General features: G+C 37.6%; 5 protein-coding genes and 2 non-coding genes across 7 annotated transcripts; 4 read left to right on the top strand and 3 right to left on the bottom strand.

Moving 5' to 3' along the window:
- Positions 1-7,930: 7,930 nt before the first annotated feature.
- LOC130966939 (uncharacterized) lies at positions 7,931-10,193 on the top strand. Its single transcript, XM_057891759.1, has 3 exons — positions 7,931-7,955; positions 8,144-8,712; positions 9,590-10,193. Exons 1-3 carry the CDS (start codon positions 7,931-7,933, stop codon positions 9,617-9,619), a joined length of 624 nt encoding a protein of 207 aa, XP_057747742.1. The 3' UTR covers positions 9,620-10,193.
- A 2,296-nt stretch (positions 10,194-12,489) lies between these two features.
- LOC130969542 (soluble inorganic pyrophosphatase 6, chloroplastic-like) lies at positions 12,490-15,823 on the top strand. The gene is made up of 6 exons (XM_057895307.1): positions 12,490-12,779; positions 13,827-13,987; positions 14,444-14,544; positions 14,628-14,809; positions 14,942-15,040; positions 15,396-15,823. The coding sequence occupies exons 1-6, from the start codon at positions 12,531-12,533 to the stop codon at positions 15,486-15,488; spliced, it is 885 nt and encodes a 294-aa protein (XP_057751290.1). The 5' UTR covers positions 12,490-12,530; the 3' UTR covers positions 15,489-15,823.
- A 1,072-nt stretch (positions 15,824-16,895) lies between these two features.
- LOC130972216 (U5 spliceosomal RNA) lies at positions 16,896-17,008 on the top strand. The gene has a single exon (XR_009083409.1). It is a non-coding gene; the product is annotated as a U5 spliceosomal RNA (small nuclear RNA).
- Positions 17,009-41,175: 24,167 nt separating this feature from the next.
- LOC130972099 (U5 spliceosomal RNA) lies at positions 41,176-41,288 on the top strand. The gene has a single exon (XR_009083297.1). It is a non-coding gene; the product is annotated as a U5 spliceosomal RNA (small nuclear RNA).
- A 1,160-nt stretch (positions 41,289-42,448) lies between these two features.
- On the bottom strand, positions 42,449-48,003 carry LOC130969730 (probable sphingolipid transporter spinster homolog 2). The gene is made up of 16 exons (XM_057895593.1): positions 47,617-48,003; positions 47,140-47,268; positions 46,632-46,733; positions 46,097-46,201; positions 45,929-46,004; positions 45,449-45,523; positions 45,088-45,190; positions 44,940-45,002; positions 44,623-44,704; positions 44,391-44,491; positions 44,095-44,171; positions 43,785-43,898; positions 43,589-43,708; positions 43,342-43,470; positions 43,159-43,237; positions 42,449-42,938 (listed from the first exon to the last, which is right to left on the bottom strand). Exons 1-16 carry the CDS (start codon positions 47,775-47,777, stop codon positions 42,619-42,621), a joined length of 1,836 nt encoding a protein of 611 aa, XP_057751576.1. The 5' UTR covers positions 47,778-48,003; the 3' UTR covers positions 42,449-42,618.
- Positions 48,004-49,447: 1,444 nt separating this feature from the next.
- On the bottom strand, positions 49,448-56,971 carry LOC130965859 (K(+) efflux antiporter 3, chloroplastic-like). Its single transcript, XM_057890621.1, has 20 exons — positions 56,905-56,971; positions 56,703-56,810; positions 56,099-56,482; positions 55,533-55,634; positions 55,306-55,386; positions 54,980-55,081; positions 54,564-54,641; positions 54,384-54,452; positions 54,116-54,166; positions 53,912-54,025; positions 53,710-53,811; positions 53,455-53,589; positions 52,669-52,850; positions 52,441-52,576; positions 51,940-52,011; positions 51,751-51,852; positions 51,119-51,280; positions 50,673-50,762; positions 50,412-50,570; positions 49,448-50,020 (listed from the first exon to the last, which is right to left on the bottom strand). The coding sequence occupies exons 2-20, from the start codon at positions 56,736-56,738 to the stop codon at positions 49,739-49,741; spliced, it is 2,439 nt and encodes an 812-aa protein (XP_057746604.1). The 5' UTR covers positions 56,739-56,810; positions 56,905-56,971; the 3' UTR covers positions 49,448-49,738.
- Positions 56,972-57,243: 272 nt separating this feature from the next.
- LOC130967494 (peptide methionine sulfoxide reductase B5-like) lies at positions 57,244-59,464 on the bottom strand. Its single transcript, XM_057892374.1, has 3 exons — positions 59,094-59,464; positions 57,864-58,020; positions 57,244-57,741 (listed from the first exon to the last, which is right to left on the bottom strand). Exons 1-3 carry the CDS (start codon positions 59,393-59,395, stop codon positions 57,589-57,591), a joined length of 612 nt encoding a protein of 203 aa, XP_057748357.1. The 5' UTR covers positions 59,396-59,464; the 3' UTR covers positions 57,244-57,588.
- Positions 59,465-71,193: the final 11,729 nt, after the last annotated feature.

The following is a 71,193-nucleotide window of genomic DNA, read 5'->3' as shown; positions in this document are numbered from 1 at the left end:
GGAAGCACAGTTCTGGCGTTCAGACGCCAGTAACAGATTAGGAGTTGGCGTCTAACGCCACTCCAGCTTCCACCCCTGGCATTCAAATGCCAGTGAGGGATCAGTCACATACAAGTGCTGATAACAACCCTTCTAAAAAGGCTTCCCAACCCACTTCTGTAGGTAATAAACCTGCAGCAACTAAGGTTGAGGAATACAAAGCCAAAATGCCTTATCCTCAAAAACTCCGCCAAGCGGAACAGGATAAGCAATTTGCCCGCTTTGTAGACTATCTCAGGACTCTTGAAATAAAGATTCCGTTTGCAGAAGCACTTGAGAAAATACCCTCCTATGCTAAGTTCATGAAAGAGATCTTAAGTCATAAGAAGGATTGGAGGGAGACTGAAAAAGTTTACCTCACTGAAGAATGCAGTGCAGTCATTCTGAAAAGCTTACCTGAGAAGCTTAAAGATCCTGGGAGCTTTATGATACAATGCACATTAGAGGGTACTTGTACCAAGCAAGCTTTATGTGATCTTGGTGCAAGTATCAACCTAATACCTGCATCTACTATCAGAAAGCTTGGTTTAACTGAAGAGATCAAACCAACCAGGATATGTCTTCAACTTGCTGATGGCTCCATTAAATACCCATCAGGCGTGATTGAGGACATGATTGTAAAGGTTGGACCATTTGCCTTTCCTACTGACTTTGTGGTGCTAGAAATGGAGGAGCACAAGAGTGCAACTCTCATTCTAGGAAGACCTTTCCTAGCAACTGGCCGAACCCTCATTGATGTCCAAAAAGGGGAAGTAACCCTGAGAGTCAATGAGGAGGAGTTCAAGTTGAATGTTGCCAAAGCCATGCAATATCCAGACACCCCAGATGACTGCATGAGTATTGATATCATTGACTCTCTGGTAAGAGAGGTCAATATGGCTGAGAATCTCGAATCAGAGCTAGAAGACATCTTTAAAGATGTTCAGCCTGATTTGGAGGAATCAGAGAGAATAATAGAACCTCTGAAAATCCTTCAGGAAGAGGAGAAACCTCCCAAACCTGAGCTCAAACCATTACCACCATCCCTGAAATATGCATTTCTAGGAGAAGGTGATACCTTTCCTGTAATCATAAGCTCTACCTTAGAGCCACAGGAAGAAGAAGCACTAATTCAAGTGCTAAGGACACACAAGACAGCTCTTGGGTGGTCCATCCGTGATCTTAAGGGCATTAGCCCAGCCAGATGCATGCACAAGATCCTATTGGAGGGTGACGCCAAGCCAGTGGTCCAACTACAAAGGCGGCTGAATCCAGCCATGAAGGAAGTTGTGCAGAAGGAGGTCACTAAATTACTAGAGGCTGGGATTATTTATCCTATTTTTGACAGCCCCTGGGTAAGCCCTGTCCAAGTCGTCCCTAAGAAGGGAGGCATGACAGTGGTTCATAATGAAAAAAATGAACTGGTTCCTACAAGAACAGTTACAGGGTGGCGTATGTGTATTGATTATAGAAGGCTCAATACAGCCACCAGAAAGGATCATTTTCCTTTACCATTCATAGACCAGATGCTAGAAAGACTAGCAGGTCATGAATACTACTGCTTCCTGGATGGATATTCAGGTTATAATCAAATTGCAGTAGATCCCCAGGATCAAGAGAAAACGGCATTCACATGCCCATCTAGAGTATTTGCATACAGAAGGATGCCATTTGGCTTGTGCAATGCACCTGCAACCTTTCAAAGGTGCATGCTCTCTATCTTCTCTGATATGGTAGAGAAGTTTCTGGAAGTCTTCATGGATGACTTTTCAGTATTTGGAGACTCATTCAGCTCCTGCCTTAACCATTTAGCACTTGTTCTGAAAAGATGCCAAGAGACCAACCTAGTTTTAAACTGGGAAAAATGTCACTTTATGGTGACTGAAGGGATTGTCCTTGGGCATAAAATTTCAAACAAGGGAATAGAGGTGGATCAAGCTAAAGTTGAAGTAATTGAAAAATTACCACCACCTGCCAATGTTAAGGCAATCAGAAGCTTTCTGGGGCATGCAGGATTCTATAGGAGGTTTATAAAGGATTTTTCAAAAATTGCAAAACCTCTGAGCAATCTGCTAGCTGCTAACACGCCATTTGTGTTTGACACAAAGTGTCTGCAAGCGTTTGAGACCCTGAAAGCTAAGCTGGTCACAGCACCAGTTATTTCTGCACCAGACTGGACATTACCCTTTGAACTAATGTGTGATGCCAGTGACCATACCATTGGTGCAGTATTAGGACAGAGGCATAACAAGCTTCTGCATGTCATTTATTATGCTAGCAGTGTTTTAAATGATGCCCAGAAAAATTACACAAACACAGAAAAAGAATTACTTGCAGTGGTTTATGCCATTGACAAGTTTAGATCCTACTTAGTAGGATCAAAAGTGATTGTGTACACTGACCATGCTGCTCTTAAATATCTACTCACAAAGCAGGATTCAAAGGCCAGGCTCATAAGATGGGTGTTGCTTCTGCAAGAGTTTGATATAGAAATAAGAGACAGAAAAGGAACAGAGAATCAAGTAGCTGATCACCTGTCCCGGATAGAACCAGTAGCAGGAGCATCCCTCCCTCCTACTGAGATCTCTGAAACCTTTTCGGATGAGCAATTGTTTGCTGTTCAGGAAGCTCTGTGGTTTGCAGACATTGCAAACTATAAGACACAAGGTTCTCCTTTTGTAACAATGGAGAGGAAGCATGAAAAGCTTCTCTCACTGCAGAGTCAACCAAAGCCCCCACAGTCCAACTCTAAGTTTGGTGTTGGGAGGCCACAACCAAACTCTAAGTTTGGCGTTGAACCCCCACATTCAAACTCTAAATTTGATGTTGGGAGGTCCCTACCTTGCTCTGATTATCTGTGAGACTCCATGAGAGCTCACTGTCCAGCTAAGGACAATAAAGAAGCGCTTGCTGGGAGGCAACCCAGCCAATCACAAAATTTAATTTTATTTCTTTTTGTTGATTTTTACAGGTATATGTCAAAGTATCTTCAAGGTAAAAAAGCAATTGATTGAATTCACAGAGTTACAGGGGAATTTGGAAGCTCACTGGCGTGAAAAAGCCAGTAAGAAATGTTTTGGGCGTTGAACGCCCAAAAGAAGCACCCACTGGGCGTTCAACGCCAGTAAGGGTAGCCATCTGGGTGTTAAACGCCAGAAAGGAGCATCTTCTGGGCGTTGAACGCCAGAAGGAAGCACCTTCTGGGCGTTTAACGCCAGATTGACAACATCCTGGGCGTTTAGAAAAACGCCCAGTGACAAAGGACTTCCTGGCGTTCAACGCCAGAAAGAAGTAATAGCTGGGCGTTGAACGCCCAGGAGAAGCATCAACTGGGCGTTAAACGCCCAAAACATGCAGCAGTTGGGCGTTTAACTCCAGGATGGTGGAGAGGAGGTAAAATTCGTTTTTCTTTACAATTTTTCTAATTTTTTTATGTTTCAATTCATGATTTCTTGCATAAACATGTTTCAAAATATCATCCTTCAATTCCAAAAATTTTAATCCTAATTTCTAAAAACCCTAATTTCTAAAATCCCTTTCTCAAAAATATCAAATGTATCTTAATTCATAAACACAAATCTTTTTCCAATCCAAATCTTTTTCAAATCTTTTTCAACTCATCATATCTTTTGGATTTCGAAATTGCCTCTCCCTCTATTCCTCTTCTATCCTTTATTTTGCTTGAGGACAAGCAAACCTCTAAGTTTGGTGTGATTTGCCATGATCACTGAGCTAAAACTCATCAAGATCATGGCACCTAAGGGAACAGGAAGAGCAAGGATGTGAACTTAAGGGAGCTGAAGCGTCAGAAATTAATTCTTGAAGGCACCCCACAGACTAGAGGAACATCCACTTCCCAAAATACAGGTTGTTAAGTTCTAATTCTAGCTTTAACTCTTTGATAGTATTATTATAGGATTCTACCTTAGAAGTTATATAGGAGTAATAGTAATTAGCATATCTATTTTGATTTTATTTTCAATTAAGTTATAATTTATTTTTCTCATCATCATCAAACATGAATAAAATAGTAGATTTTTTAATAAAGAGGCAATTTAATCTTTTCGAGTTCTTAATAAGAAAAATTCTAATTATTTATATGTGGTGGCAATACTTTTTGTCTTCTGAATGAATGCTTGAACAGTGCATATTTTTTATATTGAATTTTATGAATGTTAAAATTGTTGGCTCCTGAAAGAATGATGAACAAGAGAAATGTTATTGATGATCTGAAAAATCATGAAATTGATTCTTGAAGCAAGAAAAAGCATTGAAAAAAAATTTCTTGCGAAAAAAAAAAGAGAGAAAGAAAAAGCAAGAAGAAAAAGCCAATAGCCCTTAAAACCAAAAGGCAAGGGTAAAAAGGATCCAAGGCTTTGAGCATCAATGGATAGGAGGGCCCAAGGAAATAAATCCAGGCCTAAGTGGCTAAATCAAGCTGTCCCTAACCATGTGCTTGTGGCATGCAGGTCCAAGTGAAAAGCTTGAGACTGAGTGGTTAAAGTCGTGATCTAAAGCAAAAGAGTGTGCTTAAGAACTCTGGACACCTCTAACTGGGGACTCTAGCAAAGCTGAGTCACAATCTGAAAAGGTTCACCCAATTATGTGTCTGTGGCATTTATGTATCCGGTGGTAATACTGGAAAACAAAGTGCTTAGGGCCATGGCCAAGACTCATAAAGTAGCTGTGTTCAAGAATCAACATACTAAACTAGGAGAATCAATAATACTATCTGAATTCTGAGTTCCTATGGATGCCAACCATTCTGAATTTCAAAGGATAAAGTGAGATGCCAAAACTGTTCAGAAGCAAAAAGCTACTAGTCCCGCTCATCTAATTAGAATCTGAGCTTCACTTGAAACTCTGAGATATTATTGTTTCTTAATTTCTTTTCATCCTATTTTATTTATCTAGTTGCTTGAGGACAAGCAACAGTTTAAGTTTGGTGTTGTGATGAGCGGATATTTTATACGCTTTTTGGGGGTAATTTCATGTAGATTTTAGCATGTTTTAATTGGTTTTAGTAGAATAATATTAGTTTTTAGGCAAAAATCATATTTCTGGACTTTACTATGAGTGTGTGTGTTTTTCTGTGATTTCAGATATTTTCTGGCTGAAATTGAGGGAGCTGAGCAAAAATCTGAGTTAGGCTGAAAAAGGACTGCTGATGCTGTTGGATCCTGACCTCCCTGCACTCGAAATGGATTTTCTGCAGTTACAGGAGTTTAATTGGCGCGCTCTCAATGGCGTTGGAAAGTAGACATCCAGGGCTTTCCAGCAATATATAATAGTCCATACTTTGCGCGAAGAAAGACGACGTAACATGGCGTTGAACGCCAAGTACATGCTGCTGTCTGGAGTTAAACGCCAGAAACACGTCATAACTTGGAGTTCAACTCCAAGAAAGGCCTCTACTCGTGGATAGCTCTAGTTCCAGCCCCAGCACATACCAAGTGGGCCCCAGAAGTGGATTTCTGCACCAATTATCTTAGTTTACTCATATTCTGTAAACCTAGGTTACTAGTTTACTATTTAAACAACTTTTAGAGAATTATTTTGTACCTCATGACATTTTTCAGATCTGAATTACATACCTTTTGACGGCATGAGTCTCTAAACTCCATTGTTGGGGGTGAGGAGCTCTGCAGCGTCTCGATGAATTAATGCAATTACTTTTGTTTTCCATTCAAACACGCTTGTTCTTATCTAAGATGTTCATTCGCACTTAATTATGGAGAAGGTGGTGATCCGTGACACTCATCACCTTCCTCAATCCATGAACGTGTGCCTGACAACCACCTCCGTTCTATATCAGATTGAATGAGTATCTCTTAGATTCCTTAATCAGAATCTTCGTGGTATAAGCCGGATTGATGGCGGCATTCATGAGAATCCAGAAAGTCTAAACCTTGTCTGTGGTATTCCGAGTAGGATTCTGGGATTGAATGACTGTGACGAGCTTCAAACTCCTGAAGGCTGGGCGTTAGTGACAGACGCAAAAGAATCAATGGATTCTATTCCAACCTGATTGAGAACTGACAGATGATTAGCCGTGCTGTGACAGAGCATTTGGACCATTTTCACTGAGAGGATGGGAAGTAGCCATTGACAACGGTGACACCCTACATAGAGCTTGCCATGGAAGGAACCTTGCGTGTGGGAAAAGGATTTCAAGGAAGAGTTGAAGTTCAGAGGACAAGGCATCTCCAAAACCCCAACATATTCTCCATTAATAAAGTAACAATTCCTTATTCCAAATACTTTGACTTCTTACAATTAAAACCAAATAACCTTATTGGTATCCTGACTAAGATTAATAAAATAAACATAGCTTGCTTCAAACCAATAATCTCCGTGGGATCGACCCTTACTCACGTAAGGTATTACTTGGACGACCCAGTGCACTTGCTGGTTAGTTGTACGGATTGCAAATTCGTGCACCAAAGAGGTAGAACAAAATCAGTAAGTGAAAGTGGATCAAGGGCTGCAACTCAAAAATAGTTGCTTTGGTATTACTGTTTAAGTTGAAAAATGAGTTTTTTTTGCTTTGGTGTTATGATTTGGACCTGTAGCTTTGTGATTTCAATTTAGGAATGTTTTCATTTAGGTCTATAAATTTGGTATTATAATTTAGACGTGCACTTTTGTTGTTTGGATTTAGGCAAGTATTGTTTTTTCGCGGTTTACATTCTAGGAGAAATAAGCATAATCCGCGACAGGGGTATCGCGGTTTATGTGTGAATGACGAGTGTGCATAAACCGCGACAGGGGTTTAGCGGTTTATGTGTTAGTGAGCCGTTTGCATAAACATAAAATAAAGTAAGTCTACGGTAAACAAAAACATACATAACACAGACATAAGTCCATGGAAATAAGTTAAGTACAAACATATAATACAAAAGTACACGACAAATCTGACATACATAGGTATCATCAATGAAAACATAAAATAAACAGCTACGGCTCCTGCCTGTCCTCATCCTCCTCGTGAGAGTCATGTCCAAAAGCACCCAGGAGATGTGACCCTGTAACACATCGAGCGGCCCGTCTCACTCTGGCTGGCCTCTGGCGCTGCAGTGCTGGAGGATCGACGGGCATGCCCATGCCATATGCAGATGGAGGCATTCCTCCCATGCCCAACCAACTGTCATACGGGCTACTAGCAGGCTCATTCAGGTCTACATGAAACTGGGACTGGAACCCCTGAGGGTCAGACATCTGCGGCTGGTACCACTGCATATCCTCCATATATGGGCGGTACCCTTGCGCAACGTCCATCTGGGGCTGCGTCTCCAGCACCTAATCCTGTGGGGTCTGCTGCTAAAAATGCGGAGGGTCATCATCCTGGTTGAGATCTGCAAAGTCGGAATAGAATTGTGAACTGCTGACCTCGTGGTCCATATCTATCGTGAATGTCGGACCCGCTAGGACATTATACATCTATCCATGAATCTCATGGTATATCTGGGAGCTCGAAACATGTGTAAGAGGAACCTCCTGGGACCCCACCCCTGCCTGCTTAGTGGGTCTATCACCAGGACCATCAGATGTGACCCCTGATGTACCACCCCGACGCTGAGGACGGCCACGCCGGACACGGTGATTGGCATGTCCGACTTCGTCGCCACCATATCTATCATCTTGAATCATGTCATCCAGCCATCGCCACTCCCGGTCTTAGCCCAGGTACCAACGCGTCGTCGCCGCTCGACGCTTCTTATCAGGCACATCCGGCATCGGAACCCTAGAAGACACATATGACGACCCTCTCTGAACAACATCCTGACTGATCTCCTCGGCCCTATGATCAGCAATCAAGGAATCCGGCGACAGAAACCTATGGGCCACTCTGTACCACCATCGTAGAAAGTCTGCGGACGGCCCAGGATCGGGCACCTGGGGAATACTAGGGATGGCAGTAGTACCCGTACCCGCGGGTACCCGCCCCGCCCCTACCCGGTCGGGACGGGTTTAAACCCGACCCGGTGCGGGGCGGGTCTGAACCGTGGCGGATTTGATGAGCGGGCCGGGCCGGGGCGGGGTCGGGTTCAGGATAAACCCTCCCCTACCCGCCCCGGAGTACATCTATATATATATATATATATATATATATATAACTTTTTAGCAATTAGGGTTAGTAGGTTGAGGTTCTCACCCACCGTCACTGAACTCCCACTCTCCCACTCTCCCAGTCCCAACCCTCGTTATCTCTTCCACGTATCCTTCAAGGTTCAAGCTGCCTGTCGTTCCTCCTCCGCGCCGCCTCTCAGTCCCACATCCTCTGCGCTCCCTCCGTCCTCCAAGTCGCGCACTAGACAAGCCACCCCCGTGCCTCCTCTGCATCGTAATCGAGCCTCGTCTGGCTCCTCCTCGGCGCCGCCTCTCAGTCCCACATGTTTCTGTATGGAGTTCATGGCACTGTGCAACTCACGCAAGGCGAGGGAATCAAACCCTGCGTGCCAGGTGGAGGTGAAGCGCCGAACCGACGAACACCCGTCGCAGATCACGGTGACCTTCGTGAACGGCGTCGAGCAAGCCTTCGATGCGACCTCAACCCCTGCACAGAGCATAAGGACCATGATTCTTGAAAAAGGCCAAACTCTAGAGACCGAGCAGATGTTTCGAGAAGCTGGTGTGTCGTGGCCCGTCATCATTCCCAAAGAAGAGCTATCTCAGCCCGCACCTGGCGTCAAGGTTTGTTTTTTCTCCCTTTATCGATTTTGTTTACTTGCGATTATGTTTGGTGCGGATCCTTTCAATATTAATTCTCTGCTTATTATTTCATTGCGGATCTTTTTCTATTACTTTCTGGATGGTAATTGGTGCTGCATTATCGTCTTTACTTTTGGAATTTAGAATTGTATGGAAACGGAAAACTGCTCTTACATTTATCTGGGACAGTAATTTTGATTTTCAAACTTAAACATCCCTGGATTGCATTTTTCAATCTCAAATATGAGTAGTAGATGTCGCATTTAATCTCTTTGTCGCATGATGAGTATAGCTTTTCTCACAGGAGCAATGATGAGTTTGGTGGTTTTCCTGTTCTTCATGCCTGATATCCTACTTTAATTTGATCTTGCCTGTAATAAATTTTAATACAAAATTGCACATTTTTATTAGGGTGTTTGAAAGGTATTTTTTGCTTGTATTGTTATATAGAATAAGGAAGATACATTACAATTCTGAGATAAATTGAAGTTCCTAAGTATGCACTATGGATTCATTGATTTTACTACCAAGGTACATGTCATATGTTGCTAGAAACAGCAAAGAAGAAACCATCCGTATTGATTAACTGTATGTTCCAGAATTTTGCTATAAGATGGACATAATTTCTTCCCCGGATATATAAATAATGCTATATAATAATCCATATTAGTTGTCTGTATGCTATCTTTATGTGGTTACTCATTGATGCACTAGTAATACATATGCTTTTGCAAAATGCAACTAATTTCTCTGCATGGTCTTACAATTTATGTTTCTCAATATCATTCCGTCCATTTAAGTATATGATCTATACCTATTCTATTAATTTTCTTTTTCTTTCATGTGCCCTTCTTTTCAGCCCAGGAAAGCAGAGGAGAAGAAGCAATAGTCATGTATTGTTGAACCTACCAACAGCCAGAAAATGTTCCAATTTTCTCACACATTCTCTCATTTTTTTTGGCGGGGAGAGTACAACTGCAGTAATTTCATCCTAGAATTTGTTAAGAAAATATGCTCATGGTGTTCTGTTTTAATTAAGGAAATATGCTATTATATGCAGAAGTTGTTTTGGCTCATGGTGTTCTATTTTAATTTTGATTTTATTCTGACTTTGTAATTGTGTATTCTGATTTTTATGTATTTATGATATGATTTATGTTAATTTTAGACCCTCATTAATTTTAATTTTATTGATATAGGCGTTTTCGAATTACTTCATGGCTAGTAATGCTAGAGAAGACACACAAAGCAACAGTGTTGCAAACTTTTAATGATGATGAAGATGTTGAAAGTGATCAAGATTAAGGGTTGAAGCTCCTTTTATATTTAATATTGTAATTTCTTTATTATGGTGTTAAATTTTTAGTTATCTAACAATTTTTTTTTAAATTTCAAGTTATTTTAGCTAATGACATTGTATGAATTTTATGTTTGTATTTTAATTTGTCTATGAATTTTAAATTTGTCTTAATTTATATATGAATAGGTAAAAATTAAAATATTTAATTTTTATAGGGGCGGGTTGGGGTGGGGCGGGTTCGGGTTCTGTAATTTACTACCCGCGGGTACTGATGGGGCGGGTAGTATATGCATAATAGGACGGTGGGGCGGGGTCGGGTAGGGCAAAAATCCGCCCCTACCCGCCCCACTGCCACCCCTAGGGAATACTCAAGACAACATCAACCCTGTTCTGCCAACTAAGGTGCCATACCTGATAGTAGCTCGGGAACCATCTGTCCCCACCCCTCCCATCCTTGGCATGGAGCCAGTCTATATTCGAGGCCGGCTCAGACTCGTGCTGAACGCCACCCAGCTGTGGCAGTACCCTATCCACCTGGTGCCACTCAATGACGGCGAAGTATATCAAGCAAGTACATGCACGCCATAACTGACTGTGCTCCTCTGTGAGAATCTCTGGATGAACAACAGCTATCACGTCGAGTGAAGCATAAGGCTCCCAAACAATCTACAGACGTTGACAGAATACATTTATTAATCCATTAACTAACAAATATATAGTTAATTACTAGATAAAAATTGAAACAAAATGAATAAACTTACATCTCGATCACCTAAGCGGTCCAACGCTAGGCGACACTGGACCACTCTCTCCTCCTTGCGGTCGGATGTCGATAAGTAGGTGGCCCACTTGAACGAATACAATGTTATACAATGTTAACAGGTAGAACCATAATAAAAAAAAAGTTACAATTCAAGTCTAATGGTACAGATATGTATACCTGGAAGCCAATGGGAAGGAATATGTGTCGAATTCCCGTGGCCTGAGGCTAGGAAACCGCCAGAAAATTCATGACTGTAGTAGCTGCAGGGGGACTGCCAAGTTTGTCACGTTTCTGTTGGCCACCCGACACATGCAACGATATAGCCAAGCCAACGCTGCTGACCCCCAGTTATAACTCCCCATATCATCAAGCCTCGCCACAAAGGGCAACTACCGTATATGAAGCCGATTTCCACTCTTGTCACCGAACAACTGAGTGGAAAGCAGCATCATAATATAAGCCCGTGCATATATGCGTACGGTTTCCTCCGTAGCATCATCTGGCAGCACCCTGAACCTCTCATGAAACCAGGTGAAGTGGACTGTATATTGCTTTATCTTATTCTGTGGTGGAAGCTCGCCAAACAGTTTTTGAAACCACTCCCACGCCGGTTTGCCTTCTTCCATAAGCTTCTCAAAATTTGTAAGGTACCCGGATACAGGTAAATCATCCACGGACAACCCCAACTGATATGCTGCATCCTACAGCGTGATAGTGCATTCTTCAAAGGGCATATGAAAGGTATGCGTCTCAGGATACCACCTCTCAATGAAAGCGCTGACTAAGGGCTCGTCCAATCAGAACTACCTGGCGTTGAGTCTCGCCAGGTGGTACAAACGAGCCCTCTCCAGATATGGTACGATCCTGTCATGCAGAGGCATATTCTGTTGCCTCCGAAGACTATAAATACACCTAGTCGGCTGGAGCATATGACAGAAGAAACCAAACATATAAAAAATACAACACTAATTTAAAGTAATCTAACACAAAAAATACAATATTAAAGTTTACAGATAGCATACAGTTCCTATTTTCTAATCACAAAATTTAATGAAAGGCATAAACGATTCAAGATCTTAATCTAAATTAATTAAATACTAAATTTTATGATTTAAAATAATAATTTAAATCTAAATTTAAATACGTAAATCACAATCATAGGAAAAATATTATACGAAATACATTAACTAAAAATAACCAAACTAACCTCTTCGTTTATACTGCCAGTAACGTGCGCAACGCCGTTGAGCCTGTAAAGATTGCGTGCCTCCGCCATAGTCCCGGCTCCGATCTCAACTCAACCAACCCACACTTTTCTCTCTTTTCCTCTATCTAGAAAACCTCTCCTTCTCTCTCTCTCAAAACTTTACAACCACCACAAATGCAATCCGCGAGACCCCTAAAGCGTATTTATACTAACGTATAAACCGCTAGACCCCTATCACGGTTTATGCACACTCGTCATTCACACATAAACCGCGACACCGCTGTCGCGGATTATGCTTATTTCCCCTAAAACGTAATCCGCGACACTCCTTAGCGGTTTACGTGTATTCGTAAACTGAGGATCGCGGTTTATATAGATTATGAAAAAAATGCATTTTAATATCTGTTTTCCATTTTTTGTAATTTGATAATATTGGATCCCAAATTATTTATTATATTAAATTGTCCTAAAATTAACATCACACTGGGTTTATTTTATTTTATTCACACTGATCGGAACTGAGTTTATCTATGGCAGCCGTCACTACCAGAGCTATAGCCATGGCTGCCACCAGCTGCAGCTCCAGTTTGATAACCAAAAGCCCATTACTGGTGAGGCACAAGCTTCTTGCTCAGAATGCCCTCAACCTTCGTCGTTCCACTTCTAAGAAATCTTACACCTGCAGCGCCATCTACAACCCCGACGTTCTCGTCAAGGAGGAAGGCCAACCTCAGACCCTCGATTATAGGGTTTTCTTCCTTAACAAATCTGGCAAGAAGGTTCTTTTCCCATTCCTTTTTAACGTTGTTCCACAATTCGATTATTTTGTTCTATATCTGTTGTTTTGCAGTATTGTAATTTTCGGGTATGGTTGAAACTAGAGAAATGTGATCCTGTGCCTTAACATCTTACTTTCATCCGTGACTCATTTTTGCATTTCATCGAACATTCTTTGATCAGTTGAAACCGTAGGAGAAAAGCAGTGGAAACCCTTTTTCCTTTATGAGAATTTTGTTGGAATGTTGGCATGTGGATCTAGCTTCTGTGTTTTGACTTTTGACTGATCAAAGTTAAGATGAGCATAGAGTTGAAGTGTAATGGTTTTTCATTTAGTGATTAGTCCATTATTGTAATCAACCGAATGACAGTAAGTAAAGGAACAGAGTATACTAACATAATTTCATAGCTATTGAATGCCGGAAATGCCGGAGATGATAAAGCTCGCCTGTGATATGGTCATGGAGTTGCATGAACTATCCTATTGACTTTCTTCCAAATTCTGAGTTCCTACTTTTCTTTTGCTTTAGATTTTGCTGTCTAGTATGTTACAAGCTCCAATTGATTACTTATTCGGTTTTGTATACACATTGTGTGGGAGTACATGTACTATAAGAGTGTGTTGGTGAGTTTCATTTTGGAGGAAAAGAGAGAGAAGGGAAAAGGTTTTGTAAAGTAAATTAGACTACTATTTTTGAACCCCCCGTGCCGCTTCCCCTCCCTCTCTTTCCCTTCTAAAATGAGAACTGTAATCTCGCCCTAAGTGTTTGCTTTATTAAGGAGCTTGTTGTGGGATAGTGACAACCGATTTTGATGAACTTCAGATTTCAGAAGCTAGTTGAGATTAATGCCATTCATATATGCTTCTTCTTGGCATTTTCCTTTCCAACTTTTCTCTGTGTAATAAAGAAATCAAGGGCACATGACATTGAGCTGATAGGAATTAGGAAATGTGAAACATCTTGTATGACTAGATATGGAAAGAAGAATGTTGTAAGAATGAGTTGTATCCTTGTACCCACTGAAATGATTTAGTGAAATATATGCAGGTTTCTCCTTGGCATGATATTCCATTGCGATTAGGTGATGGTGTCTTCAATTATATTGTTGAAATACCAAAAGAATCTAATGCAAAGATGGAGGTCGCAACTGATGAGCTATATACTCCCATAAAGCAGGATACCAAAAAGGGAAAGCTTCGATATTACCCGTAAGATTCAAATTTGGAGTGGTCTTTCTGTTTCAGTTACTGCACAATTTGGTGCTGGTATCCTAGACCTAAATAATCAAAATTCTGTTGTTTAAAATTGGTCCAATCAGCTGGCACAGACCATGGAAATACCTATCAATATTTAGCAATTATAGCTCCTTCTCAACACCCCCCCCTTCTTTCTTTCTTTCTTTTTTTTTTTTATTTTCCTCATAAATTTAAGAGCTTAGCTTAATTCTAATATAAACCTCTTGTCCTCATCCCACTAAGACCTTTTGTAGTACTTTTACCTTTATTAATGGATCATTCGCATTCAAATGTCCTATGGTCTGTCTTCTTCACCAGTTGCTATTTATATATTTCCGTAAATCTATATAGGAGCTTCAACACCCATTCCCCACCTTTTATAATTAGCCCTACTCCCAAGATGAAGCATCTGTTTTGCATACTCTGCAGCTATAATATACATTGGAACTATGGCTTACTTCCTCAAACCTGGGAAGACCCATCTTTTTCCAACTCCGATGTTGAAGGAGCATTTGGAGATAATGATCCAGGTAGTACATTACTTGCTATCATAAATTGGAGATTTTAACAAATATTTTTCTTAGTCCAAAAATGTAAAATTGTTTATCTGCAGTTGATGTAGTTGAGATTGGTGAACAACGGAGACAGATAGGTGAGGTTCTGAAGGTCAAACCCTTGGCTGCATTAGCCATGATTGACGAGGGAGAACTTGATTGGAAAATAGTTGCAATCTCATTAGATGATCCAAAAGCTTCTCTTGTGAATGATGTTGATGATGTTGAGAAGCATTTTCCTGTGAGCTCTGCTACTAAACTATGTCATGATTTATTTCTTAAGTTTCTTCTCTGTCATTTAGTTGTGTGCAACTGTAACGCAAAATTCCAAAATGTAGTTTTTGTCAGGATCTAACACAATGATTGTCTTCAGGGCACACTCACTGCTATTAGGGACTGGTTCAGGGACTACAAGATACCCGATGGAAAGCCTGCTAATAAATTTGGTCTTGGCAACAAGGCAGCGAATAAGGTATTCCATTACTTGAATCACTTGGTGGTGCAAATAACCCTTAAAAATTCTGTATGCTTTCTTTGAGCTTCAAGTAATCAGCATTATAATATTCTCCAAAGTGAGCCAGTGGTAGTTGTTTGGATACTCCATTTAGAAAATTATCTTCTCAGCTGTTTTTTTTCAAAAATAATGTTTGCATCAAGGACTACTATGTGCAGATTCTAAGATTAGTATATGGGTCTGGCAAAATAAATCAGTAACATGAAAGATAAAAGTGCGACGTGGAGTAACTGCAGCGTTGTCATAATCGATATATCATGGTAAATGCCCTGTTTTGGTCTAATTCTGTTATAAACTTAAATTTGGCAAACAGGATTATGCGCTTAAGGTAATCGAAGAGACTAATGAGTCATGGACTAAACTTATCAAGAGATCAATTCCTGCAGGAGAGCTGTCATTGGTGTAAATGCATCAGGGGATAGCAGTTATTCAGTTACATTCTATACAGTTCGATGTATGAGTTTGCAATGCAAGCACTTATAGCAAATGCCGTTTTCACCAGGCGTTTGTTCAATATCAACCATCTAATGTATTCTACATTTTTCTTTTTGCCATACTGTATTTAATTTTTTGAATTATAGTATGGCCGATTGTGAATGATGAAACAATTTTCTGATAATAAACCATTGAATTGAATTAGGCTTGGAAGAAATGTATGACAAGATGATTATGTAGCAAGAATAAACATGACCACTCGACGCAAACTTTGCTGTCTAAGGCAAGAATATGATACCCCTTTTCTTATTTTATTTTTTGGACATAAGAATATGATACCGTTTATTGCATTGTATGGATAGCCACCGATCCGTGAATACAAAATTAGGTTATCCAAGTTCTTATGGTTTAACCACTGCAATTTTTTTCTTAACCCAGAATAGTGTCTAAGTTCTGTGCAACCATCGATTTCATAATGAAGGATTGATAAACTAGATGTTACAACCTCCCTGAGTAATTTCCAAAAATTAATTACATACAGGTTACTACTCCAACAAAGATGGACTACATTAAATCATTTGATGCTAAAACTATGGTAAAAAACATGTACGTAAGCTAATGTTCCAGTCTTGTCTGAGATGAACAAGTTTGTAGCCATACAAATTGACAGCATTTTCTATCTGATGAACAAGTTGCGAGTCCAAGTGTCCAACAAAGCGTTTTATAATTAAATCCGGGAACTACTGTGATAGGTAAAGACCAGAAATATATTATGAAACCATAATATTAATAAATATATCAAGACACATAGTATCAATGTCTCAATCCTGTAAAAAGGAGAGGGAAAACAGGTCTCACTAAGACCATATTTGTAGCCTATCAAATAAGCGGACACTTTTTTAAATTATCGTATTCTCATATCGAATATATTTTGGATATCATACTCATTCAATACTTAGTTGATACACGCATCTTAATAGCATAGTTTAGTTTTGATGCATGACAATATAGAGAATTTAGAGTTATCTAATTAAATTCAATCTAATTCATGCATTTAGGTAATTTCTTAAGTAATAATTTTTTGTATTGATGTAATATTGTCTATATAAAATACTTTAACACAAAAAATTAAATTCATGCTTTAATATCAATATATTATAATTTGTCTAAAATATTATTTATATTTCATTTTATGTGGTGTCATGTTTCCAACAAAAACTGGCAACCGTGCAGCTGCCGTGCTTCACTCATCACTTGTAAGTTGTAACTTGTAACACGCAAAGGACCAACAAGTTAAGTCCCGCATCGCCCAACACCAGCAAATTTCTAGTCATCAAGATATATATAAGGCAACCCTTGTCAGCGTGTTACATCACGGAGCTGCGCAGTGAGCACAGAGCGAACTATTCTTTCGCCTTTTACTAAAGAATACCGTGTGCCTGCTGCAATTAGCAGCATACGCTAATTTTTTGAGAGGAACCCTCGTTTCGAAGGTTCCTACCTAAGTGTAGTGTAAACTCTTAAATTTAATTATAATGGTGGTATAAAGGCATTAGCATGCGAAGCAGATAATCATTAGTAACAACCTGATGGTATTTACATTTGCAACATGACAACCCTTTTTGGACATTATTATACCTACGATGTAAATTGTGCTTCTATCGTATGATAACTGGAAAATAAATGAAGACATTAGCTGGGGCTGTTTTTTTGTGTTTATTCATTTTTTTTATTTTACTTACGTTTTGTGTTTGTTCATTTTTTTATTTTTTTGAAATAATTCATTTTTTTTTATTTTACTTACGTTTTGTGTTTGTTCATTTTTTTATTTTTTTGAAATACACCAAACGTAACTTACGTTTTGGGTTTTTTATTATTTTTTTAATTTTAGTTTAAATCTAAACGCAAGTTGCGTTTTAACAAGTCAGAAAAAGAAAATTTTTTGAAATCCACAAAATGTAACTTACGTTTTGTTAATGTCAGAAAATTTTTTTCGGAAGTCTCAAAACGCAAGTTGCGTTTTGTATACAAAATAATATTTAAATCCACAAATTTGCCTATAAAAACGAAGTCCGATTTTATTCATGTTCATCTTCACTTCTCCTCTTGCTCTTTCTTGTATAAAGTCCTTAGTGGGGTGTTTTTTTGACAGATAACTGTGTCAAAAAACTAGAGTTAGTTAAGGCTGAAGTTATGGAAGGTGTTGCAAACTTGCAAGTATATTATAACGGTGAGGTTATAAGAAACACACATGAAGGAGTGACTTTTGTTTGTGAATATCCGTTGTCATTTGCCATTTCATGTACCATGAGTTTTGTTGAGTTGCAAAATGGTCTTTGTAATAACATTCAAAGCCACATTTTGAAAAGGGTGAGCAATCTTTTATACAGAAATCCTGTGCAAGTATTTGGTGGGTTAATACAGTTTCAAATAATGCCCATCACTGACGATGTCAGTATGCAGCAGATGTTGTATATTTATCAACAAACCCGGTCTCACGTGCCGATGATAGAGCTGTACGTTGAGTTTGAACAGCAGTCCGGGATGAGTATGATCAGCGACGAGATCAATGTTGATGAGCTCGGGGATATAGATTGGGAAGAAGATAATAATGACAGTGAAGATGAATTTGAAGCTAACTATGAAGTCGATGACGAAAACGATTACGGAGACTTGGCAGGTAATCCGGCGGTGCAAGATGAAGCGAATGCGATTGTAAGTCAGCACCCATTTGGTGTTCCGTCTTTTATGCGGACTCTAGATCTCGAAGTCATGCATGCTTCGGAATTTCATGAGTATGCGAATACAGGTATGTCATAATTATTAATTGAAGTTTTCTATAGTGCTTATTTTATTTGCCTTGTCTGACTGATGGTGGTGCGCATGTTGTAGGTGAAGGCAACGTTGCGGCGGAAGATGGCGAGTTTAATGTCGGAATGGAATTTGGTTCGAGAGAGTCGGTGATATATGCAATCAAAAGCTACACCATATCTAGAGGAGTTGATTACACTGTGTATGAGTCTGAGCCGCAAACATTCTATGCGAAATACAAGGGGTATGGTGCAGAGTGCGACTGGCTTATCCGAGCTAGCTTGATTCGAAAAAAAGCTTGTTGGGAGATCAGGAGATACAATGGCAAGCACACGTGCACCATGGGCACGATTTCACAAGATCATGCCAAGTTGGACTCAGACACAATTGCAGATGCCATTAGGCCGTTGGTCGAAGCAAATCCCTCAATAAAGGTGAAGTCTGTTATTGCAGAAGTTCAAGGCAGGTTCAACTATACTGTGAGTTACTGCAAGGCTTGGTTGGCAAAGCAGAAAGCTGTCGCAAAATTTTTCGGTGATTGGAAAGTTTCTTATCAGACTCTGCCAGTATGGTTGAAAGCAATGACAGTGAAGATGCCAAGGTCTCGTGTTCAAATTAAAACGCTCCCCGTTTACCGTGAGAGTGAGGAGGTTCAAGGTGTAAGAGTTCTGCACCGCATTTTTTGGAGCTTCTATTCGTGTATTGTAGCATTCAGACACTGCAAGCCACTGATGTAGGTTGATGGCACGCACCTGTACGGAAAATATAAAGGAGCACTTCTGGTAGCGGTTGCACAAGATGGGAATTAAAACATTGTGCATATTGCATTTGCGATTGTCGAGGGCGAGACAGCAGACGCGTGGGAGTTTTTCCTAACCAATTTGCGGAGATATGTTGTTACCATTGATGGTGTGGGTATTATTTCTTACCGACATACCTCGATCGACGCTGCAATAGCTCGCAGTAACGGTGCATGGCCACCACCAAAGGCGTGGCACATGTATTGCATCAGGCACATCGGGTCTAACTTCTTAAGGAGGTTCAAGGCTCCATATTTGCATAAACTCGTGGTGAATATAGATATTTCAAATTGCTGTTATGGTTCTATTCATAGTAAATTTGTGGCATCTGCTTATGATTAAATGGTTTGTTCAACAGGCTATTCTAGGACGGAGCAGGAGTATAACAAAAACTACCAAAGGCTTAAAGAGCGGGGTGAGACATATACTCAATGGTGCGATGAGATTGGTGTTGAGAGATGGGTGTTGGCATTTGATGGTGGTCATTGTTGGGGACATTTGACGACAAACTTGGTAGAGTGCATAAATTCTGTCTTGAAGGGTGCACGCAACCTTCCTGTAACTGTCCTTGTCCGGTCAACTTTTTATCGGCTGAATGAGTTGTTCACTCGGAAGAGTATCGAGGCTCATGAGCGTCGCCGCAATGGATTCACGTTTTCAGAATTGGTAACGAAGAGAGTTGAGGAAAGCTTCCGATGTGCAGGAAACAATGTGGTTAACCGGTTCGATAGGCGCAACGAGATGTTTGAGGTTCGCGAAATGTAAGATGGTACCATTTACACTGTTAACCTTGCGCAACCACACTGCGACTGTGGCCATTTCCAGGTCGAGCGACTTTCATGTCGCCACGTGCTTGCATGTTGCGCCAACCAACGTCTTGATTGGCAAGTGTACGTGCACGATGTGCACAAGATGTCTGAAATTTGCAAGGTGTATAGAGGTGAGTTCGTTCCGATGGGTGACCCCTCCACGTGGGATAGATACGAAGGAGCGAAGGTGATCGCCAACCGGACATTGAAGCGCGCGACGAAAGGAAGAACGAAGTCAACCCACTACTTGAATGAGATGGATTCGCGTGATATGCGTGGTCCTCGTCGGTGCACTACATGTGGACGCGAGGGACATAGCCGCAGCCGATGTCCTCAGCGCGCAGGTCCAAGCTCCGCTGGAGGTCATTAGTGGTTAAGCTTTTCAATGTAACTTTGTTATGACCTACTTTACAATTATATGTTACTTTTTTTGTAAGCTCGTCATGTACTTTAACCTAGTTAACAATTTATAATAAATAAAGTTTTTAACCTCGGTGTTTAATTTTTTAGAGAACAAACATTTTCGATCCAAACAGAGTTACACGGGAACAAAGCTAAATATGTCATAATAATAAAACTGAACACAATCATCTAAATATAAGATACGACACTGAATACAAATCTGAATACAACGCTGCATACAATATCAACTAGAACAGACTACTTCCTCGGTGCCTTCTTCGCATACAAGGATGGGGTGTATTTGTCCGGAGGCGCAGTCTGTGTCCGTAAGTTATACGGATGACTTTGCGACACACCGGCGTCAACCCCACTGCCAACGTCAGGACCACCGAAATCTGTCATGTTCGCACCACCTGTGTCATACAAACCGGAGCCACTCATCCCCGGAGCACTCGCTCCACCAAGATCATACCAGTGCTACAAGTCGTATCCCAAGTCTCCCTCTTCCCGCTCCGGGTACTCATTCAAATCAAACAACTGGCCGCATGGTGGTGCAGAAGGACCGGGCGGATCTACATCACCGGTCAGATCATCAAAGTTGAAGTCACTGACATGACCTGAAGTGGCGCGGCGACCACCAGAATGCTGAGATGTAGCAGACCCTTCCTGCGGTGGCGGCGGGATAGAAAATCTGTATCTCTCAGGACCTGAGAGAAGCTGATGGTGTCAGATCCACCCAACGGACTAAAGAGACCCTCGGCTGGAATCACCAGCTGTGGTATGTAGGGCTCAGGTGCCTGAGGCGACTGTGGTTCCGGTATATATGCTGCCTGCTGCTGATATGCCAGCCACTGTTGGGCATATGCCGGATCCTGAAACTGCTGGGCATATGCCGGATGCTGAAATTGTTGGGCATACGCTGGATCCTGAAATTGCTGCGCATATGCTGGATCCTGAAACTGCTGGGCATATGCTGGCATCTGAACCTGGTGCTCATATGATGGGACCTGATAGTGGTGCTCATATGCTGGCACCTAATTATTAATTAAATACAATTAATAGTAATTACTGATAACAATTTATAACCCTAAACATTGATAATAATCATCATAATACTAGTAATTAATAATAATACCTGTTCCTACTGCTCATGAGGCGGGACTGGCTGCTGAGGGCCAGCTGGTTCTTCCTGTTGCTGTTGTGGTTCATCAGCGCCGACCTCTTCACCTGCAACTCTATCTGATAGACGCAGGTGAATCCCATATTGCTGTGTGTACCACTCATAGTACACTGGGAGAGGATGAAAGTCAATAATCTCCTTGCCTAACTGCAATGTGTTATAGCGGTCAAATCTCCATTTATTAACCCATTCACTGTAAATCTCTCTCCAGTCATGGCTCTGTGCCCCTGTCAAACGCTTGCAGTGATTACGACCAAGGTCGAACATCGGGCCTGGTGGAAGCTGTTGCATCCCGAACTGTCGTCTAACTCGGTCTGTCGGGTGCCATTCTATGCATTCGAATGACACTAAAGGCGACTGGGTGGAGCACATAACCATCTGAGCAGCGAGGAAATCCGGAACCCTAACTCCCATATATGGCCGCCATATAAACTGCACATTAGTTACCAAGAGGCCGATTAGAAAAACTATTCTTTTGAATAAAAACATTGAACATTAATGGTTACAACTTACACCGTCAACTCCCATGTCGTCCAGTCCTCGCCTGAAATGCGTAGTAGGCCGCCGTGTATATCTAGTATGTCGGCGCCAATGACTCCACCTAACAAAAAACAGAATAACAATATTAATAGGAGTAACAAATTAATAATAATAATAATGACAATAACGATAACGATAAAAGCCAATACCGTCGTGCAAGTGGAATACCATCATCGCCGAGCTGATCGCGGGGTATAGGTGCCAAGAGCGGCATACGCTCCCACACTCAAACAAAAAGCAGTATCAGTGGGCCATCCATCTCCTTGCAGTTGTATCGTGATGCACGACACAACGATCTGTATAGGTGTGCCAGACTGGCTGTCCCCCAACTGTATGCTGAAATCCGGTGAAAATCACGAAGTAGCGGTAGAAACTTCGAGTTCAATGAAGCCGTCGACTTATCCAGAAACACAACTGTTCTGAGCACGTAGAAAATGTGCGCCCGGACGTACCGCTCAAGAGACTCCTGAGTATCACACGGCTCGGTGTCTCCGTACTGCCGGACCCAAGCAATATTGACCTTCCCCAACACGTGATCTTGCAGACCGGACTCTCAACCAAAACACGCAATGCAGTTCTCCACCAAGAACTGGTGACTGCTATCTGTTCTACCCGTAACGGGCTCCCCATTAATCGGGAGACCAAGAATATAGCCGACATCTTCCAGCGTCACCGTCACTTCACCGACTGGAAGATGAAAAGTGTGAGTCTCCGGCCTCCAGCGTTCCACCAAAGCACTCAGTAGTGTAAAATGACATCTCATTTCGCCTACTCGCGAAACGTGTTGAAACCCAGTCGATACCAATGTCGCTGCAGCTACCTCGTTAAAAGTATCTGGCGGATTCAGTTTCCTTGACAACAAATTCCTGGTAGCCTGCAAATAGAAAAATGATAATTATTAAATTTTACATAATATCAACTAATAATTTATTCAAAAAAAATTAACAACAATAACTTAACAGTATTATTATTATTATTATTATCATCTTAAAACATAATAATAAATTATTAAAAAATCACAAGTATTTATTTATTATTTATTACTAGAAAATAATAATAACTGGTAATCAGTATTCCATAATAATAATAATAATAATTATAATAATAATAATAATAATAATAATAATAATAATAATAATAAGTATTGTTACTATTATATTATCTTAAGAAATAATTATTATAATAACAGTAACAACATAATAATAATAATAATAATAATAATAATAATAATAATAATAATAACTATTTCATGATTATCGGTACACCAAAAACACAATTATTATTTATGTTATAGACATGATAATAATAATAATATCGGTATGATAAAACACAACTACTATTCATATAATAATAATAATAATAATAATAATAATATAATAATAATAATAATAATAACCAGTAACTAAACAGTATGTATGTATTATTATTATCTTAAAAAATAATAATCATAAATTATTAATAAATAATAAACAATTATTAAACATTATTTACTTTCTATTCAAAAACAATTACAATTTATTACTATTATTACACAGTATTATTTATTTATTATTAGAAAATATTAATATTTTATTATAAAAATTAATAATTTATTATTAGAAAATATTAATAATTTATTTACACAACCATATCATAATAATTAATAATAAATTATTTAAAAATAATAACAAATTTTTAATTTATTAGACAGTACAACTAGTCATATGATAAAAAATATAAATAAATAATTAAAAAATAATAACAAATTTATTAAAAATAATAAAAAATTTATTACACAGTATTTTTATTATTAAAAAATAATTATATTAATAATAATAATAACAACAATAACAATAACAACATTAATAATAATAGCAACAATAGTTACAATAATCACAATAATAATAACAATAATAATAATAATAATATTAAAATTAACAATAATACTATCAAAATAAAAAAATATTTACCCATTGAGGATGATCAAGATATTCAATAATGTGTTCCTCCGGTTTGGTAAAATTACGAACCATTATTTAATCCTTTACGGTAAACTTCTTCTTCTTCTCCCCCATTTCTCCCACACTTCTTCACTTTCACTTCTTCACTTTTACTTCTTCAGCTTTTTTCTTTTACTCTCGTTTCACTCCTATTACTCCTATCTGCGTTTGGTTTTCGTTTTTATAAACAAATTTACCATCCTCCATGACGCGTGTCACACATGCGGCTAAGGTGGCTGCCAAACGCAACCTCCGATTTGCTTTGGTCAACCTGCGTTTTGCCTACTCCAAAACTGGTCAAAAGTGAAGCTGTTTTCATGCAAGAGACACAAAGCCATGTTTCGTTCTTTGATTGCCTGGGCCTGACAAACGCAGGCTGCGTTTTGCAGCGTGCTCCTCTTCCTTTTTTTTCGTCCCTGCCAAAACGTTACTTGCGTTTTGTGCTCTCTGACAAATGCCAGCTCCACATTCATGCATAACACACTATACATCCATTTTTTACCAATTTACCATTTTCTAATCCATTTACAAATTAATTTCTCCATTAGCTGGTGCAGAGTTAAAGTGCTTGATCGAACGTGGTGTTGTCGAAAACTGCTTTGGGAATGAGATTGCAGTTGAGAATCCATGTAAGTAGTGTGAATTTGCTTTTTTTTTTGTAGCTTACTGGGATATCGGGCAACTATATTCTGGTATGATGAGCGCATAGAAAAGTATTATAATGACAAATCTCCTAAATTCACACTATGTTGCTGGCGAGATCAGGTTCAACTTCCTATGATGCAAGCACCGCCTGAATCTTTGAGGAAACTTACTTTGACACCAATGAAAAATCCAATCACTTTCGATTGAATATTAGGAGCTACAACAGTATATTTGCTTTTACATCATTAGGTGGTAAGGTACAGAGGTTGATTAATCAAAGTCGTGGGTCCCCAACTTTTATCTTGCATGGATAAAACTATCATTTAATGGGAAGTTTGCTTCCATTAAATGGAGGAATAGCAAAATTTGCACAAATATATATATATATATAAATATAATACTCAAAACAAGATACAAAATCAAATCGCTACTGAGATAATTTACATACAATTTCTTTTAATGCTCAGCCAAAAGCAAGTTGAATTTTAGTTCAAAATCAGGTCACAGATTTATATTTATATGATTTTAACTTATTTTTTCCAGCTAAAGGGATAAATTGAACAACCTTCATGCAGATATTGTCTCGACCATCAAAATTATGCTTGATCATTATAATATGCTTGAAAAATCATTTCGGCTTGCTCACGATGCACTTGCTGCTAAAGCTACTGAATCAATTCAGCTATGTCTTATAGGGAAGAGAGGAAAGGATGGACGCAGATATAATTTGCCTTCAGTTTTTGAAGTTGCTGTCTTAGTTGTTGGTGATTTTGATAGATCTACAACAAAGCAAGATATTATTGTCGAAAATAAATTAGGGTCACTTCAAAGAATAACTGAGCTACACCCTTCCTATCTAGGCTTACAGTATCCACTGTTATTCCCTTACGATGAAGATGGGTGGAGAGAAGATATTCCATTGAACAAAATCAAAAAAGGAGAAATAGATGAAGACAAATATGTCACAATGTGGGACTTTTTCGCATTTTGAGTCCAAGATTGGCCTTCACACAATGGTGTCCTCTTATATTCCCATCGATTATTCCAACAATTCTTAGTTGATGCATTCTCAATGGTTGAAAGTGCCAGATTGAAATATGTTTACACCCACCAAAGCGACTTTAGAGCTGAGTTATACAATGGCCTTCGAGATGCCGTTTTCAATGGCGAGACAAATGCAACCTCAAAAGGAAAGAGAATTATACTCCCGACAACATTTACTGGTGGGGCAACATACATGATACAAAATTATCAAGACACAATGTCAATATGTAGATGTGTCGGTTATCCAGATTTGTTCATCACTTTTACTTGCAATGCGCAATGGGATGAAATACAACAATATTGTGCAAAGCACAAGCTCAAACCAGAAGACAGGCCATACATCATTTGTAGACTCTTCAAAGTTAAAGTAGACAAGATGATTAAGGATCTTAGATACAACAAATTATTTGGTTCTACTAAAGCAGGTACGTAATTTACATTTAAATTTTGCAATTTTTTCCCATGACATTCAGAAATTGCTTCCTTATTCTAAATTAGACGCGTTAATACCATTCAAGCGTTGTTTTTTCCCAGTTATTTATACAATAGAGTTCCAAAAGAGAGGACTTCCACACGCATATATACTATTGTTCTTACATGAGCAAGATAAGTATCCAAACCCTGCGAACATAGACAAAATTATCTGTGCTGAGATTCCTGATCGTGATGTTGATAATGCATATTACGAAGCTGTCAAGAGTTTCATGCTGCATGGTCCATGTGGTCTTAGCAAGCCAACTTCTCCTTGCATGGAAGAATGACGTTGTATGCGTCATTTCCCTAAGAAGTTCAATGAAGTTACTACAGTTGAGGAAGATGGTTACCCAGTTTATAGGCGTCGAGATAATGGACGCACAGTGAAAGTGTCTGGAATTCATCTTGACAATAGATATGTTGTGCCACATAATAGATTGTTGTTACTAAAATATCGTGCTCACATTAATGTGGAATGGTGTAACCAATCAAAATCTATCAAGTATTTGTTCAAATATGTAAACAAAGGGAGTGATCGGGTCACAGCCTCTTTTTACAGAAACTACACCAGTAGTGACAATTCAAGTACGAAAGTTGATGAAGTGAAAATGTTTTATGATTGTCGATATGTATCTCCTTGTAAAGCTGCCTGGAGGATATTTTCCTATGACATTCACTATAGCAATTCATCTGTTGAGAGGCTGAGTTTTCATTTACCAGATCAACAACCTGTTGTATTTTACAGATAATGAATCATTAGTTGAAGCTCTTGCAAAGGCCAATGTAAAAGAGTCCATGTTTCTAGTTTGGTTTGCAGCTAACGAAAAATATACGGAAGCTAGACAACTAACATACACTGAGTTTCCAACAAAGTTTGTTTGGAAACCTTCACCTCGAGCTTGGGAACCTAGGAAAAGTCATCAAGTCATTGGAAGGATGATTTTTGTTCCACCATCATCTGGTGAGCTATATTACTTAAGGATGTTGTTAAATATTATAAAGGGACCAACAAGCTATGTAGATATTCGAACCTACAATGGTGTTATCTATTCATCATTTTGAGATGCATGCTATGCACGTGGGCTACTTGATGACAACAAAGAATATATTGATGCCATTAAGAAAGCAAGTCATTGGGGCTTAGGTCATTATTTGCAAAAATTGTTTGCGACTCTATTGTGGTCTAACTGAATGGTGCGACCTGAAGCTGTATGGGAAGAAACTGCCATCTTATTATGTGATGGGATTTTACATGATCACAGAGCCATGTTCGGCCGATCTGGTAAGCAGACAACTCCAATGATAAACCTTTCTATTAAATTTTATATCTTTAAAGTGTTGTGGCTTACATGTTTTCATAGTAATTTTTTCAAGTACCATATGTTTTTCATAATTATAGCAACTAATGTTTTTACTTTGTCAACATTTCAGATTTGGTTTTCAGCGATGAGGAATTAAAGGACCTAACTTTGATTGAGATTGAACAAATCTTGAACAGTAACGCCAAAAGCTTACGGGATTATCCGACAATGCCATTTCCATCAGGGGATACTGACCATCTTAGAACACGAAACAAGATGATTTTTGATGAGTTAAATTATGATCGTGTTGAATTACAAAGGCAACACATTCAATGCCTGTCCAAATTAACTACTGAACAAAGGAGAGTATATGATCAGATCATGAACGCTGCAGAAAGTCAACATGGATGTATGTTTTTTTGTATAGCCATAGAGGTACAGGAAAGACTTTCCTTTGGAAAATTTTAGCTTCAGCATTGAGATCAAAGGGACAGATAGTCTTAATTGTTGCCTCTAGCAGTATTGCTTCTCTATTGTTACCTGGAGGTCGGACTGCACATTTTAGATTTGCCATACCATTAACCCCAGATGAATTCTTTACTTGCAATATCAAGCAGGGAAGCCCATTGGCAGAGTTAATTGTAAGAGCAAAGCTAATAATCTGGGATGAAGCTCCTATGATGAGCAAATTTTATTTCGAAGCACTAGATAAGACAATGAAATATTTGATGAGGTTCAAACATGATGAAAGCCCAGAGATGCCATTCGGAGGGAAAACAATAGTATTTGGTGGAGATTTTAGGCAAATCTTGCCAGTGATTCCAAAGGGAACAAGACAAGACATCATCAATGCATCTTTGAATTCATCATATCTATGGCAGCATTGTGAAATATTAAAACTAACTATCAACATGCGGCTGCAATCCATGGCTGCAGATAGTGGCATACAAGATTTGTAGCAATTTGCCGAATGGATTCTTCAGGTCGGCAATGGAATATTAGAAGGAATGAGTGACGAGTGCAATTTGATTAGCATACCTTCTGAATTCATTATCACCTATTATAATGATCCAATTAAAATAATCGTTGAAGCAATCTATTCTGATTACATTGCTAACATGGATAACGAAGGCCACTTGAAAGGTCAAGCTATTTTGGCTCCTACAATTATTGCGGTAGATGAGGTGAATGATTACATGACCGAACTGAACAACAATGCATGCAAGACTTATGTTAGTTCCAATAAATATTTGTTCCAAGGGGGTAGCAATGAAATTGAAGGCATGCACACACCCGAGTTTTTAGCAACAATTAAATGTTCTGGGGTTCCAAATCATGAATTGAAGCTAAAGGTTGGTTGCCCTGTCATGCTTATTAGAAATATTAATCGCTCTTCAGAGTTCCAAATCATGAATTAAACCTATTTTCACACATGGCCAACTATATGTTGCCATTTCAAGGGTCACTAACAAGAAAGGATTGAAAATTCTAATTGCTCATGATGAAAATATTGGCAAAACAGAAAATATTGTTTACCCAGAAGTCTTTAGAAATGTATGGCAAACCTTTTAACATTACTTATTTCTTAATTATTATCTCATGTATATACATGTATTTTCGTTTATAAAAAACTTATTTTTTCTCAGTTTACATTCGACCAACTTTAATAATGCATATGTGGAAACGCGTCAGAGAGAGGGTCATGCTCTCATCAAGCTCTATCGTGCAAGTCCAAGAACAGAGGGTGAAGAGATTGGAGATGAGGAATCAAGCTTCATCCATGGTGAAGCAAGATATGAGAGTATGTGATGAGAAAGAATGAGAGAGAGAAACAGGAATTAAACTCAGAGTAGTGTGTATGTAAAAATGCTCAATTGGGAATTTTCCTTATTTTGACATGCTGTTTATATACAAGCTAAAAGGAAATGAGAGAGTCATTAACTTAACTGATTAGTTATAATCTCTAACTGACTATGCCAGCTGGAATTCCTAATTTCTATTTACAAATATACAATGAGTTTTAGTTACCGAGATGTCTATTCAAGTTACAGCCTCCCGCAAACTAGGACTATAAATATCCAGAAGTCCTAGTTTGGCAATGTTGCTGTTGAAGGGTGCTGGGGCCAGAGCTTTAGTGAGGAAATCGGCGAGTTGGTTAGAGGACAAAACCGGCATCAGGTGAGTGAGGCCCGAAAGGTGTTGATTCCTGGCAGTGTGACAGTCGACTTCGATATGTTTCGTTCATTCATGGAAAATTGGGTTGGTGGCAATGTGAATGGCGGATCTGTTATCACAAAAGAGTGTAATTGGTTTCGTGATGTGGAGTCCAATATCCTTCATGATGTAGGAGAGCCACTGTGCTTGGCAAGTTGCAAGTGCCAATGCCCGATACTCAGCTTCAGAGGAGGATCGTGCGACTATGCTCTACTTCTTGCTCTTCCAACTAATCAGCGACTTACCAAGATAAAAGCAGTGACCAGTGATTGACCTGCAAGAGTCAGCACATGTTGCCTAATTTGCATCGGAGAATCCGGTAAGAGTAAGATCATTATCTGCCAAGAAGAGAAGGCCAACAGCGGGACATCCTTTCAAATATTTTAAGACACGATAAGCTGCTTGCTTATGAATATCAGTGGGATAATCGATGAACTGACCGAGCCTTCCCATAGCATAGGCAATGTTTGGTCTGGTGTTGGTCAGGTACAGAAGCCTGCTAATTAATTGTCTGTATTCAGTTTTATCTTCCAGTGGAGTCCCACTCTCCCTAGATAACTTTAAAGCAGTGGTGTAATCCATAGGTGTGCTTACTGATTTGCACTCTAAGAATCCGAAGTCTTTGAGGATATCCATGGCATACTTGCGTTGGCATAGATGAACACCCTTCGAAGATCTAGCGACCTCCATACCCAAAAAGTACTTTACATCACCCAAGTCTTTGATTTTGAACTTCTGATCCAGCAGTTGCTTGATAGACTCAATTGCAGCAAGGTCATCTCATGTGAGTACCAAATCATCTACGTATACCATAATAATTATGACACCATGAGTGGTGAGTTTGGTGTACAAAGAGTGATCAGATTCTGATTTTATAAAACCAGCAAATTTCAAGGTTTCAGTCAAATTTAAGTTCCATTGCATGCTTGCTTGTCTTAAACCATACAAGGACTTCTCAAGCTTGCACACTGACTTCGGGCTTAATCCTGGTTGCTTTAGGCAGGGGATAGCTTCATGTATACTTCTTCATTCAACTCTCCATGTAAGAAGGCAGTGTTTACATCCAACTGCTTGATGTGCTACTGCTTTGCTGCGGCCAAAGCCAACACAACTCTTAAGGTCGACATTCAAACAACAAGGCTGAAGGTGTCTATGAAATCAACTCCTTCAATTTGTGTGAAGCCCTTTGAGACTAGTCTGGCCTTGTGGCGTTCAATGGTCCCATCAGGGTAGTATTTGATTCGAAACACCCACTTGCAGCCGATGGCTCTCTTGCCAGATGGGAGTGTAGTGATTTTCCAAGTATGATTTCTCTCCAGTGCCTCCAGTTCACATTGTATGGCTTCTTTCCAGCAAGGGTGAACAACAGCTTGCTCATAGTCACTAGGAACAATATTTGAAGAAATGGCCAAAGAGAACGCTCGATGTTTTGTACTAAGTGCATCATAAGAGATGACCTGTGACATAGGATGCCTGCAAAGAGAATTGGTAGCAGTGGTATTTATGTGGCATTGATAGTCATTGAGATAATTTGGCACTTTTCTAATTCTAGCAGATCCTCTAACAACACTTGAGTTGAAGTTAGGTGCAGATGATTGATGCGGTGTTTTACAACCCACATTACTAACCGGCAAGTGCACCAGGTCGTACCAAGTAATACCTTACGTGAGTAAGGGTCGATCCTATGAGGATTGATGGATTAAGCAACAATAGCGTTTGATAGGATTAGTTAGGCAAGCAGAAAAGGGTTTTGAGATATTCAAAAGGTTCAAATTCGAACTCAGAATATCAAAAGAATAGACAAATAAATAAGTTGGGAATAAAATATTGAGAAAACAGTTAAGTCTTCAGAGTTATCTATTTTTCCAGATTTACTTTTCTTACTAACTATTTTAATTATGTAGGATTTAATTTATGGCAAACTATATATGACTAGACCCTAATTTCTTAGACCTTTCTAGTCTCCTCTAAAATTCATTAACTGCACAAAACTCAAAATAGCATCCATAGTGGCTAAAATATAATTAATTCTTAATTAAACTCAACAAATTAGATGCAAATTCACTAGGAAAAGATAGAAAAGATGCTCACGCATCACAACACCAAATTTAAACTGTTGCTTGTCCTCAAGCAACCAAAACTAATTTAAGCTTAGGATGTGAATTTGCATGAGAATGAGAGTTTGATTAAGCTCATGTCTCTTTTTATAGTGGGGTTTATAACTGTAATCTTGGATAGGTTTGGCATCTCACTCTCCTTTGAATCAGGAGGATGTCATTGTCATTCAGAATTTAGAATCCGGATAATATTATGAATTCTCTGATCTTTACATTTCAATTTAATTCTTGAACACAACAAAGTTGACTTTAATTTATTTATTTATTTTTCTTTGGTGCTTTGCACCTTGAGCCTAGCCGTGACTTTAAATATTTTGTCTCAATGATTACTTGACACAGAAACACCACAAACACTTAACTGGGGGACTCTCTTTGAGTCCTGATTTTTCTTTCAGTTACTCCCAGACAGTTGTGCTCAAAGCCTTTGGCATACTCTGTTAAAAGCACTTGGTCTCGACTCTAAGTGTTCTGTCTCAAGGATTACTTGACACAATCACACCACAAGCATATGACTAGGAAAACAACTCTTTGAGCTTTTAATCATGTCTGACCTCCTTAGTCATTGATGCTCAGAGCCTTGGACCTTACTTTTATTATTTATTTATTTATTTTTCTTTTGCTGTTTCTTTTGCTTCAAGGATTAAATTTTTGTTTATTTCAGAGAAATCATAATAATTCTCTAAATTCCTGTTCCTTATACATCAACATCCCTTGATTCAAATTCAAATATGCACTGTTCATATCATGCATTCAAAAATCACAAAAAATACCACCACATTTAAGTAAATAAGACTATTCTTAAAATTAGACTCAATTTCTCATGCAATACATCATTTTAAAAAAATTTTTTGATTTGAATTCAAGCTCAGTGGGTAATACATAAGACATATTTTCAAAATTAAAGCAAGTAAGGGAAAACTAAACTAGACCTAGGATTCTTAATAATAAATGATCATGCAACAGACGAAGCAAAATAGCAGAAAACCGGAACATAACATAGAAAAAGAGAGGAGGAATAAAAATTAAAAAAATGAAAGGAACTCAACCACCTTCGTTATCCTAGCAGTCGCTTTATTCTTCAAGTTGTGTTCCTCAGTGAAGATGATTTGCCTCCCTTTTGGTGCCATAGGAATAAACAGAAAAGCTTTAAGCAAAGCGTCAACACCAAACTTAAATGTTTGCTTGTCCTCAAGCAAAGAAAATCTGAAGACAAAAACAAATAATAAGATGAAAGAAGAATAAAAGGATAAAGGAACAAGAGAGAATTAGGATTGGGAGAGAGAGAAAGAAAATTAAAACTGGGCGGCGAATTAGTGTAGTTGTACGGTGCAGGTGACGCGTACCCGTGTAGGACGCGTACGCGTGGGTCGCGAGATTTTCTTAATGACGCGTGAGCATCAGGCACGCGTCTGTGTGCCCTGGGTTTTGTGCGATTCGCGCGAAGCTAGCCGCGCGCACGCACAACTCTCTGTTCGCGTGGCTAGGGAACCAATATTGGCATACGACGCGTTCGCGTGTACGCGTGGATGGCCCTGTGGTCAAATGACGCGCACAAGTCAGGGACGCATACGCGTGGTCAATTTTGTGCGTCTAGCACACTTTCAGCCCCAAACCAGCACATCTCTCTGCCCAACACATATTTACGTCGAAATTCAGGGTCACGTGTACGCGTCAGTGACGCATACGCGTGGAGTGCCAAAATCACGAATGATGCACACGCGTACGCGTGGGCTTGTTTGTGCGAAAGGCTTTGTTCTGGCGCCACTCCTGCGCAACTCTCTGTTCATATTTATTTTTCACGCACATGCATATGACGCGTACGCGTCAGCGACGCTTGCGCGTCAGATGCTCCTCTTCTCTTTTTTTTTTCCGGTTCTTGTTCTAAAATAGCAGCATGATCAGAAAATTAGTAAGAACTCAATAAAAATCAAATAAGCAAGAAAACTACTACTACGAAAAATAACTAAGAATAAAAAGGAACGATCATACCACGGTGGGTTGTCTCCCACCAAGCACTTTTAGTTAAAGTCCTTAAGTTGGACATGTGGTGAGCTCCTTGTCATGGTGGCTTGTGCTTGTACTGATCCAGGAATCTCCACCACTGTTTGTAATTCCAATGGCTACCGGGATCCCAAACTAGGTGCATAACGCCTTTGAGCAAGTTGAAGCAAGTGACAAGGCCCCAAGAGTGTTGATTGTGGGAATGAATCATAGGGTCCCAAATCTTGCTTTTACATCCGTCTTCTTGTGGATCACCATTGTTCCCACGGGGTGGCAAGCAGTCTGAATTCTCATAGAGACATCCAAATAACCTTCTAGACCCATTCAATATAGCTCTACACCAATCCTTGCACTTCAATTTGGAGCATGCAACCATATTAAACGTTGCTTGACAACTCTTACCACTAACCATCTTCCTTTTACTCTTAATGCCACAAAGAGCTCTAAGTTGACCATCCGTCTCCAGTAGCCCATATTCAAGTGGGAAAGTAAATGTTAAGGATAGAAAGTTTACCCACTTGAATGTTGTATTGGATGGTGATGGCTTTGGGAGAGTGCTTGCAAGCTCCACTCCCTTATGTTCTTCTTTGAATTCTTCCACTTTTGTGCAAGCTTTCTCAATTTCAACCTCTTTCTCTTGGTAGCTGTCTTCTAATTCAATCTCTTCTTCATTGCTTACCAAAGGCATGTGAGGTTGTGCATCTTCCTCCTTTGTGGGTGCATATTTCTCCTTTGCTTTTGCATCTTCCTTTTCTTCCATGTGTGAGGATGGGAAGTTCTCTAGTTCACTGGAGTATAATTCCTTTGATTGATTTCCTCACTTTCTTTCATAGGATCTTGCATTATATCTCTTGGGAAAGAAATTTGCTTACTCCTCTTCCTGTGACTTGATAATTGACTGCACATGTTTCTCTACATTTTTGACACTTGTCTTTATATCATGTAAGAATTCCTTCATGAGAAGCTCAAGATCTGATGGTATTTGAGATGAATAAGGAGATGATGGCTCATGATATGAATAAGAAGGAGATGATGGTTCTTGATAAGTGTAAAAAGAGAATGGCTCTTGGTATGAATAGGGAGATGGTAGCTCTTGATATGGGTAGAAAGATGATGGTTCTTGATATGGATATGGAGGTTGTGGCTCTTGATAGTTGGAACATGGAGCATTGAAGTCTCTTTAGTTTTGACCTTGCCAACCAAAATTTGGATAGCTCCTCCATCCACCATAATATGAATCACTACTCGGGTGTGAGTAGTAACCCATGTGATCTCTCTCCATTATTTTTTCTTAGTACAAAACACCAAACAGAATTAAACGCACCATGTGGTAAACAGGAAAGCAAAGAAGACAGAACAAAATTTTTTCTTTTTTTTTTGAAAAGGAAAAAAATAAATAAAAATTTGAAAATAAATTAAAAGAAGTGAACTATAAATTCAAAAATTAAACAAAGAAAGATACTAGGATTTTTTTAAAAAAAAAATATTTTTTAAAGAGAAATTACTACGGGGACACCAAACTTAATTTCAAAAGTTAAGAGAAAAAAAATTAAATAAAATAAATCAAAATAAATATATATTTTTTTTCAAAATTTTTTTAAAAGAAAATAGATTTTAATAAAATTAAAAATAAAATGCCTAATCTAAGCAATCAAACAACTAATAGTTGTTAATCACAGTCAATCCCCGGCAACGGCGCCAAAAACTTGATGCGGTATTTTACAACCCACACTACTAACCGGCAAGTGCACCGGGTCGTACCAAGTAATACCTTACGTGAGTAAGGGTCGATCCCACGAGGATTGATGGATTAAGCAACTTTAGCGTTTGATAGGATTAGTTAGGCAAGCAGAAAAGGGTTTTGAGATATTCAAAAGGTTTAAATTCGAACTCAGAATATCAAAACAATAGACAAATAAATAAGTTGGGAATAAAATATTGAGAAAACAGTTAAGGCTTTATTTTTTCGGATTTACTTTTCTTACTAACTATTTTAATTATGTAGGATTTAATTTATGGCAAACTATATGTGACTAGACCTTAATTTCTTTGACCTTTCTAGTCTCCTCTAAAATTCATTAACTGGCAATTCCTTGGTCAATTAATTCCAATTAGAAGATACATGATCAAATTCTAGTTTATATGCCACAAAAACTCTAATTACCCAAAAATAAAAGGATTATATGTCACGTATCCCGTTAAATCCAGATAATTAAAATTTAGAAGAATATATTTTCAAGCTGTTATTCAAGTAAAGAGCTTTTTCAAGTTTTACAAGAACTCAAATAGAAAGAGGGTCATACTTCTGTTCCACCCAAATTCATAAAATAAAGAGCAAAAACAATTCTTAAATTATAAATCCATGCATAAATTAAAATAGAAAAAGTAAGAAAATCAATCCATACAAATAGACAAAGCTCCTAACCTTAACAATGGAGGATTAGTTGCTCATGGAATGTGGAATCTAAATTTGTATAGAATTCCCTAATGGAATCCCCCTAATGGAATCTCCCTTAATGGAATATACCTAATAGAAGAGAAGTCTCCCCTTTTTATAACTAATCCTAATTAATTTAAAATCTAATATTTTAAATTAAGATAATATCTTTTCATATTTTAAAATTAAATTTGAATTTAAATCAGAATTAACTAACTACTCCGCGTCTTGTAACGTGGGGACCACTTGGCTTCACTGGATCCGCGCCTATATTGGGTGCTAAAAATGGGGCCCAGAAATCACCCCTCAGTGTTTTCTGCGTTTCTGCACATGGCGCATGTCACGCGTACGCGTCGATGGTCTTTTCTGCGAGTCACGCGGACGCGTCGGTCACGCGGACGCGTCCCTGAGCAAATCTTCAAATCACGTGTACGCGTCGGTCACCTGCACGCGTCGCCGTGGATACCTCCAATTCACATGCACGCGTCAGGCACGCATGCGCGTCACTCTTTGCAGCCATCTCTTTTGATTCTTGTGTTGCAGAAACTCCATCAAATCCAGTCGAATGCTATATAAAATAAATAAAATTACACAAAACTCAAAATAGCATCCATAGTGGCTAAAATATAATTAATTCTTAATTAAACTCAACAAATTAGATGCAAATTCACTAGGAAAAGATAGAAAAGATGCTCACGCATCAGTTATTCATGATCAATGCTAGATGCAGGTGATGCATGAGGATTGGTGGAATGTGATGTGGCTTGTGAAGCAGTGTCAGGTGCAGAGCTGTATTGTGGTGAATCTTGTTGTATTGATGTGTGATCTGTAATAGATGCATTATGATGCATATGATGAGATGAATTGGATGTGTTGTGTGATGAATGCATGAATGAGTTGTCTGTGTTGTATGTGTCATCGGTAAAAGAATCGTCAAAATTATGTCAAAAAAGCTGTGATTTTTGTGAATGTTGGATAAGTTCAGCATTTCATATTTTTTGGTTATTGGTTAAATCAGATTCTGAAGTTGAGTATGGAAAGTGGTTTTCATAGAAAATAACATTTCTAGATGTAAATATATTTTTGGATTGTAAATCTATAAGAGTGAATCCCTTTGTCCCTTCCTTGAAGCCCAAAAAAGCACATTTCTTAGCTCTCAGATCCAATTTTGTTCTGCCATTAGTAAGGGTTGATGCATATGCTAAACATCCAAATTCTTTTAAATTGGTTAAATCTGGTATTTTATTGAAAATGGTGTTGAAAGGAGAGTTATTTTTGAGAAATTCACTTGGTTGGATCTTGATTAGATGCACAACATGTTTGACAGAAAAATTCCAAAAATATTTTGGCCTGGATGAATGAAATAGTATAGCTCTTACCACCTCTAAGATGTGTTGGTATTTTCGCTCCATAATACCATTTTGCTGGGGGGGGGGGGGTTCAACACAAGATGTATGATACAAGATGCCATGAGATGCATAGAATGATTTTAAAAGAAATTCAGGGCCATTATCAGTTCGCACGCATTTTACAATTTTGTTAAATTGGGTTTTAACCATTGCAATGAAATTCTTAACAAGGTCAGACGCTTCAGACTTGGCTTTCATGCAATGTATCCAAGTGTATCGACTCATATCATCCACAATGGTTAAAAAGTACTTGTGTCCATGAATGGAAGGTGTTGATATAGGACCCAAATGTCAAGATGCAACAAATCAAAATAGCTAAGAGATTCAGAAGCACTATATGAAAATGGTAATCGCTTTTGCTTTGCTAAATAGCAAGAGTTACATGGATTTATTTGTTCATTACAATTGATGAAGGGATGAGTTTTATGCATTATTTGCAGTCTATGCTGTGGAATGTGACCTAATCTAGTATGCCATAAGGCATTTATGATATGTGTGCAAGTTGCAGAATTGTCATCAGTAGTGACAGCTGCTGTGAATGTAAGTGATGGGTGCCTGGAAGTGTGTGTGAAATCAGTTTTGTGAGCTGCAGAATAGAAAAATTGCTTATCCAATGTATAGAGACCATCAGCACATTTAGCTACTCTAATCCTCTTCAAAGTAGCTTGGTCTTGTATCTCACATAAGTTGTCATCGATGAGCATTTTGTACTTTAACTTGCTGGTTAATTTTGACACAGAAGTTAATTTGAAATCGAAGTTTGGAATGAAAAGCACATTTGAAAGGTATAATTGATTAGAAAACCTTATGGTGCCAATGATGCTACTAGTCGTATGGCTACCATCAGGCATTCTAACAATCATGGGACTGATTTCTTGATATGATTGAAAATTGTCCAAATTAAAAGTGACATGATCAGTTGCCCTTGTGTCTATTACCCAGAGGTGAGATTTAGCAGTAACAAAGGATGAAATGTTGCTACTGTATTTTAAAATGACAGTGTTACCTTGAATCAATGGAGTATTGTTTGTGGTGGATTGAACCTGATTTGTGACTTGAGGTTGTTGCTGAGCCTCCTGTCCTTTGAAAAACTGCAGAATTGCATCCTTTTGGTGTGAAGAGAGTTCATAACTTGTAGAATCACCAACTTCCTTCTGACTGTTGCTTAGGCTGCATTGGCTGAGATCATCAAGTCTCTTCTCAGCAGGTGCTTCAGCAGCAATGTAATTTGCCTTTGCCTCAAGTGAGGCGGCAAACCATGCTTTTTATAGCATGTCTCAATGGTGTGGCCGGTCTTGTCACAGAATGTACATTGCACTCTGCTTCCTCGTCCTCTGCCAGGAGCCTGGTGTCTACCTCTCCCTCTGCCTCTCCCTCGATTGCTCTCATTGTTTGACTGTATGGCTCTATTAAAGAAAACATTGGATTCATTGCATTCATTGAATTGTCGCTCCTGTTGTGTTAACATGGAAAAGGCAGCATCAATATCAGGTGTGAGATTCATCAGCATTACTTGGGATCTGACATTAGCGTATTGGTCATTCAGTCCTCTTAAAAACTTTGTGGTGCAATCCTCTTGCCTATGCTCTCTGATTATATTCAATCCACATGAGCACACAGAAGTACAATTTACGCAATCAGGAATGGGTCTAAAATTGTTCAAATCCTCCCAAAGAGATTTCAGCTTTGTGTAATAAGCCGTAACAGTAGCGTCTCCCTATTTCAATTGAAATAGTTTTTCCTGCAATTCTGCCACCCGAAACTTGTCACCATGATAATATCTATTCCTCAGTTCTTTCCAAATATCTGAGGCATTATTGTTCCAAATCACGCTTGCTGAAATTTCAGGACTCAATGACAGTGTTATCCATGACACTAAGTAAGTGTTGTATTTCTCCCAAACTTCAAAAAGCGCATCGTTTTCATTTGGCCTTGTGATTGATCCATCAATGAACTTGAGCTTATTCTTCGATTTCAAGGCCAACAGCATGGCTCTGTTCCAGGCACTGCAATTGCTTGCAGTTAAAATAACTGGAATGAGAGGATTACCAGGACTTTCGCTCGGATGAAGAAAATAAGGGCTCGCCGGATCTTGCCATGAATTGACTGAATTTCTTGCCATCTGAGCTTGAATTGCTGACATTTGTTTCAAGAAATTTGCAATTGATTGAGCATCCATCACATTGGGATTCAACAGTTGACTGTTATCCATTGCAATTTAGGGATTGAAGAAAATGAGAAGGGGATCTTTCGAGATGAAAGAAATCCGAGCGGTTACCAGAAGGGAAATGAAAGGAAATAAAATTCAAGAACACAGTTGGCGAATTCAAGAATCTGTTTGGTTGTTAGATTCAGATCTTCTATTCTTGGTCTCGTTGATCGGAGCAGTTACCTCTCTTCCACACTCACCGCACCATGTGAAAACGCGTCGGAGAGAGGGTCATGCTCTCATCAAGCTCTATCGTGCAAGTCCAAGAACAGAGGATGAAGAGATTGGAGATGAGGAATCAAGCTTCATCCATGGTGAAGCAAGATGTGAGAGTATGTGATGAGAAAGAGTGAGAGAGAGAACGGAAATTGAACTCAGAGTAGTGTGTATGTAAAAATGCTCAATTGGGAATTTTCCTTGTTTTGACATGCTGATTATATATAAACTAAAAGAAAATGAGAGAGTCATTAACTTAACTGATTAGCTATAATCTCTAACTGACTATGCCAGCTGAAATTTCTAATTTTTATTTACAAATATACAATGAGTTTTAGTTATCAAGATGTCTATTCAAGTTACAGCATACATGATTTTTATATTTTAAAATTATTCAATAATTAAATATTATTTTTCAAAAGATTTATTTTTTGGGTGTCAAATTTTATAGATTTTACTTCAAAAGAATAAACTGGGTCATAAATTTATTTTTATTGATATGACATTATATAATTAAATATACATATAAAATTATTTTATACTGATAATGCATCAAAATTAAAATCTAAATTAATACAGACAATATATTCTACTTATATCCAATTTATATACTTTATCTTCTTTATATTCCAATAAAATTATAAATATCTTATTAAGCTAACTTATCAATTTTTAAATATTAACAATATTTTTACAAAACAAATATCTTATTAAGCTAACTTATTAATTTTTAAATGTGAACAATATTTTTACAAAACTAAGTTTCAGCAATTTTCATTTTTCTCTTCAAGGATAATTATTTTTCAAACTAAGCTTTACTTTTACATGATCATTCTATTTATTCTCTTACCGCGCGGGTGTCTTACTAGTTTATATTTCATTTTATGTGGTGTCATGTTTCCAACAAAAACTGGCAACCGTGCAGCTGCCGTGCTTCACTCATCACTTGTAAGTTGTAACTTGTAACACGCAAAGGACCAACAAGTTAAGTCCCGCATCGCCCAACACCAGCAAATTTCTAGTCATCAAGATATATATAAGGCAACCCTTGTCAGCGTGTTACACCACGGAGCTGCGCAGTGAGCACAGAGCGAACTATTCTTTCGCCTTTTACTAAAGAATACCGTGTGTTCGCTGCAATTAGCAGCATACGCTAATTTTTTGAGAGGCAATTAGCAGCATACGCTAATTTATACGCTAATTTTTTGAGAGGCAATTAGCAGCATACGCTAATTTTTTGAGAGGAACCCTCGTTTCGAAGGTTCCTACCTAAGTCTAGTGTAAACTTTTTAATTTAATTATAATGGTGGTATAAAGGCATTAGCATGCTAAGCAGAATCAGATGGATTTGGATCTTCTAAAGTTTGAATTTTACTTTAGAGAGTAAAGTGTGATCTCTCATCATTGATTTCATATGTGGGATCAAGAATAAATATAAAAGAGAAACTCTTGAAATTCAAACTTTAAAGGATCCAAGATTACACTTTACTCTCTAAAATGAAATTCAAACTTTAAAGGATCCAAATCCGAATCAGATAATATTATTAACAACTTGATGGTATTTACATTTTCAACATGAAAACCCTTTTTGGACATTATTATACCTAAGATGTAAATTGTGCTTCTATCAAATGATAACTGGAAACTAAGGAAAGACATTAACAGGTGCAGAGTTGAAGCGCTTGATCGAACGTGGTGTTGTCGGAAACCGCTTTGGGAATGAGATTGCAGTTGAGAAGCCATGTAAGTGCTGAATCTTTGAAGCGTTTGAAAGTAGATGCAGATGGAGAAGAGGAGGGTGGTGGTGGGGTATGTGATTTGGCATTGTAGTGCGAGAGAAAGAGCATTGCGGCGGTAGGTGCCATGGAAAGGATGATGATGAAGCTAAAACCAACGTTGCGTTATTTATAATTTTATTTTATGTATGAAAACTCATTCTGTGGGCACTAATTATCCAAATATCCGAGGGGCCACTAAAACCATGGAAAACCGTTGACTGCCGTTGGAATAATCTTACTATTTTACTATTTCATTTGTGTGAATGTGTTTCCCAAATGATATTACACACTTACAGCATTGCAACCTCTGTTTTGGTCTCATACCAATCCTGAGTGCTGATCTTTATTTTACACGTGCACTGATAAGTGATGGATGACCACCACCTTGCTTTTGTACATGGCAACTTCATGCTTGTTTCTCATCTCATCAAATATATCATTTTTTATTTTTAAATTATATGTTATCATCTATTTATAGAAAAAGTAATTTTTCTAGTTATTATTTTAAGACTCAAATCCAATATTTACCATCTTAACTAAATAGAGTCATTTAACATGGATTGGATGGAGAGAATGCTATTCCTTTATTTCAGCTAATGAAAAGCAAAAACATGCTTACATTAATTATTAAAGAGAAGCAAAAAAATAATAATGCTATATTACTATTTACACTTGCTACAACTATCACTGCCAAATAAATTGTGCTTCAATAGGAATGAAGTTAAAGAAAATTCATCATTGGGGTTTAGGAGGAGGTGGTGTTTCTCCACTTTTCTCTTCAACTGATGGTGTAGGAAGTGGTGTTTCAGGAAGTGGTTTTTCTCCAGTTTTCTCTTCTCCTACTGATGGTGTAGGAAGTGGTGTTTCTCCACTCTTCTCTTCAACTGATGGCGTCGGAAGTGGTGTTTCTCCAGTTTTCTCTTCAGGCAATGGCGTAGGCGTGGTGTTTTTCCTTTCATCCATTGATGGCTGAGGCTGAGACTGAGGTTGAGGCTGAAGCTGAGATTGAGGTTCACTATCTTCATTATACCTATCCACACTATGCATAAATATTCCTGCCACAACATCAAAGTTTTTTTTTTTTTGTTATTACACAAATTCGTATTCTTTGCCTACAAGACAAGCTAATGCTCATGTGGCCAACATGCATCCATCATTGATTTGATCATAGAATAATCATACGTATTGCTCTTTTTATAGTAATGATGAGTCAAACAAGTTGGCAATATGAGATGTTTGTAGCAAATCAAGAGAAAGTTGGCAAGATTGACTGACCTACAAACCATATAGCAGCTGCTGGAAAGAATATAGTTGATAGAATCAATGCGGTCGTTCTCCAGTTGTTGATACGATCCTGCATTACAAATATGCAAAGATAAACCACGAGAATAATGTTCATAACTGATATGGGAAGAAGAAAAAGAAGGAAGAATTGTTGAACGCCAAAAACAGACTAACCTGGAGAACTCCAACGAGAGGCGAGGAAGGTACATCGCCGAAGATATGTATGGCAACAGTGGACATTGCCATAGATAAGGGCCTCAAGCTTGGTTTGACACAATGGAGACATACATAATTCACAGGACCCTAAATATGTGCAATAATAGATCATTGAGAATGTAATAACATCTTAGTTCTCACCATGAATTTCAATGATCAGTCTAAACTCTAAACAGAAAAGCACAAGAGATATTATGAAAAATACCTGAGTTGCAAAAACAAGAAGTTCGCCAATAGCGAAAAGCGTGAGGAAGCCATACTGGCTTCTGAATAAGAAGGCACCAAAGCAAAATGCTCCACCAACCAATGTTGTCAGCGAGAGAAGCTGCAAACAAAAGTGGAACTCTGGTATGAAGGGCAAGCCACAAACAGGTATGAAGAAGTGCCAGAATCTCACCAACCTTAAATGCATTTGATAGGGAGTTAGTCATGAAATCAAGAGCAAAGCCTCCTGCTAATGTGCCCAATATTCCACATACAACTGTGATTCCTCCAAAGATCATATCTGCATTAGTCTGCCAAGGTAAAATGTCCTTAGTTTAACAATAATCATACCAATAATATTATGGTTTAAGCTGTGTATTATCTTAAAATAACACAATCTATATCTTATTTATGCAAGTTAAAATTCATAGTAGAATTGTAGAAAGAAGCAACCGTGTCAATAAAATCGTAAACATACATGTGGTCATTAGACAAACGAAGTCTCACCATATGATATATGCTATAACCAGCTTTCGGGCCCCAATATGAGTAAGCACCTATAACAAAGTTGTATGCTATGTAACCTGCAAATATTCAAGTAATAAAACTGAATGAAGAGACAACACAAAACAATATGACTCGAAAACTTAGGAGCTGTATAGTTTGAGATGATGGTGCTAAGGTCATAAGTGAGTAAAGTAAGGTGGTTATATAGCAGCTTCTGACATGAACTTAACAACAATACTAATTAAAGTTAAGGAAATAAGTTGATGCATAAGTAAACCAGTAAGAAGAACAAGTACCTAGAACAGTGACGACAAAAATCTTATCAAGCAAAAGTTCTTTCATATCTTGAAAAAATTGTGAGAACTGATCTGATATTGCGGGGGTTCCAGATTTTGACCTGAAATAAGATAAGAATCAACCAATTGTAATTTGAAATACATAATCAATGGCCACTATAGGAGCCAATTAATCATTTATTTACATTAAAGAAACAACTTTATGAATGGAGAATAAGTGTATTGTTCTCACTTGGAAGGTTCATGTGAGATTTTATCTCCAACCTCTGTACTCGAGGATACCGACTCATCTTTGCTATTTGAAGCCTCCATATCTATCCATCAGAGGAATGAAATGGTTTATGGAAAATTGAAGCAAGCCAAGAGAACAGAAACCTAAATTTTTATTGAAAAATAATAGGTGTGTACCACTTCTACTAGGTCTGCTCTGTGGACAGAACATTGTCTTTAATCTTAAGTTAGAGGAATGGTACTATATGAACTGAAATATACTATTAGAAAATGCATTAATGTTATCTCATATAGCACTACTCCAAAACATAATGGTACCTTGAACTCCTGGCACAACTGTGTCAGCGGCCAGCACCTTTGTTGAACCACCCGGAGCCATACCTGTATCAATAAGTAGAGTTCAGAACTTCAGAGATGTTAATTACATTAGAAAATGACATAATATCAATGCAAGACAAACATGCACCTTTCATTTGCAAAGGTTTCAAAGTGAACCCCAATATAGCAAATGGAAGCATTAAAGCAGCCTCCACCCAAAAAGCACAACGCCAACCAAAATGATTTCCAACCTGTTTATAAACAAAGGTAAAATCAAAGAGGGCAAGAAAATACACTGCTACAGAGAAAGGAGTTCATTTGTCATCCAAGTTTTTATTTATCTACAAGCCTAACATTTTACTTCTTTTTACTTTTTATAACGTACTTTTCATTCTCTTTTCAAAATTCAGAAAGAAAATTTTGTTTGCCATCCTAAATATAAAGTCATCTCCCTCATCATCTGTTTCTACTAGTATTTATTACTGGTATCAAAACCAAAGGAAACTTACCAAACCACCATAGACATACCCAATTGCATATCCTGCTGGTATACACATGTAAAATATTGCAAGCCACCTTGTTTTCTGATACACAAAACCAGTATAAGAAAAGATTTCTCCAGAAATAAAATAGTTAACACGGGAACTATCAAGAAGTAGGGTGAAGAAAACATTAGTCAGTTCATTTCAGTTCCATATTAGTATATCTATAAACCATTGAAATGAATTCAGGAAATTAGCCTAACATGCAATTGACAAGATGAAAATAGCATTACATTTACCAGGTATTTATGACCCATTGAATAATGTACATGATACATTTACAGTAGAATTGTTGATGGTCATTCAATTGACTCAAAATCATCGAGAACTATTGCTTCACAGTTCAATAACTAGAAATATATATATCAGGATATATGAGCATAATGGACAATGGAGTTATTCCCAGTCTGAGAACATCAGTCATCAGATCCAAGAGAAAAGACAAACCTGAGCAGTTGGGGCACTGTCATCAATGAAAGGTGCTGCAAGACTTATAAATGAAGCTTCACCAACACCAACCAACCTATAGAGAATAACTAAAGCATAAGGGAACAAAAAAGACATCTTACAATTACTACTATTATAAGAACTTAAGACAATAGAAGAAGCACTTACATGCGACAGACTGCAATGGACCAGAAATTAAAAGAAAAACCACATCCTAAGGCAGCAATAGTCCAAATTGACAATCCAACTCCAATAAGTCTAAATGGATTCACACTACAAAATATAATAATTATGTAAGGTTTCATATTTACAAAGTGATAGCACGATTATAAATATCATAATGATATGTGCATGTACATGACTGAAATGGTTAAATTTCACTTTCATGGGGAACAACGTGGATTTCAATATAGTATATCAAGGATTTTTTAAAGTTTGGTCAGTTGTTCAGCTTTCAGAATTTTCATTCATAAAAATGAAATTTCTGAAGATATTATTAGGCTAAATAAAGCTGAACAAAATATCCCAACTAAGTAAAAATTAGTTTAAGATGTATAAAATACAAGAACAATGAACAAAAAATATTTAAAGCTTCTGTGCTAAAACTATAATAATGCATATATTATATAAACCAGCATATTAAGCTTTAACAACTATGCAACAATATGGAGAAAACTATTTCCAAAACAATAAAACAAATTACCTTTTTGCTAGAGATGCAAATATTGGAGAGGCTACGAGTAGTCCTACCATAAAAGTTGATGATAAAACTCCATCCTCGAAATTGCTCAAGTTGAAATCCCCCCTATACATGCAAGGTTCGACATTAGAAAATTAAGTCCTGAAATTTTGGTACTTCTTATTGAACAAATTGCATTACTAAAGGTAATGGCTTGGGAAAAAAAAAGGTTTTGCACCATGATCTCAATTTCTGTCTCACTTTTATCATAGTAACTAAACTTAATCTTGCAATAGTGATTTTTGCCTATTTCAATCGAAAAAAGAATCCAATTTCTTTTCAGTTATTCAAGGTCAAGCATATAGAGGCAACCAAAGCAATATGAATCCTTGACAAAATCCTCTATTCTCGCCTTGAAACAGGAGGAGGGCATGAAGCATTCATAAATTGGGTTTTCTTAGTCATGCATTAAAAACATATCCTTTGAAGACACACTCTTAGAAATAAAAGAGCTAAGAGAAGCATATCATACTGTATTCCAGTTCCAGAAGAGCAGGTACCATTGGTGCAAGTTCCTCTGCTTCCATTAACACCATTGCTTGCTATTGCTCCTCGATCCAAATAGTTTATCAAACTCATAACACAAAACATAGCAAGTAACCTGCAGAATAGAACAGTGCAAAATATATTCAGAATTTTCAAATGCACAAAAACCCATTGGGTTGTCAAGTTTCAACTTAATCTACATCCACAATTGATCAAATAACATGTACTTCCAAGCACACAACGTATTATGCTAAACCAAAAAACAAAAATAATTAAAAAAATTATTCCCACGAAAATTAAATAAAAGACTCAGACTTGCTACCCGTCCTCCAAATCCAACACATACCCAAATTCAAAATTGCAAAAAAGAACCCAACTTTTGTCCCAGAAGCACACTTTTCTTTTTCAGCTCAGATCTATGAAGCAAAAGCAAGTGAGAGGGTTGAAAAGAAAAAAAAATTACATCTTTGGTGTCAACCATGAAGTTGAAGGAATGGTGGTCGAATTTGTTGACATGTCTGTTTCCACGGAAGGCCTTGTCTCCGTTTTGGCCTCAGCAGTGTTAGAAGAAGAAGAAGAAGGTGGAGGTTCAGCCTTTGCTTCATGTTCATGTGACGCCATCATATTATTATCAAATTTAATAATACATACTTTTGACAGTGACCCTCTTTTTTTTTTGTTAAAAATAGACAAAAATAATTAAAAATTTGAAAGAAAGAGGCCTTGTTTCTCTGAGCTCTGTTCTTCTTCTTCTTCTTTGATTCCTTCACTTTCTGGTTTCATCAAACAATGTGATTGGGATGAACTGATTCAATGATTATGCTGCTTTTTGAATTTTGGGCTTGTGTATTTATTAACAGAATTTGCTGATAAATAGGAATTTGAAGAAATCCTTTTATTTATTGTTTTATTTATTTATTTTTTAATATAGTTCGTTAGGATTAGTTATTTGTTTATTTATATGTCCTTGTTACTCAGCTGATTATGCTCTCTGTCTTTGCTTCTTCCAATCAGTGTAGATTTTATTGGGTGACAACTAAATTTATCTGTTTCTTATGCTTTCTAATTCCTTATCTTACGCATCATCACTTTTTCTGTTTTTCAATCTGACTTATTTTCACTCTTTCTCAATTCAATCTTCTTACTACTTAGTACCACATTTTTCTTCCCAACACTATCTCCTATCTTTTGGATTTATCTATCTATTATATATTCTAAGATCACGTATTAATGTTATTATGAATAAATTTTTTAATTTTTTTCTTTTAATAAATATAGTAAATGCATTAAAAACTTAAATTGCACATATTTTTCATAAAAAAATTAATTAATAATTTTTAATATGTATTCTTAAATGAAATTTGCTAAACTTATAGAATTTTTTAGCTTACGATGAAGATCTTGTGACTTGTGAGTTTTTGTGCCGAAAAAAAAAACTCGTGCTTTGGAATTTGGAGTTTATACTGTAGCTTGTTATTTTAATATTTCTCTATAGATTTATTTTTCACGAAAGATTTTAATTGTGAGAAAACAGAATCTGTCGCTGTTTAAGCTTGTTATTCTTCTTATGTAAAGAAATTCACGTGTAGTTCTTCTATTTGAAGAAAGAAAAAGTTCGAATTATTGACAATAATGGCGATGTCATATGATGGTAAGATTAGAATTGTAACTTAACTAGTAATGTCATGAACGGGTCCCATGAAATTGACACTAAACATAATAATGTTCTTATAATAATTTAATAATTAATTAATAATATAATAATTAGATTACAATGACAATAATTAAAGAAGAAGTTGACGTGGATTGAAGATAACGATTGAACTTTGAAGCGATGTCAAAGTAAAATGTAATTATAGGGTCAAATTCATAGTTTTACTTTTACTTCAAATGTTTATTCTCTGAAAATTTTACTTGATCTTATTAAGTATAGTTTTTTTTTTCTATTAATTAGATATGTTAGACTCTACTTTATCAACCAATGACCATGATTTAAAATTAACATGTTTAAGTGAATTTCTTGTTTAACATACTGGACGAATTTCAAGTAAAATCTCCCATGACAATTTACTTTTGAGAAAAACATAGTTAAATGAAAAATCAATTCTCCATTGGCGACTTTGACAAAACCAATTAAAACATAAAATGCACATCTGTGGGTCTTAAGCATTTTTATCTCTCTTCTTTTTTTCTTATTTTTTTTAAAACCTATATCTAGTTTTAATACATGGTAAACATAAAAATATGTTGCGCTAAACTCGGTATCTATATACATAGATTACTAGGTGGCCAAGGCCAATAACATACAAGACCGTGTACCTTAGTGAAGGAGAGGGATATAATTTGCATGGTGTTATGCTACTATATTATATACACTTGGCTCTTACCAAAGAATTAAATTGAGTATCTCTTTTGGAATAATGATGTTCTAAAAGTTTTGTTGAAATGATAAGTTTCCTATACATAAATTGTTAGCAGTAAAATTATAAAAATGACAACTTGCTGAAATATTTCAGTAAGTTATATGGTTAGAGCCTTAAAGGAGCAAAATTAATGGGAAGGGAAGGTCACCTAACATAACATTGTTAGGGTTCCTCCATGGCATTGTGGGAAGGGATTGATGATGTGTCCACCATTGCATCTTTTGAACCAACCATTGAGATTTGATCTTCAGTGCCTTGTTTCCCATTTAGAGCACCATTTCCTTGTGAATTCACAGCTTGTCTTAGCTCATAATCTTGTTCTTCAGCAACCACTTCCTCTTGAATTGTACCCAATGAAGCTTGATCTTTCAGGTGAATTTCTGATGGTTCGTGTTCCGGTGAAGCTGTTGGTACGCGTGCCTCCATCAAGTCAGAAACTCTCACCTTACAATGTACATACATCAGTTTATTATAGCACAATATAACAGATTCATACTAGATATTAAAATAAGGAAGATCATATTTACACAAGGAGAATGGTGAATGGAGCGAAAGTCACATGAAATATAGTATCACAGAAAACTTCAATTTCCTTGAAAGTTGATCAAGAAATGGAACTTTTCATGTCAAGAGCTACCTAATCAAAGACATGCAACAATTTATGAATCCTCCCACCACTTGCTTTGCCCAAACATTTTTCTAATGCAATGTTAAAAAAGAAACATCAGAACAATCTAAGGCTATATGTCACAACAACCGTAACCATGAAGATGATCATCGAGCATTTATTGAATCTTATGTAACTTCAATTAATGTTTCGTTGATTTTGAAGTACCTGTAGCGGTTTCATAATATCTAGGTCTCGATCGGATAAACCAACTGCTTCTTGAGCTTGTAGCTCCATGGAATCCCTAATAAGCTGGCTTAGGAATACTACATCATCAGACATCACACCAAGGCCTTTTAGAAGCTTGGAACCCAGCTGTAAGCTAGTCTGCAAGAATGAATTCAATTTAGCTGCAATTTCCACTAAATTACTAACCAGTAGCTATTAAAAGCTCCAACCATAAGGAGAAGATAGAAATTTCGTCAGTACCTCTGCATTTTCCATAATGGCATCTGTTGCACCGGCTTTCTTCAAATCTAAAAGATGCTTGAGATCTTGAGCTCTTGCATATATTGGAATCTGAGGAATTTCATCATACAGTAAGGAATTACCAATTATACAAAAGTGAGATGAGAACACAATATTGGGGTCTATCATAAGATAGTGTGTGTAACAGAGAGGGTATGCTGTATGCAAGAGATTTCCAATTAGACATAGAGTGATCTTATTTATTCTTCATAATCATAAGATAAATACTGGGGTTCATCACCACTCTTTGTAAACAAAATATACAAAGGTATTCAATTCATAGCTTCTGCTTGCTACAGAAACTCATGAATATCTTTCTCTTATGCATATGCATGCTTTGCAGCATAACACAGTGAGATACGAGATTGGGCTTGCAGTGGGGTTAGGAATGGAAAGTATATTATTACCGCGGGAAAAGACAATCGCAACCTTTGAACAGCTTCAATTGTCCTCTTCTTGCCAGTGTACATAATCATTATAGCTTTAGGAGAAGAGATACCAGCAGATTGAAGAACAGCTGGACGTGATCCGTCTCCATAAAGAATAGGAAAACCAAGTTTTTGAGCTTCCTGCTCAATGGTTGACGATAGAAAAACAAATTAAACAAATGGTGGATAAGAGAGATTCCAATATGAAGGGTAAGAAAAAGCAAGAATGCTTTCATTCTCTCAATAGAACAAAAGAAAAGAAAAGAAAATGCTAAAATCATAGAGATTCTAAATGATTAATCAGCCATTTATTGGAATTGCATTACTCTGATTCTCTTTTAAAAGACAACTGCCACTGGGTGCAGATATAAACTGAAAAATTTTACATATAGAGAAACTTGTTATTATGTTACATGCCTCAAGTAAGAAGTAAGAAGGAATTTCCCAGGCCAAAATGCAATTCCCCATGGCCAAACCAAAAATATCCAAAACACCAGAAATCTACTAAAATTTTAAAACAGCTCCTCAGAAAAAGGAGAAGGAAAAAAAAAAAAAAAAACCGTGCATATACTGGTAGACAATGCCATGCACAGCTCTTAAAATACACTGACCTTTACTACTGTCGGGTTAAGATCAAAAACCACATAAGGCCATCCTACTGAAACACTGTCTACTCCTGAAGCAAATGGACTGCCCAGGAAATTTGCAAGGACCTTTATATCAGGAGCAAAGGGAGAGAGTTTAGATATGAGCAATATTAATATAAATGACAGGTTGTTGCAATATATTGATTGACCTACCTGACCCATTTGTCCAAATCCAAGGATAACAACAGGTTCACTGACATTGTAGTTAACCTTCTCAGAAGCTTTCTGCAAGTAACTTAGTACTCAGCCAGTGTACAGTAGAACTTGATATGAAATCAAATGACATAAACCTTCCACTTATATATCTTTAAGAAAGTTATAATTTATTATTTATATCTCAAAATTTCTTATATAGTGTCCTTTTATATTGTCGTTGATGCATGAAATCATCAGAGCATAAAATTTTTATGAAAAGGACCTGGTCCACATTATTAGTCTTCTAGACAATATGTGAATTTTCTTCAACATATTTTCTTATGTAAGATATATAATTTTGTTTCTTTAGTAAAAGAAAATACAATATCTTATAATTCTTATATGTTACATTTTATTTTAAAAGCATTTGTAATCCACAACTTAACAATCCTTACATGTATGCATATTGTGGATGTGCACATAACTACAAAAATTATAAATCTTATGAGAAAGGCATACATTCTCAGTATTAGATTTTTCTTCAATAAAACTAGCAGCCCTTCTTCCAGCCTCATTCAGAAATGGGGTTAATGCCATTGACAATACAACAACAATTATGAGCAGCTTGTTAAGCTCAAGCGGAAGCACCCCAAGCCTGCTTGCAAGAAGCCATACATTTTATTATTAAAGACGAACTTATTTTCTCACTCAAATAGAACCATTGCAATAGGTTAAATAATCAGTTACCTATTTGCTAAAGAGAAAACTACAAATCCAAATTCGCCTCCTTGGGAGAGCAACAACCCTATTCTCACACTTTCTTGTAAAGTAAGTCCGACACGAGGACCAATCGCCGTTATGATCAATGTCTTGATAGTAATTAAACCTGCCAACAGTGAAAGTACATTTGGCCACTCTCGAAAAAGGAGCTGCAACAAAAGAAAAACCATGATAAATATACATGGAAAAACAGACTTCCATTTGTAATTTCACAGGGGAACATTTAATAATACAGAGTTATAAAGAATATAAGCGCCTAAATTCATAAATCTAACAAAACCATAATTAATTATATATCATAATTTCATGGATCTAGTTGTATGTAAACAGTTAAACTACTAAGATTATAGATTAGGGTGTGTGGGTGTGATAATAAATGTGTATCCTCTCTTAGAGAAACCCTAGGGAATTACTCAGGTATATCAAGAGCAAACTTTCATTATGATGTGGTTCATTAGAATGTAAAATCATAGGTGATGAAATTTTTGTCTAATGAATAGAGGAGTTAAAAAAAATCCAGTTTAACCAAACTGAACTGAAACTAAACAAAACCATTTTAAATAAACCAGTTTTTTAAACAAAAAAAAGAATGTTTTATAGAAACAAATTTATTAAAATCCACAATAATATAAGTTCGATGAACCAGATAACTAAAGCTTTCATGCATGCCTAGATACAAAAGTCCACGTAACAAATACTCCTTTCTAAACTGCAAAAAAATTATGGCACGTGTAGCACAAATAATTATAGAACCTGCATGTCAATTGAAGTTCCCGTAGTTACGAAAAATAACCCAAGAAGCAAGCCTCTAAATGGTCTTATATCTGCTTCAATCTGGGTTCTGAAATTTGTCTCAGCTAAGATTGCTCCAGCCAAAAATGCTCCAAGCTGCATTATGACATTGCATACAATTATCAAGCAGATATCAAAATTTTATGGCTCTCCACTATCACACAATGAAGTGAATCAACTGAAAAGTAAGATGCTATAAATTGTAAAGTAGCGGACCGTATCACTGAAGCCCAAATTCTGTGTGCCTAGTGAAATCCCAGCGACGGTCAGCAAGCAAAGAGCAACAAAAGCCTCTGAGCTCCTTGAATCGGCAACAACCTGAATTAACCAACAGTTTAGGATAAGAGCGCATAAAAAAATAGTCTGGGCACAATTTTTATTTTGGATAAGATGCCTTAAGTATATCTTCCATACAGACCTCGAAAACTCTTCTGAGAATGTACTTTGCCCCAAGAGAAAGCAGACCCAATCCACCTAATGCCTTTAAACTTTCTTGAGCAAGCATGGGCCAAAGACTTTCCTCAGACATATTCTTGAATTTAGAAAAAAAAAAAACAAAGCATAGTATGAACAACCCAACCTATGCATAACAGATAGATTTTGTTTACAGTGTACACCTCACCTGGGTCTCTAGTATTGGAAGAATGACTAAAAGAGGAACAACAGCTAAGTCCTGGAGATATCAAGCAGAAAAGAAGACAAGGTTAGTTACATCAGAACTTTTCTTTACTGATACATTCTTGTTGATCTTCTATGGTCTATCAGCAGATATAACAGGATAGCTAATATACATCAAATATTTCTTATGACCACATTATTTTTGGATATTAATAACTTCATATTTGGAAGATGAAGACAGTGCAAGTCAAACAAAGTGTAAAGACAAGAACCTGCAAAAGAAGTATTCCCAGAGTTGCCGAACCAAATCTTGTGGGAAGCTCACCTTTCTCAGCAAGGAGCTACATAAACACATATATATGTTTGATAAGCTACATTATCCATAATGAGAGTTACAAACAACACACATTTTGTCAATACAATGTGGTGAAATTAATCAAAATCACAAATACCTGAAGAACAAAAGCAGATGATGATAAAGAAAGAGCAGCACCAATCACTACAGCTTCATCAATGCTTCTGATGTTCACCTACGGATATGATCTCCACAATAAATTAATAAAATAAAATGACAGGCTACTATAGTAACTCAATTCTACATTATTCTTTGCTAACAAAAAAAATCCTAATGCTTAAGCAGTCAGGTATAGGTTCATAAAATGGTTTTTAAACTGAATCTCTCCCATAATATGCATCCTTGAGGATTGATGAATGGTCAAAGCACATATTCACTTAACATTGTGCCAAAACTATAACTTAGAATAAAGGATAAGGTAAAATTGACGCCCACAATTGCATTATTTACAAAATTATGATAACTGAAGTAAATAAGCAGAAAAAGATAAATAGTTATAGACAGAATTCTCACTAGATCAGGCCTTGAGTGGAAAAGGAATTCCAAAATTTTCGTTCCAACAGCCCCATTTGGTGGAAGTTCAAAAGCAGTAAATGCTAAAGTACATAGTACAACCTTCAAAAGTGTGTAAATAATTAGAATAAGTAAAAGAAGGCCAAAACATAGTTTCATAAATGTTAAAGAAAAAATAACACTTTCTTTACAAACAATTGTAAATAATGCATAAGTAAACAAATAAATAAATAGCAAAAAGCATCATGCTTGTTTCAGTTATAATTTTAAAAATAAAGATTAAGATATTTTCTTTTGATTCCCATTTGGATCATAGACAATCATACCTGAGCCAATCCCATCCCAAAGGCATATTTTGCAAGAGCTTTAAGACGTGCAAGTGAAAGCTCTAAACCCATCTCAAATAGCTGAAACAAAACTAGCATATGTCAGACTGATAACATGCTAAATTATAGTGCATATTTCAGAGTTCAAAAGAATTGCAAAATGATAGCAATAGAGACGACAACAAAAAGAGTAGCAGGAACGGCACCTTTGCTGAGATTTATCTTACCAAGAAAAGAATCCCCCATTCAGACAAAATTTTAACATCTGTAAGGTTTCTAATTAAACCAAACTGATTGAGTACCACCCCAGCAAAGAAGAAACCAAGTATCTGCAAATGACAATCATTGAATTTCTTTCAATTATGAATACAGGACAGTCAAATGGATAAAAATAATTCCACACTTATATGCATGTGAATTTATACAAGCATCTTTAAAAATTTTAAATAGCTTTAGAAAAACTTATTTTCCTTATTCAAAATAAATCTAAACAAGTGTCTGAATTACATCCATCAGTTTCAAATTTAACTATTCTACAAATTAGAAAATTTCAAGGCATAGAATGTTAATCACAACTTCATATTACATTAAAGCTCACTTCAAATGACAATTGATATAATATGATACTGATAGCTGATGAGAATCATATTGATACATGAACAGAATGTCATCTGATAACCAACACAGAGGAGGGTTATGTGATAATGACTTTGCTTATTGAGGTATGAAGTTAATCATAATTTTGAAGAGCACAATATATTACCGAAAAGATAAAATATCAAGTATTTCTTACAGGACTGGTTTTAACTGATTTGAGTGTGGGTACAATTAAGACAGTCACAGCCAAGAAAGTAAGAGTATCCAATCCTAAATCGTTGATGACTTCAACAGCACCAGCAACATCATATGCTACATTTGTCTGCAGTCTTTGCCAACGCGATGGACTATACTTAAATGAATAGAATCCTTTACTTCCGGAAAACAATGGTACAGAGAGAGGCTTGCTGTTAAAGAAACCTTCAGAGAAAGAACTCCTGTTAACTATCCCATGACTAGCACAGCGTGGTTGCGGCGTGACTTGCTTGCTGACTGAATAAAACATGAACACAGAACTTCTACATATGCGTGAAAGACCATGAGAACATCCTGGACTCTTCTGCTTAGTAAGGTCATATCCCTGCAAGAAAACTCTTTAAATCAGATTATACAATAAGATGACACTTCCAGCTTAGCATAATGTATAGTTTGTTTTTCGAGTAAAACAGTGAAATCAACAGAGCAATTGAAGAAACACTATATAGTGATTCCCTCAATGCAAGTTTAAACATGTTGAATTGCCATTTCTTTTCTTGATTTCCAAAAAGCACAATCCAAGTGAAGAAATGTAAGAACGTTACCTTAAAGCTTTGGCAATAAGCTAGAGATTCCAACATAGCGGTGGCTGGTTACGAAGAAGCAAAAGAACACAACTTGGAGAAGCGCATTTGCGTTATTTGTTTGATATTCTGGTCACAGACACCCAGATAGAAGTTGAGAGGAAAACAACATAAAATGAAATAAAAAATAAAAAAAAATAGAGGTGGATAAGTGAGCACGTACACGTAAGAAAGGGGAAAGTAATTTGGATTTTGGATTTTGGATTAAAGTGCGAGTGAGAATGCGTGTGTGTGCAGCGCAACAGATGACCACCACAACTAATATTCAACTGCCGTCCCATTCGTGGTTCACAATAAATGCTCAGATTTTTCTCAGCCCACATACTCAATCTCCAGCCTCCACGTGGCAAATGTTCCTATTTGTTAAAAAAGTAATTTTAATAATCTTTATAATTTTTGGAGCACAATAACATTTTGTCTCCATCAATAAAAATAATTACTTTTTACATTAACCGCGTGAATAGTCATCTTAAAAATATGGATGTAATTGCTCGACTGTGTGTAAAACAAACAGTGAAAGATAGGATGTAATTGGTATTTTGTCTTCTTTCTTTTTGCTAGAAGACTAACGAGATGCATGTTCCTTCATTTGTCACTGATGGATAGCAATTCCATACACACAATTCATACAGCACAATATTACAACATTCTTAGTCTTAGCATCAGAACCTTCTTATATTGAACATAAACTCAGGATCCATACTACAATCACATAATAGCAATACAAGAATCCAGTACCATTACAGCATGGGAAACACAGGTTACCACTCCATTATCCGTCTTCATTTCAGTGACATAATTATTCCAGCATATCCATAATTCCACATAGTAGAGTTCATTACAAAGACTAAGAATTAGCAGGCACAAACTTCAGTGAAATGCTGTTGACACAATGGCGTTCGTCGGTGGGTGTTGGAAATCCTTCGCCTTTAAAGACGTGACCTAGATGTCCTCCACAAGCAGCGCATGTTATTTCAATCCTCCTTCCATCAGGATCCGGCTGGTGACACAATACATTTTTATCAACTTTTGATTATAACTCACATTGCCGATGGAGTTTTAATAGTAACATCTAGTACAAAGTGGTGCAGACAAGTCAACATAAGAACAAAGTAAACTCACAGTGCGGTTTATGGCTCCAGGAAGGCCCTCAAAGAAAGCTGGCCAGCCGCAACCAGAATTGAATTTTGTAGTGGATTTGTAGAGAGGAGTCCCGCAACCTGCGCAGTTGTACACTCCCTCGCCAAAGAACTTGTCATATTCTCCTGTTCCAGGATACCTGGAAAATGCAAACAATATTTTCTTGTCAGCACGAAAGCAAATCCCCATCTTGAGTATTCTAAGATATCATAATTAATTGTTCATTCTGGTTTATTATGAACTGAACCTTCTATGAATCATTTCTTTACCCATCTGTTTTTCTCAGTATCTGTTATCAGAATTCAAAAATATTTGTATAGGACACACTACGTCTTTTAGGATGATCATTAACATATTAAGGAATACTTCGACTAGCTGCTGTGATCAAACAACCTAATCAGCATACTTTTGTCTTGAGAATAGTTTAATTTCAATGTATCCCTTAATTAGGCAATAATACCCAAGTAATCCCCATCTTCTTCATGAGCTGCTTCTGCTTTAAGATGATTCAAGTTTTTCATACTGATAATAAAGGCTATAATGCTCCGTATATGCAATGAAGCAATAAGTAAGAGAGTTAATAGGTGACTGTTAATTTTATTTTTAAAAAAATACAGAAAAAAAAAATCCATTGCTGGATAAAGGAAGAAAAGATAAATTTGACAACAATTTTGATGAATTTATGCAAAGAAATCAACACCAGTTGGCATAGTTAGATATCAATTATCATACACCTCCTGTTACTAACTCAAGTAAAAGCATTTAGTCTAAATTTCAGGTTAAATCGTGAAACAACAAGAACAGACTTATTTGTCACCATCAGTAAGGCACACTTACATCCTCCATATATAAAACACAGAACTAACTGAAAATCAGGTATCAAGTTCTGAAGATAAAAGATTTTTTTACTCAATTGTGTTTACCGTAGTACACAGGTCATAACAACATAGCATTGAGAAAAAAAAAAAAAAACATTTCCTGACTCCTATTGTCACAGCTCGAAATGAGGAACATTCATCATTACTACTCAAGTCACCAAAAAAAAAAAAAAAAAATCATCATTACTACTCCAAAAACGTCCATTAAATTTGAAACTTCTATATCTACCAACTCAGGTAAAAATTCTCGCATGAACTAAGCTTTTTAACACAATTTTTCATACAGACAAAACATCAAACACAGCGAAGTGGGTAGAGAGAAAGAATGTCATACTCGGTGCCCTTTTGCCTGAGGATCCGAAACTGTTCAGGGGAGAGAATGGCGCGCCACTCTTCTTCGGATTTCTGGACCGACCCAGGCGCATGTGAAGCCATGGCAACAACCCCACCACGCAAACGGCGCCTCTGTTGCTGGTGAAATGAAACGGCAGGAGTAACGGTTTTGGATGGGAGAAGTCTGAAGAGAGAGGTGGGAGGAGAATGAAGGAGGTGGGAGATAATTGGTTTGGTGTTGGAAGAAGAAAGAGAGAGAGGTGTGGTTCTAAGAATATTGTTGAAGCTCATGATCTTGTTCATTCATGTGTCTCCTAAACAACCACGGACCTCCAGTCCTCCATGGAGAATACTTGCAATTGTAATGAAATTCAATGGCCCTACCCACACTCTAGAGAATTCATTTTTTTAATTTTTTTGTTTTCATTTTTATTCTTTTCCATTATATGGTAGTTAACTGAATAGCCCACTAATACATAGAAACAAAAAAATATATATTTACTTGAGTATCGAGTTGATGCCATAAAGTTTAGTTTTTGGTATGGTAATGGGGCCTAAGCCCAAGAGAATAAAAACAAATATATTACTCAATGATTCTGGGGCAAGGTGATCCTATTAGCATCATCACTTAGTAACCGAAAAAGTTCAAAAGTGAAGAATCTAAGAAGCAAAAGTCTTCCTTATACTTAATGCTAGTTTGAGCTAACCAATGGACACATTTATTTGTTTCTCTTCCCACGTGATTGAAGGAGATCTTCCATGATCTTTTAATCAAATTTAGGATTTCTCTTAGAACTTGACTATGACAAGTGGTTATTTTAGTGTGGTCTTTCAACATCTCATAAATCTCCATTGCATCAATTTCAACAACCACTCTTTGCATTCTTAAGTCAGCAGCCATTCTCAGACCATGTAGAATCTCTTGAAGCTTCGCTTGGACTGCATTGCACATTCCCAAATTCGCACGAAAGCCTCCAATCCATTCTCCCTCACTCGATTTCAATAGTCCACCGCAAACCACTTTGCTTGTCCATTCCTGTGAAGTATTATCGATGTTAAGTTTGATCCACCTTTGTTGCGGTGGTTTTCATGATAAGTTTCTTTTGATTGGCTCTTTATTTTTGTTGAAGAGACTGCGTTTCATAAATACTTTTTTATACTCTACAGTTCTATTATTTATGAACGAAACTTGATTCGCAGGTTTGGCACCTTTATTATGGACTTCCTGATTCCGCCACTTCTAGAGCCAATAGCAGGTAATCATGAATAAATCTAACCATTTGAATTACTGGTTATTCCCTAGTTCATTGCATATGTTAAAGACTAACCATGTCTCAATAGGCATAGTGAAAAAAGGAGCTATCACACTCGGGTGTATAATTTTGGCCCAAAGTCTGGATGTGCTTGGACAGTCACGCAATACATGGTCTTTAGCTCCTCAATCAAACCCATCTTGTCATGGGTAACAACTTAAGTCCATAATGCTCCCTGTTCTGTAAATAACCTCCAAACAATCTTCATCAAGAAGGCCTCGTTTTTCTCTTGTAGCTTACGGAACTCTAATTCACCTTGTTGTTTTGGTTTGCACAACGTACTCCACCCAATCTGATGTACTCTCTTTTGCGAATTGTTGTCTCTCCAAACAAAGCTTCTGATTGCCTTATCTACTTCATTACAAATTCCTTTGGGTAGTTTGGCATGTTGCATATCATAATAAGTTATAGGGTTTAACACCGTTTTTGCAAGTGTAACTCTCCCTGCAAGGGATAAGCATTGGCTTTTCTAACCTTTTAATTTTTCTTGCACCCGCTGCAACACATGCTTAAATTTCTCCTTGCCTCTTTTCTCGTTGGTAATCAGAGAACCTAAATATTTGCCCAAACTCTGATTATGTTGAAACTGGCAGACTCTTTTTATTGTCTCTCTATCTTCTTCCTTTACATTATTGGAGAAAACAATGGCTATCTTCTGGGTATTAACTTTCAACCTTGATACTTCACAAAATTTCTTTATGACTTCCATTACTAGCTAGATTTACTCCACACTCGCTTCTGAGAATACTAATAAGTCATCCGCAAATAAGAGGTGTGAGATGGCTGGTCCCTTTCTTCCCACTGTGATAGGTTTCCACAAATTTTTCTTAACATACTCCTCAATAATCTGGGATAATTTATCCATCACAATCACAAAAAGATAGGGTGATGCCGGGTCCCCTTGCCTTAACCCCTGCGATGGGGTAAAACTTTTCGATTTTTCTCCATTCCAGAGTAACTTATAAGAGACCGAAGTAATACAATTCATAATTAATTCTCTTAGTTTATTGGTTACTCCAAATTCAACAAGACATTCATTAAGGAAGGACACCTCACTCTATCATAAGCTTTTTCAAAATCAAATTTGATTGCCATGAATCCTTTCCTCCCTTTCATTTTTCGCATAATATGCATTATTTCTTTTGCAATTAGAATATTATCATGTATTTTTCTTCCTGGTACGAAACTCGACTGCTGTGGAGCAATTCTGTCTTTAAGACTTAGCTTGATTATATCCATCACTATCTTAGATAGCCCTTTATAGGTTACGTTGCAGAGGGATATAGGCCTAAATTGAGTGATAAACTCAGGGGTAGACTGTTTGGGAATAAGGGTGATAAGAGTGTTATTCATCTCCTTTATACAGCTTAGTTCACTCCAACATATATCAATCATGGAGTACACATTGGGACAAACACAATTCCAATTATCTTTATAAAAACTCGCTGGAAACCCATCCTCTCCTGGTGCTTTAAGCGATCCAATTTGAAAAAAAGTATTCTTTATTTCTTTTCTATTTGGGGGCAAATCTATGCTGCTTCTAATCTCTTCAGCAATAGGAAGATAAGAATGAGAGATATTCAAGGAGTGTGGGCATACCTCATTTTCTTTATACAACCTTTTGAATAAGTTTATGGCATGTAGCGCTATCACCTCCTCGTCTTCCATCCACTCACCATTGTCATCCTGCAATTTCAAAATTTTGTTCTTCCTTCTTCGTATGATGGTTTTGGTGTGGTAATACTTTGTGTTTCGATCTCCTTCTACCACCCATCTTTCTCTTGACTTTTGTATCCACATAAGTACTTCTCTTTCCAAAATGCTCTCTAATTCCTGTTGAAGTTGTTTCTCCAATCTTTCTAGAAAGGGGTTGTGTCCATAGGCCTTCGCTTTCTGAATGCCCCCTATCCGATTGATAGGTATACGCTTTTGCCTCCCAATATGTCCAAAGACATCTCTATTCCACTCCTTCAGCCCCTTGGTTAGATACCGCAGCGCTGCATTCAAAGGTTCGTCTTTCTTTCAATTACTCTCGACGCACTCTTTGAACTTCGGGTGTAGGTTCCACATGACTTCGAAAAGGAAAGACCTTTCTCTTCTCTGAACTATATGAGGTTCAAAGGTGATTAGTAAAGAATGGTAATCCAAATTGGTTCTCGTGAGGACATCAACTCTATCCTCTTCATATCTGGTCCTCCATATCGCATTGGCTAGAGCTCTATCTAGACGTTTAAACACTCTATCCATCCCTTTCCATTGAGGGCCTCTCCAGGTAAACTTGCTCCCTACAAACCCAAGGTCTATCAGTCCGTAAGCATTGATCCACTCTTTGAACTTTATACAAGCTCTGGCATCTGTCCTCCCTCCTCCTTTCTTTTCAGACATGCGAGAAATGTCGTTAAAGTCTCCCACCACAAGCCATTCTTTGTCGACTGTCGCTGCAACCTCAATCATCTCCTCTCTAAAACTTCTTCGAAGTCTCTTTTGGGGGATTGCATACACCGCGGTGAGGAGCCAGTTGACCTGATTATTGCACCAAACTTCTAAGTGGACAAACTGGATTTTTGATAGAATAATTCTAATAGTTAAATTATGATCCTTCCAGAGAATTCAGATGCCGCCACTGAATCCAATGGCATTCTCAATATGGAGGAATTCAAAACCAAGCCTTCTAATGACATTCAACGCTTGATCACCGCTACACCTAGTTTCTTGAAGAATAACAAAATCCGGCTTATAAACTCTACAAAATTCCTTTAGAGAGCGGGTGAAAGCCTGACTCACTGCTCCCCTGCAGTTCCAAGAAAAAACTATCATAAGGAAAGTTAGACGGAGACAGACCCAGAACTACTACTCCATCATCATCCTATCCCCCTCTAGGGATGTACTCTCTACTCCTTTCGTAATTACAAGGTGGCTCTCCAATCCCACACCATAAACTTTCATATCTCTTCCTTCGATTATTGCCTCATCTGTCTCTAATGCCTGTATGCACTTCTCTTCCTCAAATATTAATGCTGCTTCTAGCATAATATCTGAGCCTATAGAATGTGGGTCTGGTGGTTCTGGATCCATAGCCACGGCTTGGTCTTCCTCCATGAGGGCGGTTTCTGGGACAACTGTATCTTCCCTCGTGCTCTGTGGAGAGTTTGGTTGACTTGGGGTTTGTTGAGAACTATTAGTGATACTGTTGTGATTTAAGGGTTTTGGATTTTTGGATTTCGGACTTTGAGGTTTCTTTTGTTGGGATGGTGTAAAGGTCATGTGTTGTGTTTTGGGTGGGTCACTTCTAGGTTCATTTTGGATCTTGGGGCTATTCTGGTTAGTAGCTAAAGGGTTTTCTAAGCTTTTTGGGCTTGTGGGTTCTTTGATGATTGGGTTGCGGTACTGTTACGGCCCAGAAAGTTGCTGGATAGGGTCACATTAATAGGCTTGTTAGGAATTGCTTGGGGTTTCTCACTGGATCCTTCTAATTTGTCTTTACTAGGGTGGCCACTGATAAACCCCGTTTTGACGGTTTATCTTGTATTGATTTTAGGGAATTTTATCACCTTTTACCCACATTTATTCAATGAAATAGCATGGTTTTGTGATTGTTTCCTTATTTGTGCTTAGATGTGAAAACATACTTTTAGACCTTTAATTTGATGATTTTTATTCACCTTTGATCCCACTAGATGCCTTGATGTATTTGTTAGTGATTTCAGATTGAAAAGGCTAGGAATGGATCAAAGGAGTGAAGAGGAAAGCATGCAAAGTGGAGAAATCATGAAAAGCCAAAGAGTTGAACTCGCACATGGACGCGTACGCGTCGGTGCTGGTTTATGATTTTTTAATGAAAACGCACCCAACGAACTCTCAAGGGTTGTGGGGCCCAATCTCAACCAACTTTGGCGCCAGAAATGCTATTTAAAGCCAAGGATTGAAGAGCAAGGGGAATTTCATTTTTCATTTTTACACATTAGGATTAGTTAGAAGTAGTTTCTAGAGAGAGAAGCTCTCTCTTCTCTCTAGAATTAGGATTAGGATTAGGTTTAGTTCTTAGATCTAGGTTTTAATTCATGCTTTCTTCTACTTCTACCTTTCAATTCCTTGTAGTTACATTCATTCTTCTCCCACTCTTTTGTTGTAATTTCCTTTATGTTGTTCTTATGTTTTGTTGTAGATCTACTATTGTTTCTTCCATTTTCTTTCAATTCAATAAGAGGTAATTCATGTAGATCTTGTTTCCTTCAATTGTTGTTGTTAATTCTTTTCAATAATTGTTGTTAGATTCTATTCTTGTTGTCAATTTGCTTTACTTTTCTTTTGTGCCTTCCAAGTGTTTGATGAAATGCTTGGTTGGGTTTTAGTGTAGGTTTTGTTCCTCTTGGCCTAGGTAGAGTAATTAGTGACTCTTGAGTTATCTAATTCCTTTGTTGATTGATAATTAGAAGTTGCTAATTGATTTGAATGCCTCTAAAGCTAGTCTTTCCTTTAGGAGTTGATTAGGACTTGAGGAATCAAATTGATTCATCCACTTGACTTTCCTCCATGGTTAGAGGTTAACTAAATGGGAGTAATGGACAATTTGTTATCACAATTGAGGAGGATAACTAGGATAGGACTTCTAGTACTCATATATTGCCAAGAGCTTTGTTAGTTGTTAGTTTATTTTCTTTGCCATTTATATTTCTTGTCTAAAATCTCAAAAACTCCAAAATAACCCATAACCAATAACAAGACACTTTATTGTAATTCCTAGGGAGAACGACCTGAGGTTCAATACTTCGGTTTATAAATTTAGGGGTTTGTACTAGTGACAAACAATTTTTTGTATGAAAAGATTATTGATTGGTTTAGAAACTATACTTGCAACGAGAATTCATTTGTGAAATTCTATACCATCAAAAATCTAATCATCAAAATGGCGCCGTTGCTGGGGAGTTGCAATGGTGTTGTGTTATTGGTTATTGTATATATGTGAATATTGTGAATAGCTTGATTTTTGCTTTTTGTTAGTATTTTCTAGTCTTTGGATTTGGTTTTCCTTGTTTCTCATTCCATTTTATTTTCCTTTTCTCTTGCTATCATGAATTCTCACTTTGGCTATGAGTGTGATTACAACTATGTTGTAGGTGATGAGAACTTCAATGAGAATGTGTATCAAGGATGGGACAATCAAAGGTGGGAGGAGCCATATGCATATGACCAATCCTCATGGCAACAACCTCCACCAATGCACTATGAAAAAGAGCCATTCTATGATGCATATCAATCCAATGGCTATGGTGAATCTCCTTGTGACTTTCAAGAACACCACCATATGCCTATGATCCATACCCTCAACATAACCCTCAACCATACTCACAAGCCCTTTCTTACTAACCACCTTTGGAGCCATATGAACCATACATGGAACCACTCCAACATCAACACTTCCAAGAACCAACCCCAATATATGAAAATTTTCAACCACAAGATGAATTCTAGAGTTAAAGAAAACCCCTCCAAGAAGATTGAAGTTGATGTTGAGGAGGAATGTGCACAACTTCCAAGGCATATTCCATATGAAGACTTGGAAGTAATGGAGCAAGAGTTGAGTTCCCTTGGAGATGAAGATCAAGTACCAAATCCTAATGGTGGTGAATCCTTTGAACTTGAAGAGCCTTCTCCCAATGAGATAGAAAGCGATGTGGAGGTAGATTTCTCTCAACCTCCCATTTATGATTTAAGTGATGGAGAAGAGTTAGATGAAATTGATGAACAAAGGATTGAATTTGAAGAATCTTGTGGAGAGGTGGAAGCCCTTAGAAAAAGAAGAACGGAAGTTGAGTGCGCTTTGTCAAGATCTTTGGAAGCTTCTTTGCCTAGGTTGTCATCTATTCCTTCACTTGAGTGGGTAAAACTCATTTCTATTAGCTTTATTACCCCACTTGAGTATGGTTTGCTTGAAACGGATGGTCAACTTAGGATGATTTGTGGGATAAAGCGAAAGAGAAGAATGTTTAGTGGATGGCGTTGTAAATCAAGGCTCATTTTGGTTGATACCTCAAGGCTTGGATGCAAGGGTTGGGCTAGTGCTCACTTGAATGGGTCTAAAAGGAGAGTTTGGTATCATATTGAGAATTCATCATGCTTACCACCCGGATGGACTAATAATGATGATCAACTTCAAGACGGGTGTGAAAATAAAGTGTGGGATCCCAGATTAGAAAAAGAGGACCAACTTTGGGAGCCCCAAGCTTGTGGAGAACTCCATCAACACTTGGCTCAACCCATAGGAAATCTTGGGGCACAATGGAGAACCAAGCATTGGTGGGAGTTCCAAGATGAATTCAAGCACAAGCCACCTTGAGAGGAGCTCCCCATAAGTCCAACTTAAGGACAATAAACAAAAGTTCTAGGTGGGAGACATCCCACCATGGTAAAATCCTTTCATTTTCTCTTTTGTACATATTGATAGAATTAGTTTAAATTCATGTTTTGATTAGTTAGTTGAGTATATTTGTTAGTATAATATGTTAAATAAGGTTTTATGGTGTTTTGGTAGCTGTTTGGAGGTTTGGAATGCTTGGATTGGTGCAAAAACATAGAAAAATTTTGAAAAACAGAGCACCATTCACGCGTACGCGCATTGTGCGTGTACGCGTGCATTTAGCGTTTTGCACCATCCACGCGAGCGCGCCATGCGTGCGTACGCGTGGATTGAGAAGTTCCATCTTCCAACCAAAAACCCGAGAGTTAGGCCTGCACTGTGCGGAAATTGGGCCTAAGGCATAAACCAATTCACGCGTACGCATACTTGCCGCATACGCGCCACTCTCGAAATAAGCCATCGACACAGACGCGCCATGTGCGCGTATGCGTCGCATCCATTACACCACCATACATTTCTTTTCTTCTCCCCTTTCCATTTCTTTCCTCCTCCTTTCTTCTTCCTTTCTTCTACCCCTCATCCAACACTCCCAAACACCATTGTTAACCATTTATATTAGTTAGTTAGTTAGTTAGTTAGTTTTAGTTAGTTTTCATTTCATTTTCTCTTTTTCATTGTAAGTGTTGGATTGATATTCTTGTTTACATTAATTGCTGCTGAGTATTAAAAATAATGTTTTCTTAATATCACTATGTTTATAATCTTTGTTGGATTCTATTGTTGAGGTTATATTTTGCTACTTGGTTTTGAGTTTTTCATGCTTACCTTTTAAAAAAAACACCAAGTGATGAGAATTGCCTTCGAACTTGTGACTCCTTTGAATTACATGATTTGGCCACCATGTGATTTGAGCCTTATTCTGTGATTAGACAATTTCTTGATGGATGATGATGTGCATTTACCTTAATGCATTGTATTTCATGATCATATGCATCCATATGTGTTTGACTTCAATGCTTTCATGCTTCTTCAATGCTTGTTTTACCTTACAAGTTCACTTAAAGCATCTCAAGCACACTAGGATAAGTGAAGTGCATGCTTCTTTTGTGACATATCTTTTATACTAATGTGTGTTCTAAACCGCGCAATTTAGAGTTCACACACTTATCTGTCATATATGTCACAACTTATTCACTCACTCAATTCTAGTGATTTACCTCATTCCAATATTGTATGCTTCCTTCAACATTGTATGCTTCCTTGATTTTGTTTCCTCATCTTATGGTGTTATATTTTTATTTTTCATGAATGATGCACCACAAGTAATAACGGATGCAAGACTAAGAACACACAGCACCGGTTGACCTACCAGGTGAAGGTAGCAATCCGGAGAGTCGCCGTACCCCCTTGCTCATCTTTGGATGCACCGAGGACGGTGCAAACTTTTAAGTGTGGGGAGGTCATCCGACCAATCGGCGATTTTGGCTGACGAATTTCTAATTCCAACACTTTTGCATTTCATTTTAGGTTTTTAGGATTTTTACTTGCATTTTCTTATTTTTGCATATGTATACACAATAAGCTTAGTCAAAATAATGAAAATTTTCAAGATTTCTATCTATAGGGCACCAATTGATTTGAGTGAAAACTTTTCATAGAACTTGCTTGAATTATATATCTTGTGGATCATGTTTTGAGCTAAGAACACAAGCAAGTGAGATTTGAGCCTAATGGTGTGGTTACATCTTATAACCACTTATTTTCCTTCTTGTGTGCATTATTCTCTTTCTATGATTGTAATATTTGAGTTGTTTGATTCTTTATGTCCATTATTTTTTGTATTCATGCATTTATATGATTGAGGCCATCATTTTATTTAGCCTACTTACCCAAAAAGCCTTACGTTTTATCATCCATTGTTAGCCAATTTGAGCCTACACTTAACCCACTTTGTTCTTAATTTTAGCACGCTACAAGCCTAAAGCGGAAAACAATAAATATCCTTATTTGGATCTTGATTAGCTTAGGCTAGTGTGTGTGTATCATTCAAGTGTGGGAACTGTTTCGAGGGTCACCTGAAACTGTAGGCCGATCTCGGATGAGACCTTCTGTGTTGGTCGGAGCCGACGTGTCTGGCAGGTGTATAGCGGCCGGAACTGGCGTGTCCGACTTGTTAGACTTGGTGGTGGTGCTGATCCTTCGTCCCCGGAGGGTGGGGGGTACCTGCAAGGGACTCCGATGCTTAAGTTAGCAAGGTTATTAAGCAGGTATTGAGTAGAATCAGAGTATGAGTTATACCTGGGTGCTCCAGTGTATTTATAATGGTGGGATGTGGCCTTTTGGATAAGATAAGTTAGTTATCTTATCTTATCTTTATCTTATCTTTAAGTGAGGTCATCTTTAAGGGAACCGCCTTTATCTCTATGGGCTTGGGCTGCCCTTGGATTTGGGGTGCGTTCCCCTATTTGGACCCTTTGTTTGGGATTTTTTGTGACTTGGCCGAGCTCTTTGAGTAGAGGTCGGGTTGTCCTGACCTGAAGAGGTCGGTCGCTTTGTCTTGTAGAACATCCCGGGTCGGACAGCTCGACCCATGGTATGAACAGTGCCCCTGCTTGAGCTCGGTCTTCTTTTTTGAGGCCGAGTCCTTTACTTCGGTCCTTTCTTTGGTGAAGCCGAACTCAAGTATTTTGTCGATTCCTTTGTATCAGCTTTGAATGCAGAACGTTTCCTCTAAAAGACGCGCGCTTTTATACTGGCGCTTTTTTGGGAACGTGCGAGGGTTTAATGCTTTTAATTTTGAGCATTAATTGCCCCGTTTCCCTTAGGCTCTTCTACTTTGGATTTTGAAACCCCGAAAACGGTTTCTCTTCTTTTGCTCTTTCGTAACTTCTTTTCTCAGTTCTCTCCACTCTCTGTTTTTTTGTTTGCATTTCTGCTTTCCTTGCGGTGCGGCGTCATTTGGTGTTGGGGCTTGGGGTCTTTGCATTTCTTCCGGCGACATTGCTCTTGTTTCGTATTCCCAGATTTCGTCTTCCTCCTTCGGTTTTTGTTGAAGCTCGCTTGTTCTTTCCAGGTTGGTAATAGCTTTTCTCGTCTTCTTCGTGGCTTCGTCTTTAATTTTGGTGAAGTTCTGGTTTTGCATGTTTGAAAGTTTGGATCTTTTGCGATCTTTTACTCGTTGCTGTGATATGCTTTTCTTATCTTCCTTCTTGTGGTTTTTCTTGGAATTTCTGTTGAGGCTTTCTGGGGTTTTGTTGTTGCTTCTGATAGAGAATCTGCATCTTGTTCCTTGCTTTGCTTGATCGTTTTTGTTTCTGATTTTGAGAAAGTTCATACCTTTAGCAATTTGGCGCGTTTTGACATTCTGGAAATGCTTTTTTGTTTGGTACACTGTGATGACTTATGCTTCTAAAAATGCTTGCTTATTTGAGGTCTTTTTCTTGTTTGAAAAAATGCTGGGATGCGAACTTCACACTATTTTTCTAGAAACCTTGCCTTGTTACTGCCTCCAAAGGATGCCCCAGGGCTTTGGTTTGAGTCTTGGGGTTTTCCTTTTCTTGCTTTTCATTGCCTGAGAAGTATTGACCGAGTTGTTTTCTCCTTTGTCCGAGATGTTTGTAGTAACCTCATTTTCTTTTCTTACTTGTAGGATTTAGTTGGCCTCATGTCTTCTCGCAATAACATTGTAGAGATGTCTTCCAGAGTTCCCGAGGGGATGTCCGATTGGCTGGACTCCCTCGTTTTGTTGTGTGTTTCCGTTGTGGACGCTGAATTTTGCACAGAGCTGAGGAAGCGTCATAGGATTTGTGGTAACAATGCTCGCGAGGGAGATTACGAGCTTGTTGCTCCTGATTCTGATGAGAGGGTTTGCTTTCCGACTTCCATTGAGAGGGAGCGTCCCTTCTTCTATGCCCATGAATACTTTTTCAGCCAGTTGAATGTTACTTTTCCTTTTACTGCTTTTGAAACTGACCTGTTGTGGTCGTGTAATATTGCTCCATCCCAGCTTCACCCTAATTCCTGGGGTTTTATTAAAATTTTTCAACTTCTCTGCCGTGAACTAGATGTAACACCTTCCCAGATTCTGTTTCTTTATTTGTTTGTTTCTGCCAAGCCTGGCGGTTCTTCAAAAAAGAAGGCTTCCTGGGTTTCCTTCAGGTCCGCCCAGGGCCACAAAATTTTTGCTATGTATGATGAGTCTTTTAAGGATTTCAAGAATTACTTCTTTAAGGTTCGTGCTGTCGAGGGGGCCCGCCCCTTTTTTCTTGACGAAAATGATGAGCCTTCTTTCCCTCTAGAGTGGCAGAGGGATGTGAGAGTGTCTCGTTATACTTGGGAGATGCTTGATGATGTTGAGCATGCTTTTATTGTTGTTCTTGAGGATCTATGGGGGAAACCGCTCCATCTTGATACAAAAAGGTTTTTGAATG

The sequence above is a fragment of the Arachis stenosperma genome, chromosome 3 (assembly GCF_014773155.1).
Source record: "Arachis stenosperma cultivar V10309 chromosome 3, arast.V10309.gnm1.PFL2, whole genome shotgun sequence".
Lineage (NCBI taxonomy): Eukaryota > Viridiplantae > Streptophyta > Magnoliopsida > Fabales > Fabaceae > Arachis > Arachis stenosperma.
This window is presented reverse-complemented; position numbering and strand designations above follow the sequence as displayed.

What these genes read in the sequence shown, in the direction of transcription:
- LOC130965859 (XM_057890621.1), bottom strand. Translation starts at nt 56,738, where the DNA reads ATGTTGGAATCTCTAGCTTATTGCCAAAGCTTTAAG. An exon ending in AAAAATCTAATACTGAGAAT is followed by an intron (nt 52,012 to 52,440) that starts GTATGCCTTTCT and finishes AGTTACTTGCAG; the next exon opens with AAAGCTTCTGAGAAGGTTAA. An exon ending in GATTTGGACAAATGGGTCAG is followed by an intron (nt 51,853 to 51,939) that starts GTAGGTCAATCA and finishes CCTGATATAAAG; the next exon opens with GTCCTTGCAAATTTCCTGGG.
- LOC130969542 (XM_057895307.1), top strand. Translation starts at nt 12,531, where the DNA reads ATGGCAGCCGTCACTACCAGAGCTATAGCCATGGCTGCCACCAGCTGC. An exon ending in ATTTGGAGATAATGATCCAG is followed by an intron (nt 14,545 to 14,627) that starts GTAGTACATTAC and finishes GTTTATCTGCAG; the next exon opens with TTGATGTAGTTGAGATTGGT. An exon ending in ATGTTGAGAAGCATTTTCCT is followed by an intron (nt 14,810 to 14,941) that starts GTGAGCTCTGCT and finishes GATTGTCTTCAG; the next exon opens with GGCACACTCACTGCTATTAG.
- LOC130967494 (XM_057892374.1), bottom strand. Translation starts at nt 59,395, where the DNA reads ATGAACAAGATCATGAGCTTCAACAATATTCTTAGAACCACACCTCTC. An exon ending in CTCAGGCAAAAGGGCACCGA is followed by an intron (nt 58,021 to 59,093) that starts GTATGACATTCT and finishes TGCATTTTCCAG; the next exon opens with GTATCCTGGAACAGGAGAAT. An exon ending in CTGGAGCCATAAACCGCACT is followed by an intron (nt 57,742 to 57,863) that starts GTGAGTTTACTT and finishes TTGTGTCACCAG; the next exon opens with CCGGATCCTGATGGAAGGAG.
- LOC130966939 (XM_057891759.1), top strand. Translation starts at nt 7,931, where the DNA reads ATGGCAGTAGTACCCGTACCCGCGG. An exon ending in AGTAGTACCCGTACCCGCGG is followed by an intron (nt 7,956 to 8,143) that starts GTACCCGCCCCG and finishes ATAACTTTTTAG; the next exon opens with CAATTAGGGTTAGTAGGTTG. An exon ending in AGCCCGCACCTGGCGTCAAG is followed by an intron (nt 8,713 to 9,589) that starts GTTTGTTTTTTC and finishes CCTTCTTTTCAG; the next exon opens with CCCAGGAAAGCAGAGGAGAA.
- LOC130969730 (XM_057895593.1), bottom strand. Translation starts at nt 47,777, where the DNA reads ATGATGGCGTCACATGAACATGAAGCAAAGGCTGAACCTCCACCTTCT. An exon ending in TCTTCTGGAACTGGAATACA is followed by an intron (nt 46,734 to 47,139) that starts GTATGATATGCT and finishes TTGCATGTATAG; the next exon opens with GGGGGATTTCAACTTGAGCA. An exon ending in CCCTATCAAATGCATTTAAG is followed by an intron (nt 43,709 to 43,784) that starts GTTGGTGAGATT and finishes TTTTGTTTGCAG; the next exon opens with CTTCTCTCGCTGACAACATT.